Raw genomic sequence first — 72089 nt, forward strand, 5'->3', positions numbered from 1 at the left:
ATTCTAATCTTAAATATTTAATCTTAAACTCTTTGAAACTTTCATTGGGATGTATTCTGTCATAAAAAAAGATAAACAAGCAAACCTGCAAATTGAGCAAATAAAACAATAATTGGATAAATTATTTACATGCAAAGACTGTTTGATTAAAGACAGTGAAACAAAGATTTTTACATCATAAACACTTGACAATAAATACAGTCTGAATAATTATGATTTTGGTTGATTTAATAGCTTCTTAATGTTCGTTTATAGGAGAAATTACACATAAAAAAGAAATCCAGAAACAAAAGTTTAGCTCGGTTTATTTTTGTGAACTTTTGTAACGCGCAGAGTGAACAAAGGGAGCAGATTAGCTCGTGCGCAAAATTCATGTAGAGAGCGGGAAATATACGGGATTAAAACACGCGCAGATTAAACTCGCAGTCAGATTAAAGCTGTGGTTTGAACACGAAGCGGTAACCGCGCGTGGAAGTGTCACCGACTCTCAGATCCACTCGCGCGTAACTGGAAGATGAAACTGAGATAATAGACCTGCGCACTGTTGCTCGCGCGCAATAACAGAAGACAACCGCAAAAGAGCTGCAGGTGTCACACGTTGAGGGGTAGGGGGGTGGGGGGGATGGGGCACATTTATGGTCACTTTAAATGAAAAAACATCAAATTCAGTTCCAATAAAGAGCGATCCGAAGGAAAGCCGCTGTGAGAACTCGGACAAGTGGCCGCTCTTTTTCTTCTTCTCTTCCGGGTAAATATGTGCCGTGGTAAATCAGGTGATGATTTTGATGTTTGGAGGAATTTGGGCTTTGACTCTGTCCAGCCTGGGAAACAGAATCCGCAGCAGCAGCAGGTCTGAACCATTTTCTCTGCTTACCTCTAATGTCAATTACCATTGTTGGCTGCTGTGTCCGCGTCGCTCCGCCCCTCCATGTGGGTCCAGCGGGATAAGGGCAACTGGTCTCCTCCTGCTGCCGATCAGCTGGACTTTTTCCCAGCGACACAGAGGAAGCAAGAAGCCGGTGGGAGGGAGGGGGACGCAGGCAGAGAGCCGCCAGAGAGAACCGAGCACATCCAGCCGCACGCAGCAGGAGGGCACGGGGTGGCCGCACCATGTCCTTGAGCCCAAAGCACTCAACTCCCTTCTCAGTCACAGACATCTTGAGCCCGATGGAGGACAGCTACCGCAGGTTCGGAGTGATGGACCCCGCAGCGGGGAGCCTCGGATCCCCGCTGGGAGCCTACCGGCAGCCGCAGGTCTCGCAGCCCGGTATGCAGCATCAGCAGCAGGCGCACCATCAGCAGCAGCCGCCTCACCTCCACCACCATCACCATCATCACCACCACCACCACCTGTCCTCGTCCTCTTCTTCATCCTCCTCCTCCTCTTCATCAGGCTCGGCCAGCGCAGCAGCAGCAGCCGCTCTGGCTCCCGGCGGGCCCTACCACATGCCCCACGGGGTACCGCAGTTCTCCGGAGCCGTCGGAGGGTTCTGCAACGGCGGCATCGGGAACGTCGGAGACCTGCCGTCCTACCAGGAGACGGTGAGAGGCGGAGGGGCGGCAGCGGCGGCGTGGTACAGCAACCCGGAGCCCCGATACCCGACAAGTAAGAGCGTCCCCGGCCCGGAGAGGCGAGCCTGAGTTAGACTGAAGCGATTGTTAGAGTTAAGTCACTTTATTATTATTAGACATGTAAAAATAATCCGGCTTCCTCTTCCAAACGATATGAAGGATTTAAAAAGATTTATGTTTTATTAAACGTTTGTTTGTTGCTCCTAAACAAATTGAATCCGGATTAACTGCATTTTAATGCCTTTAAATTAACGTCAACATGTTTGATCTTTTAAAGTAAACTCACTGATTTATCCCATTAGACTCTCGCACCTGTCGGTCTGGTTTAAAAGATTAAAATCTTACAATATGATTCATTATTGAAGAAGAAGAACAACAACAAACTTTTCCTATTTTTACAGAAGACTTTGGGGTAATTTAACATTTTAAATTTTTTTTCTACCGTTTTCACTTTTCCTCTCTAAACGAGTTTAGTTAATTATTATTATTCTTTCTTTTTAAAGCCAAACTCTGATTGTGATTTCTCAAAGTTTCCAGATTCATGGGCCCCTCCGCGGGGATGAACATGCCCGGGATGGTGGGCAGTATGGCCGGGATGGACTCCACCGCCAAGTCTATGGTGACGCTGCACGCGGCACCGCGCAGGAAGCGACGCGTGCTCTTCTCGCAGGCGCAGGTGTACGAGCTGGAGCGGCGCTTTAAGCAGCAGAAGTACCTGTCCGCCCCGGAGAGAGAGCATCTGGCCGGACTCATCCACCTCACCCCGAACCAGGTGAAGATCTGGTTCCAGAACCACCGCTATAAGCTGAAGCGGCAGGCCAAGGACAAGGCCGCGCAACAGCTCCAGCAGGAAGGCGGCGGAGGAGGCGGCGGCGGCGGCTTGTGCGGAGCAACACGCAGGGCTTCGTCTGTGTCCCCGGTCCTCTCCAAGAACTCTAAGGGCTGCCGGACCGACTCGAGTGGGTCGAACCACAGCGGGAACAGGCAGAGCAGCGTGGGGGATGCCATGGCGGAGAGCGCGCAGCAGCCGCAGGTGAACCAGCTGTCCTCCACCGAGGAGCTGGAGGATTTGTCCCCCAGCCCGCCGCTGGGACTGCACGGGCAGATCAACATGACGCAGACGGACGCGGCGCTTATTGAGTACACCAACAGCATGATCGGCTCCAACTTACTGTACGGCAGAACTTGGTAGTGATGCCGAGAGGAGGGCATCATTCCGAGTGGAGTTTTCTGCAGGCACGCGCCAATCTTTTTGTTTTCCTTCCGTGCGTAAAGGTTCGGCTCCTTCTGCACACGCAGTGACTCAAAGGCTGCTTTGAGCAATAAAAAGTGCACAACTCAAACTGTAAATTCGAGCCTCGGGCTCGCGCTGACTCTTGATGATGGCGCGTTTTCTTCTCCCGTTTCTAAACGAAACATTTAAGTCTTTTCTCTCTCTTTTTTGTATTTGCCAGACGTGACTGAGACTGAACGCAGAGAAACTTTAATTTAAGGAGCTTCAGGATGAGGCACAGCTTCCGGCGCCTCTCACATGTTTTTTTTTTTTCATTTCCAGAACAAATTAAATTATTGCAGGTTCAACAAAGTGGAGCAATAGAAGCAGCTCATAAAGACAAATACCGAACTGAGGCACGTCATCAGAGATCCTTTGTTAAAGCTGATTTTCGTTTGTTTACAGTATTGAATAAATCATATTTTCATTTTGGACCTTTTTATTTTTCTAACGCATTTCCATCAATACAGCTATAATTACCAACAGGACAGCATTTACTTGGACATGGAGCGGATTTCTATCAAATGTCCACCTTTAAATATCCCAAAATATTCACCAAAAAATCTAGGACAGTTATGTTTTTTTAAACAACTGACTTTACCTTCAATATTTAAACTAAATTTAAATGGGTTTATTTATTATTTTTAACTCGTGAAAAAAGGGATTTCTGCTCAGACAAATATACCAACATCACTGAGAAGAATTTATTTTCATTTTTGAAATACATGAGCCAAGTTGGAGAGGTTCCTCTCAAAAATAATCACAGCGGGACACTTTGTCCTTCACTCACTTGTATTTTACAAGTTTAAGAGGCTTCATCATAAAAATCAGAGATTACATAACACACTTTTTCCCCCCCCAAAGTAGTACAATAAAGGAAAAAAAATCCTTGTACAAGACAATAATATGAAATGTGGACAAAAAAAAAAAAAAAGCTAGATGTTGACATTGTTCCCCTAAAAACAGTTCCCCATTCCATAAAATCCCAACATCATTAAGAGTTTAGTTCCAGTTGTATCTTCTGGATGGAGGAGGGAGAGGGTAACCTCTGCCGGAGCTGTAGCCCTGAAATAGAGACAGAGGTTTAAAGTAAGATTACAGCTTTACAACAATAAATATGGATCAGGTCAAAGGAATAACTTTAACTTTAACAAGCACAACACTATTAAAACAGTATTAAAAGATTTAAGTAAGTAAAATGTATTCACAGAACACGTTTCACTGGTAAATATCCCAAAGTGCTTCACAATAAAAATATAGCATATAATAGAACAACATAAAAACTGGTTAATACAAAGATTTTCTCTGTAAAAACTTAATTGTTTTTTGTTTGTATTAAAACAGTCTACATGCTGGATGGTCAGATTTTTTTTAAGTTATTGATATAAAGACAAGATGACACTGAGGGTTTTATTCTAAATTAGTCCACCCATTTAGCACGAGCAGTGCAAGTCTTGGCCACAAGCTTAAGAATTTAAACATCTGTCACATTTTTTCTTGTTTTACTAAACGCTAAAATCAAATGAAATGAAATCTCACAGAAATAATTTTTAACTGAGGAAATAATTTAGATTAACACGGACTTTTAAAATAAAGTCTTCCTGTTTAAAAAATAACAAAAATAAATCCAAAACTTTCAATAAGTAAACTAAGCACACTTGTTGGAATGTGTGTGATCTGATATTTTAACACATCAGACCCACAGATAAACTGAGCAAAAAAAATTTCTTTACTTTTCCAAATTTTACACACTGAACTTTCTCTGGCTCTAGTTTTAAAAGAACGCCAGAAAACCCGGCAGTCTCCTCCTTTCAGAATAAAAGCGTGCTGACATGAATAAAACTATTATACTGTAAAACAACTCTTTACTGAAACTATTTAAAGTTTCCGGTTAGAATTTCTATCAAACTCTGTTGGCCAATCAGAGGAGAGTTGCTTAAGTGTTCACTTAAAATGCTACAGAAAGAAACTTTTATTGTCTGATAAGAAGTTAAGAAGATAAGAAGTTATCAAAACAGAAATTTTGAAATTTCTGATTTGGTTAAATTCTGATCAGTTAATCCGAATGATTAATATTTCTAGAAAAAAAATAATTTCACTCTATAAAATTAAGCATTTTGATAATTTCTTAATTCTTTAAGTTTCAGCTTCTCATAAATTCATATTGAGTTTTTATGTTTTGTCTGTTGATATTTGAGTGTTTCTGGGTTTTACAGTTCACACAGTACTTTCTTTCAAAACACTGAATCAGGCACCAAAACACCTCCAACAGTAATTTGAAGTATTTCAAAATTCAAAAATCTATAATTAAAATTAAAATACTTAAAAATGTTATAAAAATTATAATTAAATATTTTACAAAAAACCTTAAAAAACAAAACAAAAAACAGACCCCAAAAAGCAAAAAGATTCCTGATTTCAATCTGAAGCAACTGAGCAACAACCAATCAGACTCTTTCTTCTGCATCTGCTTCACAGATTTGCCCAGAAACAGTTTAAGCCTCACTTTAACTTTACAAAATAAAAACAAGCCAAAATAAAGTGAAGATGGACGTTTTAGCCCTGCTCTCCACTTGTCATAAACAAATTTGTGTGCGTGAAAACGTCACATTTACCTGATGGTGCTGCCCCCGGTTGTCTCTGCGATCGTGCCAGTCGTCTCTACGGCGATCGTAGTGCTGCTGCTGCTGCTGCTGCTGCTGCTGCTGCTGCTGCTGCTGCTGGTAGGCGCCCGGGCCCGAGCCTCCGCCACGGTTCCAGTTTTGCTGATATGCCGACTGCTGCGTCTGCATGGCCCGATCCCAGCCATGACCCCCGCCCCTGTACTGCTGCTGCTGCCTGGAGACACGTCAAATCTGCACGTCAAACTTTTAAAGCTCCAACACAATGAGTAAGAGACACCTGAGGTTAAAAATACTTTCCCACAGGTAACAATAAGGACTCCTTTAAAAACACAGATGCACCGATAAACCAAATATCTGCCTCTAGCCAGTGTTGGAGGGCAGAAATATTCACCTGACGGTTTAATTACATTCGTTTAAAAAGTTTAAAAATGACGTGAAAGAGATGGAAAACTTTCAAGTGTTCAGTTTTTTTGTTATAATGAAGAGTAATTTATTTTACTGACACTGTAAAAAAAATACAATTACACAAGAACTAAAACAGAATGTTTGGCATGAGAAGATGACATTTAATCACAATTTAAAAATCACCAATATCATGATCAGTGCATCCCTATTAACACATTTTATATCATTTTTGTTTAATAAGACATAATAGTTTTTTTTCCTAATTTGGACAAAAAGGAAAGAATATAATAATAATAACAATAATAACAAGAATTACAATAATAACAACAATAACAATAATAAGTTTTTCTTAAAACTTTAAAATTTTGACTACAGTGAACAAACACTCCACTTCCTTATTTGTAAGATCTTCATTAATCAAGTTTCATAGCAGAAATTGTTCTTTTTCGGCACCTTCAGCAGAACATTTGTAACATTTCCCTGTATATTAAATACCCCAAACTTCAATATTATAGTAACGTCACACAAAAGAATTTGAACTCATTAACTAGACAAGAATAAGCAATCATAACCAATTAAACAGACTCATTTTCATTTTTTCTTTCCTTTCTTGGGGCTTTTAAACACATTATGTTTTTTGTTTTTACATAACAAAAAAAGCAGTAAACGTAATATTTAAATACCCTTTAATACCACATTAAATTAAATTTACGACCAAAGTTGTGTGATTGACATAAACGAAAATATACTATTTTATTATAGTATTTACACTCAAGATGTGCTGTGTTTAAAGTACTTTTAAGAATTATTATTAATTTTTTTACATGAGCTTCAACCACTGGGTTTTATATCATATTAACAAAACAGCCTAAAATCACGAGTTAAATTAAAAAAGAATCCACAGAATTATTACGACTTATTTTCAGGTGTTCGGCTGATAGCCGTCCACTTACGCTCACTAATTACAGCAGTCTAAAATCAGTCACCGCTGTATGTGCACTGGGTTAACACAGACTCTAATTTCCTGCTGGTTTGGCCTCCTGAATCAGAGCGCCGAGCCGTCCTGTTCCATAAATAGCTGAATGATGCAGTGGCTTTACAATTTACAAAAGTGTGGAGGGAGTAAAAGCAGCATCGCTGTGGGCTTCAAATTCTGAAAAAACCTTCTGAACAGTTTAAAACCTTTTATTAGTAAACGTGTATTTGTGTGAACCTGCAGACAAAAAGACGAGAAGCAGGACATTTTAGTCCATTTTTCACTTACTGATCGAGAACCTGTTTTATCTGCACATTGTTTGATTAAAGCAATAAATGAAAACCACAAAAGGACAACCTGTGTATTCTTTGCAGCAGTCTGAATCTTTTATTCATTAAAATGAGGAGAAAAAAATAATTTGGCTTTGACCAACTTCATAAACTTAAGAAGTTAAGATTAATTCATGTTTGGAGAATTTCCACCCGACTGATCCAAAAAGTCAGTTTCCAATTCTGCTTTGAAGTGGCCTCCTTAAAATCCCCATCGACTCGAGTTTACCGAGGGATCGAGCTGTCAAAGAGTCAAAACGGCCTCTCCTCAGAGACGACTTAGCATCGATGCACATGAAATGAAATGAACCATATTCCCATATGGCCCGAGTCGCCCTCACTCCGGAATTGAGGCGGCCGCGCTGCGTCTGTGGGACCGAGTGCAGAGCCAGTACGCTGCGGCCCTCCAAACGGCCACCGGACAATGTGCCGATCCAGCGGCGATATTAAAGTCTCTTCTGAGGAACAATGAAGAGAGCAGAAACAGAGCGGCAGCCCCATCCCTCATTACTGAACCATGTCACACTCTGGCCAGCGGCGGACTTAACCGAGCGCTGGAATCCATAATCCCCTCTCTCCAAGTTCCTCCTGCATTTCATTTGGTCCTGTCCTGAGTAGTTAAAGAAACTGTTTTCAGTCGCCGCTAATAACTACTGACCTGAGGTGACACGGAGCCACAATAGGCCTGAAAAGTTGAACGAGAGAACCTGATTAGGACTTTGGAGAGGTCTGGAGCCAGAATCAATAGCCAGTCTGTGCGGGCCAGGCCGAGGTGCAGGGAAACGCCGCGGTCGCCAACAGCATTAGTGATGCCTCATTAAGTTGCACAAACCTCCTCGAGAGAAATTTGTTTTAGAGCGACAAGAAAAAATCTTAATTCGGACAGAGCCCCCCAACGGAGGGAAGGCAGAGCGGAAAGGCTGGAAATGTGGAGACCACACAGGCCTGGGCATGTTTAATTCACACATGACTCACACCAATAAAACACACAAATCTGAGGAACATTAGAGACGAGTGGAGGACAAAGTCCAGGACAAACCACCACAAAAAGCTGCTCGTATCCATCGACACAGGTGAAGTTAGCATGTTAAGTGCGAACTTTACTTCCCACGAAAACCAGTTAATGCAGGTTCACAAAGAGCACACTCACCTTGGAAACTGGGGCTGGTGGAAGGAGGGAGGTGCTCCCATCAGACTGTTCTGCCTGGAATCTGCAGGGAACAAAAGACATGCTTGTGAGTGGTTCTGCTCAAATCTTTTTAAGAAGCACGGAGCTTCAGTGAGCTGCATCTGAAGGCCTTTAACTCAACGTACAACTAAGCAGCGAGGAGGTGGTGTTTGGTGTGCTTTTGTGATTCAGTTTAAATGATAAAATGTGTCAGATTCACATCAACGGGCGACTTTCACTGAGTTGAACTGTTATAAAACCTGAGAGAATCCTTCAGTTTGACTGTGTAAAAGCCAAACGCAGAAGGCTTTGACATTAAATGTGGATACTAATTAACCCGCCCTATGCCTGCTTAATCCCCAGAGATTAAAAAACAAAATAAAGAAACAGAATTTAACCAAAAAAAGAAAAAGAAAAAAAAACACCAACTCCTTCATTTCTGTTCTGCACACAGAACGAATCAGTTGCCATGATAAAATTAGGATTTTACAAACGTCGAATCACACTGGGCTCTGGAAGAGTGGAGAGGGGAGACACATGCGAGGAGGGAGCGGGAGCACCACATTTGCATTTTTTGTTCAGAAAATGAAATAAGCATTCAGCCGGCAGCATTGTCGACGCCTCAAGTACCCTGGTTCCATCGCTGCAAGCCCTTCACAAAGACACACTTTAAAAAAAAATTAAAAAAAAAAAAAAAAAAAAAGGGGGGGGAACGGCTTCTTCCAGATTCACTGTTGCCAAGGCGATGGCCAGCTGCGAGCCGTGGGGCTGTTTGTTTATAGGGGCAGGCCTGCTGAGTGGCTCAGCCCCGGGGTGGGTGAAGGGTGCTGTGAAAAAGGACCCAGAGGCTCACGTTTACAAACCTGGAAGCTTTAAAGTCGGAGTAAAGAAAAAATTATGGACTTGGATGAATTCGCAGGAGTGTCTGGGAGTGTGGGTATTAGATGAGAGTGGGGGCATTAATATTTGTTCATAAACAGGCTCAGTGATGTGACCGAACACCTGAATTAATAATTTGACATGCTCAGTCTGCATTGTAAAGACGGCGAACCTGTGTTAACCTTGTTTGAAAGAAGCTTTCCTGTTTTTCTCAGCATGCAATCAGCACAAAATACCGACTGCATTTGAATAAATGATGCTAAAACTTAAAAACGTATGGGTTTGATACAACGTTGCTGAAATGAATTTGGCTAAAACCTCATTGCTGGGTGACAAAAACCTAAGCTACTGTTAATACTTCACACATCCAGGAGCAAAGTGAGGATCTGTTGGAGGAGGATGTTGGTGGACCCTGACATTTTTTGTTCATGTTTTCTCTGTAGAACCCCTGAAACACTCTGAACTATGAAAGTGATGCAGTTTATCCCCTAACAACTGTACATTTCATTTTTGGGCTTTATTGAGGCTAATTTAAAAGGAAATAAAATGTGTGATGGCAACTATGTCCTAAACTGTTTTCCTTTAGTCCTCTTTACACTTCTTGGTACAAGTTACATATAACAAACTAGACAGTAATAGGTTTCTCTGGTTTACGACATAACAGTAATAACAATAGCAATAATAACATTCATAACAACAACTTGTAAGACACTTTTGAAAACACATTTACAAAGGGCTTCAAAGTTAGATTCAAACCACACATTAAGTAGACATGTTCCAGCATACAGACGCAGAGTCACACCATCCAACATACACACTTTTATACACATTTCAGATGTAAACAAAGACAAAGACAACCGAGAAAGACAAAGAAAAAGTGAACCTATTAAAATTAGTTTTCAGCAATAAAAACCACATGACGAGTTGACCTCAATTTCCAGATGACCTGAAACACCAAGTCCAGTCATAAGGTCTCATAAGCAGAAGGCATTCTCTCCAATATCTTCTATAAGTTTAGTTTTAATGCTAATTAGCCAATGTCAGCATTCAATAGCGCCGTCACTGTGACCCCACTAACATGCTGACATCAGCATGTAGTTTAAAACACCGCCGAGTCAATCACAGTGTGATGGAGAGATTAACTTAAAATCTTACATGGACATTAGCATCAGTTTCTGTAGCTCTTTGGCTAAACAGAGTGAGGAATTATGGGAATAAGGCCAATGGAGAGGCTTCAAAAAGCCAAGAGAATGTAGCCTCAAGGTATTGACACGGTCATTGGTTCAATGGTTGGCTTGAAAAATACAGGAGAAGTGAATCAGCGGAGATAAAGACAAAGAGGAAAACACTCAAAAAAATCAAACATTGCAAAAAAGATTATGACACTGCACTGGGGCAAAGCTACATAAGCAACAACTACACTAACAGGCATGCGAGTAGCTGGCGTTACCATCTTCTGCACATATTTTTCCAACATATAGATGTGGGTCTGCAAAGCTCTGAGCAGCACCAAACCAGACTCTTTTTGCTAGTTTTAATCATTGTGTTTAAATTTTAACTTCAAAGCGCCTCAAATATTTAAAATGACACTAATTTGTAAACTCTAAACTCCAGACATGTTAGTACCCACTTTAGGATCACAACAGGACAATAATCTGCCACTGAAAACGTCCTGTTGGATTAGTAGAATAAATAAAATCTGCCTGACAATACTGGGGGATGTCTGGCAATCAGATAGAAATCCTGAGTTTGGGATGCTGATAAGATCTCCAGCCAACTGATGCAGATAAAAACAAACAAACAAACAAACAAATTAATCAGAATCACCTGATCAACTAAAGGCAAGTGGGAAATCCTGCAGCCGTTCTCTGCTGACCACAGCAAAAAGCAGTAAAACACACAATTAGCAGCAAGCAGGCAGACTGCTGCTGACACATTCTTATTTTGTTTTTGTCATTCAGTTTTCATGTTTGATTATCTCCTCCACCAACAAACTTTAAGTGGACCACCCAGTTGGGCTCCAATTATAACTCCACAACCCTCTGGCCTCCCCCCCATCACCAGCGATGATTCAAAAGAGAGAATTACAAGTGGACACCTGTCAATCTCCTTAATTAACAATGATCTGAAAGTGTATAGACTTCCAGTCTGCGCCGGACAAAAGCCAACAAAGGATTACGCTTTAAATCCTTAAAACGCGCTGCATCCACTGTATTAATGCAGGGATTACAAGCGCGCTAAACAACTAAACGTCTCTCTCCACATCGCTTCAATTAGTTCAGCGACTAGTTCACTCAGATCCCAGAAGGAGGACAGTAACTTTTCTATTAGTTGGACAAAACTTTAGCGACCTGCTCCTGCTGCTGCTCCACAAACCGAGAGGTAATTTCAGAAGAAAGAAAAAAAAGACAAATGACTGCGACATGGCTGGAATCAGAATAAGAGCATTTTACTGGGACAGACATACATGCAGAATCACGAGGACCTGGTAATTTATACATTCACCAATACGTCAAGGAAAGATGCCACAAAATGTTATATTTAAATATGTAAATCATACATTAGCCACCAAAATCTGCACTAATTTGTCAAGCCCAAAATAACTGGTAGAAAAATTAGAGTAAAACTTGTTATTGACAGTTTCAAGCAGATTTGTGACGCTCTGGTTAAAATCCAGCCAGAACTGCAATCATACCATTAGCTTACTACTACATGAGTAGATGAATTTCAAATGAGCTGTATTTTATTTTGTCTGTTTAGGATACGTGATTTTCACTAGTTTGTTTTAAGTCCTTTTTGTTTCACGATTATACCACCGGTTGCTCTGGCTATGTCACACGGCCTCTGCAACCTCAGTGGGTTCTTTTTTATTATAGTTCGTGCTTACAAGGAATAACTTACTCAATAAGGAGTAAATGTATTTTTGAGAAAAACAGCCGTTTCCATCACGGGGGGCAGGTTCTGACTGTGGACGGCTGAGCAGTCATTCTTGTTATATGTCTTTAAAGTCCGCTTGAAGTCAGAAGCCTGGGAGCTTCATGTGGTCACAAAAAACAGGCAAGAACATGGACGTCATGATGAACTCTCATGCTAACCACCAGATGGCAAATTAGATCACTGGGACCCAAGCAGACCATAGTGGATTTGCAGACATCAAAGGTGTAATGGTGATTTTAAAAAGCCTGGGGCTATTTTCCCAATAGACTACCATGAGTCTTTTCCCAGCCACAGGAGTCGCCCCAGCTGGCCATTAGAAACAATGCAAGTTCAGAGAGTTCTTCATTACCATCAGGTCTTAAACCATCAGTGTGAAGTTGCCATCTATCACATGTACCACAGAATTCACCTGACAATAACCTTAATGACAATTTAGCATCTGGGCCAACGTGCACCATCTCCCGGATGACTACTAAAGTTCATATCTGGAGTGCATGTGTGAAAATGCAAACAGGTTTTTACACCTACATTTCTGAGGTTACAGAGTTTACGTTAAAGTGGACATAAAGCTAATCTTCATTAATAATAACAATAATAATAATAATAATAATAATAATAATAATAATAATTTTGTTTACATAAAAATGTTCTCCACCACAACTCGAAAACCTTTAGAGAAACATAAAGAACAAAAATACTCGAGGCCACATAAAATCCAATGACTGTCGATCCACCAGCCTGTGTGAGCAGCCATTATGTGTAGCTGCTACTCTGAAGTGGACTTTGGGAGGCTTATCGGCCACTGTGGCTGCTGGATCAAACAGTTACTTTGCTGCTCTGGTTAAAATTTGGTGTCACTGCATGTCAAGACAATAATGGCCACCAGCAGAGACTCCCCTGGCTGGTTATTAAACACCAGCTGGTTTGGCTGTGGCACACAAAGCCCAGCAGCATGTTTCAGAGGCTGCGTGTTGACACATCACCGCAGGAGGTAGCCACGTCGTCAAAGGGGCAAGTTAACTTTGGTTTCAACCCTCTTCAGAGCACATCACACACCCAATGGCACTGGAGCCTCCCGGATGCTTTTATCAGAGGGGGCCAGTGTCCAGCGGAGCCACTCGACAGTCTCATTATCGGCCCCCGGTCTCCCACAACACTAATCAGCAACCAAGCAAAGCCACCACACAAAAGCCCAGCAAAGCCTGCAGTGATTACTGGGCGAGCAGAGGATTGGCCCTGAGAAAGTGTTACCAGGACAAAAGCAAGCCTCTGGCCTCCTGCTGCAGAATAAGGCCTACTTGTGTGGATAATCACATTCCAGGAGTCGCTGATATTAGAACTGGACCATGTTCAGTTTTTACCATAAAAGTTAAAAAGAATCAGAAGAGATGAACAAATAATTTAATCACCTCTTATGAAAGAAAAAAATCCACACTTTATATACAAATCTTATTTTGCTCCACACGGATGAAACTCAGAGCACATTTTATGCTGGAATCACTTCAGGTGCTCAATAAACTTTGCAGGTCTAGATATAAGCAAGCCAGTCAACACAGAATAGCACAAAAGGTGAGCTAACACTGAAGGCAGCCAATTTCACCTGAGGCAAGGGACTGAAAACATCTAAATGGAACATAACCAGAAGATCGTCCATCCACTCACAGTCAGTCAACCTCTGTTTTCAAAGAATATCAGCTACACACTGGCACACATATGAAATCGTGTCGAAGTCCTTCAAGAATTAACTCTGGCAATTCGGCAATCATGTTGCAACTAAGATCTCTGCGGTCAGGGACGGGGTCAATCTGACGCATTATCACAGATATCAAAACGTCTGCAGACAGTGTGGCATTTGTGACATGTGCTCTAGGCGCCATCGGTGGATCTGCCTGTTCTGGTGTTCTTGAGCAAATGCCAATTGAGCTCCACGGTGCTGGGCTCCGAGTGTCGGTCCCACTAAAGGATGTGAGGCCCTGGTGCCTCACTCAAGGAGTCTGACTCTGACAGTTTTGTCAGAAACATGCTGGAAGTCATTTTGTAGAGCTCTGACAGTGTTCCTCTGCTCCTCCTTCCACAAAGGAGCAGATATTCGTCCTCCTGCTGGGTTGATGCTCTCCTACAGCCCTGTCCAGCTCTCATCATGTAACGCCCACTTTCCTAGTATCTCCTCACATTCTTGAGGCTGTGCTGACAGACACAGCAAACCTTCGCAAATAGCATTTAAGGATGCACCCCCATCCTGGAGGAGCTGGAGTCCCTGTGCAACCTGCATGGGCTGCAGATACCGTGTCACACCACCAGCAGTGAGCAGGACACAGAATTTCACTGCAAGGGAGCCAAAGGTGGTGAAATAAATTCACAATGGTTTGTGTTTCATAACGTGACATATCGATACCCCCCTGAAGTTTAGCTGACTCTGTGTGATACCATGATCGAGTGTGCCATTAACTTTTTTTTTTTTTTTAAATGAGCAGTACATTTGCAGATTGGTCTTTAGTGAAACTGAGATTAACACACCCGCATTAATTCAAAACTGAGCACAGAAAAGCTTTAAAACTTCAGGAGGAAAAAGAAAATGTAAAAATCGAATAAAATATAAACGCTACCTTTGTCAATGACATATTTCTATTTCAGGTACTTCAAGCTGATACAATAAAAATCATCCTGTGTCACCAGAACCGGACGAGCAGGATTTAAAATGATTCCCTTTATTGAAATAATCTCTCCGTGAATGATAGGACAAATATAGAGCTGGGGGTGGTGAACATCCCGGGCTGCTAATTGGCAAGTTTAACACTAAGAACGAGCAGCAGAGGCCAAGGGAGGTGCTGCCGCAATCCGGAGGAGCCAAAAGCCCCCCATTTGCATCAAGTGCCACCAGAATAGCCGAGACTCCCCCGCACGCCATCAGTGGGCAGATGAGATTATTCATCTACTTGCAAATTGGCACATCAAAGTCAAACTGGAGGAGAGCTGGCAGAGGACCGCGGGGCCAGGGCCGAGGCCGAGCACAGACCGTGATTAGGAACTGGGAGACGGATTCTGCCTCCATATGTGACGAGCTGTTCAACTGCATGTGATGAACATAATCATATAACACAATTATTTGTGTCTCCGTTTGGCAGCTGCAGCGCCCAATTTCCTCAGAGTGAAATGGCAACGGTGTCCGTTCCAGATGTGACCTGATTAGTCAGTAACTACATCAGTCCATCGGTGGAAAATTAAGACGTCATTTTTAAGATCAATTACTTTTTTTATTCACAGCTGATTCGCTCAAAAACAACCTAGAAAAGATGCATCTTCCTCCTTTTTGTGCCATGTGGTACAAATAACCAATAAATTGCTTAAATCATCGTGACATGAATGGTTCACTGCAGCAGTCGCCGCCTTCTTCTGCCAGTTGAAAAAAGAAATTCAAAATGGCTTCATACACACATTTAATCCACTTTGAGGGACAACTATTTATAATGATGGCGTCCCTACCCTCACCTATGGCCACGAGCTGTGGGTAGTGACCGAAAGGACGAGATCGCGGATACAAGCGGCGGAAATGAGCTTCCTCCGAAGGGTGGCTGGCATCTCCCTTAGAGATAGGGTGAGAAGTTCGGCCATCCGGGAGGGGCTCAGAGTAGAGCCGCTGCTGCTCCACATCGAAAGGAGCCAGCTGAGGTGGTTTGGGCATCTGGTAAGGATGCCCCCTGGGCGCCTCCTGGGTGAGGTGTTCCAGGCATGTCCCACCGGGAGGAGGCCCCGGGGCAGACCCAGGACACGCTACAGAGATTATATCTCTCGGCTGGCCTGGGAACGCCTTGGTGTTCCCCCGGATGAGCTGGAGGAGGTGGCTGGGGAGAGGGAGGTCTGGGCCTCTTTGCTTAGGCTGCTGCCCCCGCGACCCGGCCCCGGATAAAGCGGATGAAGATGGATGGATGGATGGATGGATGGCGATGTATAGTCAGAGACGTTACTTGAAGAAGAAAAAGTCACTTAAAGAAGGCTCAAAACCAAAGAAAGAACCAACCACCAGCTGACCTAGAAAATATCAGAGCCAATCTTGCCTAGCATAAAATGGATAATAATGGGAAAAAGAAAGTACAACTTCTACATACTACAAAACGAATTCCACCCCATGATTAAGCAGCTTGTAGAAACACCTCGTGCACCACCTAGTTCTGACCAAGCTTCAGCTGTCAGGCAGATGGCCTCACATTTGACTCTAAAATACTTTGGTATACAGAGAAGTTCAAAGTCGCCTCAATGACTGCAAGGTGCCCGGATCAACACCTCTGTGCTGACAGCTGGTGTGAGGTATTTGCAGGCCAAAGGACATCAGACCACAAGTCTTGTTTTTTGTTCAGATCACTCTGCTAAGATTCAAACACACTGCTTCTGGTGTGATCTGTCGTGTGCTGTTGTTCATCTAAGGTCTACAGATGAGACGTATGATATATTTAACAGACTGGATATGTAAAATTTACAACTTAAAGAGGTCACACTTCCTTTTTAACATGACTACAGTTCTTTGAAATCCACCTGAAGAGGCATTTTACCTTTTGCTGAACATTTTAGCTTTTCTTCGTCTCTGCTAAAGGGATAAAAATATTTAGAATAACACGTGAATGTCAAAGCCTCGTGATGAAAGCTTTACGCTCTGTCATGAAAAGCAAGGCCGTCGGAATGTGCAAAGAAAAAGAGAGCATTCCAGAGAGGAACGCCAAAAGAAAGTTTTTACTGAATTTAATGGAGCAGGTACTGTTGGTGGGGGTGCATTAAAGCAAAACATCAATTGATTTTTTGAGCTCAAGGTTACAGCAGCAAACTCAACAATTCACCCAATTTCAAACGCTCATCAGTGACCTTACAGCAGCAGTTTGATGAGGTCCACTTACTTTTGACCAAACTTTGATCTGCGTGTGTTGTCAGATTTACTCTCAGTGTGGTAAACTCAGATGTAAATACTTTTAATTTTTAGATTAGAAAATTGTTGTTTATTTGTGTAGAGAAGGGATAAAGAAACGTTTTAAAAAACTACACTTGAAAAATATTTGCACTTTCTTAATTAGAATGAATCCAAAATTAATCTAAAAAATGAAAATAAAGACTGAAAATATTAAAATGCTCCAAGATCACTTTTAAATTACTAAAATCACTTTATTCCTTTGGTAAAGTCACATTTGACCAAACTTTCCAGGATGCTTTGGATTTGTTGAGAATTTTAATAAAGAAAAAAAAGAGCCATGAAGATTTTTGTCTTTATTTCTAAGTCTAAAATATTGTAATTATTATTTTTTAAGAAGATCAAATTATTGGTAACAGGATAGGACAGGGCGAAGCAGGAGTGCTGGACTATGAAACAGCATGTCCCCAATCCATGAACACGTTAGAGTCTTGAGTGTAATGCATCTCACACTGTGTTTTACTTAAAAGAGGACTTACTGCAGGACTGGCTCTTTCGTCGGCCTACACAGTTGCTTTTTTGAGGCCTTGGATTGTTAAATTGTAAAATGAGTCTTTCTGGCTCTCCGGTATGGAATAAATTTTAAATAAACACTCATCTACAATTTTATTTGCTTTTATATTGATGCAAACAGCCTTAAATACATCTTTCTGAATCACACTGAATTTTGTGAACTATTTATGAACCAGAAATGTTCCATCTTCATATTGAGGACATTTTTTTAAGATAGTGGCCAATCGAGGGGGCTTTAAAGATGATTCAGGGGGCTTAAGGTTAGGGCTGCGGTTTTCAAACTTGTGAGGCTTTGACAAAAACTGTGAGACAAAGTTAAATGGATGTTTGCTGGTGGGGTTGCTAATGCTAATGCACTAACCCTTGTTTCTGTAAAATTCATTGTGGATCCTTTTTTTATTGTTAAAGACCATTAAAAATATCTTTACTGGTTTCTGAACAAAGAAAAATGTTCGGTTAAACACTGAGTAGGGCAAAAATAAGGCCTTGCATTACATCAGTGTGTGTTTGTGTGTGTGTCTTACGTTGAAAAGACTGATGGCCACCGCTGTGTGAAGGTCGGTAGCCTCCTTGGTTGTAGCTGCTTGGCGGTGGAGTGCTGCTGTATTGTCCTCCACCTTGTTGGCTTCTGTTCAGATTGTGGCTGAAGAGAGAAGAAGAAGCTATGATGTTAAAAAACTAATTTAAAAATAAAGAAAGTTCCATTGTAACCTTTACACACACCCGGTATTAACCTTAATGTCTGGGCAGTGTCTGGAGACTGAAGTGGGTAAAAATGGTCTGAATATGCTGAATATAAAACAAAGGAAGAAGATTGCTGCTTTCAGCTTTTTAGTCTTAGCATTACTCATCAATTATGTTTGATAACACTGTTTTTTTATTTAAATGCAGGATAGAAGATAGAAGAGAAGAGCAAATGCCAGAGTAACACTGAATTACTTTTAAAACTTTCCACCATACACTCACTGGCCACCCTACCTCGGCACACTTTTCATAGTACCAGGTTGGATCCCCTTTTGCTGTCAGAACCATCTTAGTTCTTTGTGGCACAGATTCAACAAGGTGCCGAAAACGTTGCTCAGAGGTTTTGGTCCATATTAAAATGACAGCATTGAACAGTTACTGAACAAGTCCGGCTTTGCTGTACCAATAAATTCCTCACACCATTACTCCCGCAGCAGTCTGACCTGTTGATACCAGGAAGGATGGACCCATGCTTTCATGCTGTTTATGCCAAATTCTGATGTCACTATCTGAATGTGGCAGGAGAAATCGAGACTCATCAGACCAGGCAACTTTTTTTCCCCCCCAAGTTTTCTGTTGTCCAGTTTTGATGAGTCAGTGTGACAGTTGTGGCATTTGGTGAGGTTGTTGTTGTATTTTGCAAACAAACCAAACCAAAGCACTTAACACATAAGGGTTAAATGATTCAGTGAGCTGTTCTGCCCGGCCTTTTTCCACACAAGAGCCTGTGTCCTACCAGAAATGTCATATGACCTCTGGCCTCTTCCTAAACTGAACACACACACCCATAACTGCACAATTTAAAAATCAAAGCAATAAAAAAATTCATTTCCTTCAGGTTTTCCTGCTCGCACCTGCCCGTGTGGTCCCATCAAGGCACATAACGGCCTGAATCACTGAATTAACGACTTACTTTAGCGGGGGGGGGGGGGGGGGGGGGGGGGGGGGGGGGGGGGGGGGGGGGGAAGAGAGGAATACATTATGTTTCTTCAAATCTGTGCATAATTAATTCCCACAGTTGGGCCGTGCCAGATGTTCAATTATTCACATTTCCTTAATGATAATATCAATGTGTGGACAAGAGAGCCTAGATCATAATCAAGGATGGCTTGTTAATGGGGGCCACTGTGGGGGGGAGGCAGTAAACATTTAAATACATCTTTGTTTTTAAAAATACTTAAAACTACTGTACTGAGTCACGGCAGGCACACTTGGATGCTTTAAAATAATCTCATCACACAGAGCGAGGAGCTTCAGAGACAGGTGTATTTACCGAAGTTGATCAAACCACCGATGAACCATGAAAAAAGTTTCAGGATGCAAAGTTATATTAAAAAGGCATCACTGTTTGCTGTTCAAAATAAAAGCATGGAAAATACTCTGAAACAAAGATATGGTTATGCACTGCTTGTAAAAAACAAACAAACAAAAAAACCCTTTCATCACAGTATAATACAAAACCTGTATAACTCCAGGTAAACCATTGCTCTCTCCTTATCCCTCCTGACCCATTTTTCTCCAATTTGCTTTTTGCTAATGTCCTCATCAGTGCTGGGAGAATTCAGGCTCATTCAGGTCGCACAGACAGTCCAGCTCCAGGTTTGCTGTGTCTCTCAGCACAGTCTCAAAAGTGGAAAGGAAATATCAGGAGAGCGGGACTGTATCTTGCTCGTCTCTGTACAGAGGAACAGGAAGAGCCCTGCAACATGACGGCCAGGAACAGACTCCCTGAGGGTGGCATAACTGATAGGTCCACCACTACTGCCCCATTGTGCAAGTTCACAATGAACACACGTAACACACGTGAAAAAGCTGGGAGATGCCATTGTGAACATTATACCAGCCGCAATATCCCCCAGCATGACCAGTTTGGCAGTGGGTCTGTGGTCTGGGGAGATGCATCCCTGGAGTGTAGAGGGCCTCCATTATCCTGACTGAGATTCTCATCATATATGAATAAGGAATACAGCACTGTACAACTGTTCTCCTCGCACCTACCGATTTCTGGACTAACCGGGGCCTGATTTGCCTGACTGAGGTGAATGTGAGAATGGAAAAAGTCTGAACCATTTTCACTCGAAATTCATGGTTTTAACATTGGTTATATTAAAAATGTAAATATAAACATACCCCAGAGCCCTGAAGCCAGACTGGTCCAGGTGAGCTTGCTGCCTGTTTGGGTTGAAACCCAGCTGAGGCCTCCAAGATTGCCCGTTCCCTCTCACCCAGTCCTCGGGTTTCAGAACCTTACTGGGAATCCTGAAAGACAGCATTATTATGTTTCCTTTTATTGACATATATGAGAGAGGGAAGGGTGCCATCGTGTTTACCTGAAACCCTCAAATCTATCAGTGACGCCTTTGTAGAAAAAAAAAAAAATCCAGGTCTTAACACCACTGAAATGCTGCCAGTGAATTGTAGGAGGACTCATATTTGATGAAGGACTCATATTTTTACCTACAAACTGTAGGATTGTGATTGTGATCTTAGTGCAGTTCTGTATTTTTCAGAAACAAAAAAAACCTTTTTTTTTCTCCTTTTCTCCACCTGAGTTTACCGCCTCTGTCACAGCTGAAAATACACTTTTTTACCGCTCTTGTTGATGAAAGTGGATGAATCTGTGTCTGTGACACAGTGTTGCTCTCTCATTTTCGCAGTTTCAAGTCATGCTGGAGAACTTCAGAAGTGGAGGATTTAGTCGGCAAAGGTTTTTTTTTTTTTTTTTTTTTTAACTTTTTAGAACAGCCCCTGTGTTCTTCCTGGCTCTGACTTCCTGCATCACTCTGGGCACTGGAGCTGATCTTGCTCAATCAGCATATACCAGTGTCAAAGGTCTCAAAGCACTTGCACAGTCGAGTCCTGCAACATCCTTGTGTCTTTTCTCCATCGTTTTCTGCAGTGTTAACATCTACCTGCTTTCTTCCAGGAGCTTCCTTTAATATGAAGACACTGACTAGGCCAATTCTGTACTGAATAAGCCTTGAAACTGGGGATTCACATCATAAACCAAATTTGGAAGGTTTTTTTAAGGTTATATATTAACGGTGCTCTGAAATCCTTTTTCCATAGACTTCAATAGAACTAACTACCTTTCTGCAAACAGAGCCACCACATGTTGTAACGATTTATATAATTTCTAGGAACAAACGGACCTAAAGGATGCTGAGAGCCTGAGACAAATCAGACATTCACAACCTATTGAGAAATGAATCAACGCGTACTTGGTCTTGGTCTTTTCATGGAATTGTTACAATAAGAAAAATACATGAATGTAACTGCTGTATTCTTTAGGGATTACAAGGGCAAACGAAAAAACTATTTCTGCACCTGAAATGAATAAAGCCTTTAATGTTCAACCAGGAATTCATGAGATAAATGCAAAAAGGAAGAAAAATCCTCACTTTGCTCCAGGCAGGAGGACCGCCTTGAACACAAAGCCATCTGGATACTGGGGATCCTTGAACTTCACTCTGAAAAGAAAATGAAAATCATTTGCAACTGACCACAACAAGAGTTCCATTAGCTCATAGTTTTTTAAAGCAAGAATTTCAGAGAAGCAAAATAAATCTCCGCCTCAACAGAGATCCTGAGACCATGATGGTTCAAATGTTGTCATTTTCTTCTTAACCTCCCTCACCTACTTCGCTCAGTCATTTTCAACACGTGCCCAAATGTCTTTTCATCCTTGAAGAATGGCTCATATTACAGTAATGAAAGGGGGGATGGTGCGCACACAGCTCAAAACTATGAGGCGATAATAATGTGCTGTCAAACAGCTTTGAGCACCAATGGAAACATGACGACATCAGTGAAGCTTGTAATAAAAACGATAAGAAAAAAAAAAGACTAATCTGGGATGGTCTGTCATAACGTCCATCAGAATCAGATTTTTTAGCTTAATTTTGGAAGTGGATGCAACAGTTTGTCATGTTTTTTTGCGCGACATCTGTGTTAAAGTTGGGATTCAACTCAAAACTGAGATTTTTAAAAATAAAATATTTTCTCATCTAAATTTTTCAGGTCATCCAATTTGGGCTACTTGTAGACAACAGATTTCACCACTGCTGATGAGAATCTGGCCTCCAACTTTGACTCCAAATGGCAGTTTTCAGTGGACGAGTCAGTGGTGTTGAAGCCCAAAGGAAATGCATATGGTCAGAAGGTCAGCAGTGAGACCAGGACCTTACTTTTTACATATCAGATTATCAGGGATGCCCAATTCCAATGCATTGTAATAGAGAAATATTTGCTCTATTTTGGTGCCTTCCATGCTGCACATGTTTACTCCATTTGTCTCAATATGACTTCCCTTTTTACTGTAAAACTTTATTAAAGGGTTGTGGCTTTGATACCATGAAGATCAGCATGCACTGCAGATGCAGAATTGGACTTTCAGAGAGGGAAGTGGAGAAAAGAAAGAAAGAAAAATAAAAACAGCAGGAATGTTTGATACAGTCCAGAAGGGCACAAGCAGGCAAACCTGAAGCGGACATTAGCCAAATTCAAATCAGGGAAGGTTTTTGCTTTTTATAAGAATAGTTGTGGAATTTTTATACAAAGGGATTAAACAGGAAAAAACACGACATGACCATGAATAATTAAAGACACCTCATGTGTGAACTATCACCAAGAAATATGTAAAAAAAATTACACAAATCTGAACATTTTACTTGGTGCCAAAAATATTTAATCTGACCATTTAACTGCAATTGTAAAGGCGTTTCCCGTTCTTTGTTCACCTCCAGCCATACTTGACATCATCGTCATTGTTGGTGGAATTTTAAGTTAAATCCAATGAGTCTTCCCGACATGTACAGTAAATATCAATGCTACAAAAGACGTTTGTGTTGACTTACCCGATTGCAGTGTTCTGTGAAATATCTCGCAGCATTGGAACAGGCGACCTCACCGTACTGCAGGATAACCAAAAACAAATACATGAGGCAGATGTCACATTTACCCAGCTCGTCTTCCATTGGCTTAGAGCGGTGGCAACATGGCACAAGAGGCAGAGAAATGAGAATAAAGTCGGTGTTCCTTACTTATCTGGTAGAATAGGGTTGTCATCGAGATTTAGTCTACCTTGGATTCCATGGCACAGCTCTGCAGGGATCTCAGTGTCCTGATGGAGACAAAGCTGCAGTTTGTATCCACAAATAAATGATAGTTTAATGCAGCAACACTCATACCATACACAAATACCATCATCTAGAAAATATTTGAGCTCCAAATAAATTCTTGAGGGTAAATATCTGTTACTATGACTCTGTGAATACATTACACATATTCTAAACTAGTGTTACATGCCTTGTATATGAGCAGCAGCAAATAAAACGTCAGTCCTCTACCTGAAAAGCTGCTTTCTACGGGTCTGCCGTTAGAGATCACACATCCAAATATTTCAGGGACTTCAAGCATCCACATTCTATGTTGACTTGAGTCCACACTCAAAGCCATAGAACCAGAAATTTACCCTAAAAATGTGAAGGACCTACTTCAAGTAGTTTTACAGATAATGGAATTTTAAAATGGACCCTCAAAAAAAAAAAAGGAAAGAAAAAAAAAGGAATTTTTGTGGCCAAAACTGTGATGGTCAGGTGGGAAGATTTTTCATTTTAAACTGCATGTCTGCACAGGAGGTTTTTGTCAAATGTTTTTCAGTAGTTCATCTCATCCTCACCTGACAGTTTTATTTATTTATCAAATCTGTACCTGTCGTCTAGACGGGCTACGTAAAAGTTCAAGTTCATGTAACTGCAGGAGAAGAGGGTCCTCTGAGATGAAGGCTTTTCTCTCGTGGAACGCAGCGATAAATAAAACCTGCATTATTCTTTCAGTCTGACTGCGAGGCCTCTGAAACTCTGAATCCTCTAGATGAACTAATTTTCCTTCGCATCAAATTCATTTCATCGCTGAAAGCAAAGCACACAGAAGCTTGCTTGACTGTTCAGATGCACTCATTAAGAAGTATTTACCCAGCAAGTCTACGCATCGATTGCTTCGGTTTGCAAATGCATAATCAGTGAGACTAAACTCAAAGCGGGCGACACCTGCACAGCTTCAGTGCACATCTGCAGCACAGTGACGCAGCAGCATATCAAAGTTTGAGCCGCAGAAGAAGACTGTTATTACAGACACAAAACAGCTGGCTCTGTGTGTGTTCCTGTCTAGCTATCTTTGTGAGGACCGAAATCTGCAAAAAAAAGTTTCATTTAGTTAACTTTCATAGAAGTTTTTATTGCACAGTCCTAGGGGCCGCTGGATCATCCAGATTTTTCCTTTGAAATTGCTGTTGAACTTATCTGCTCCTCTTCTCCTTTTCCTCGATGGTCCTCTTCGCATATACTGTATCCAATCCCTGTGACTGACACACTCACCCGTCCTCTCAAGTTTAAAGGCCTTTTTGAGGCTCAAAATGTGGTTTTAGTGTCAGAGTTACAATTGGGTTATGGTTAGGTTTAGGGTTAGGCATTCATTTTCATTCTTAATGGTTAGGGTAAGGGGCTAGGGAAACCATTGTGTCAATGAAGGTCCTCACTAGGATAGCTGAACAGGGTTGTGTGTGTGTGTGTGTGTGTGTGTGTGTGTGTGAGCTAAAAAGAGTTTCCTTTGAATTGAAGTTAAAGTTGAGGTTTTTTATTAATTTATTTTATTTAACTTTTCATTTATTTACTGACACATTTTCACTGCATTATTTGTTCACATTTTCCTCTTTTATTATAATTATGTCACATTGCCTGCCTTTATGTTTAGCTTTCATTTATTTATTTATTTTTATCTCCAATGTTTCTGTATGATGGCTGGGTGTCTATATCTATGTATAGGTCATGGTGCAGGGATGATGAGAGGGTGTTGTCAAGGAGATGCATGTGTGTATTTTTGTATATTTTCTGTTTTTAATGTGTACAGCACTTTGAGTTGAATCTTTATTGTATGAAAAAAGGTAAATAAAAAACGTTTTGATTGATTGATTTGACTGAAGTGAATGCTTACTGACGGCGTCGGGTTTCTTACCTCGTTAGATTCTGTGCGATACAGTTCATGGATGAAGTCAAAGAGTGGGTGAGACTTCCCCAGAAACAACACGTCACTTCCCAGGCTGTTTCTCCTCTCTGAAAAAAGAGGACAGAAAGCGGGTGTGGTCAGAAAGGAGAGAAAAAACAAGTGTTCACAAACTGCTAACCTGCTCACACAGGTCTGAGTGTAAACGGGAGAGAAGCCCATGATTAGAAAACAGAAAAATAAAAAGATAAATGACCACATTTATGTCAGAACAATGAAAAGAAGGGTAAATATGGGTTCTACTGCAAACTGTACGTTGTGGGGATGATGACTGGAAAAAAGAATATCTGCATATATATGCAAATACATAAAAAGCACCTGTCTGACTATAACACAGTTATTTAGACCATTTAACCCTTTATCCAAACATGGAGAGGAGCAGAGATGGCAGCACTGCAACCCTTTAACATTTTGACACTACAGCCAACTCCAGCTATTGGAGTGGTTTGTTACTGCATTATGGTGATAATGTCAGAATTACAAACATAAAGTGAGTTTTACATCAAAGACCTTTATCACAGAAGGTAAAGTTCACCGAAAGAGAAATCCAGATGTTACATTTGATACGACGAGCTTTTACTCACTTTCCTCAGGAGTGAGGTCAGGGTAAACATCAGCCAAAGCCGCCCTCAGCCGACGTTCATCCACAAAAGGCAACAAGGCAACACCTATGAAAGTAGCACCATGATATAAAACAAGTGCACTTACAGTAATAAATAGTGTAATCATGTAATAGTACAGTATTACATTCTCTAAATCTATTTTTAATGTGTACTCAAGTTATATCTTCTCCTTTTTAAAACTTTTATTTTGAAGTCACAGCCTTTATATTCCCGCACTGAAACATTTTTTAAGTTTCTGCTGTTTGCACAGGGAATTTGAGCCCTTCATACCAAAATGAGCCGCATAGTTAATATCAAATAAAAAAGTGGGTCGAATGAAACGTTGGCTTAAAAATATATTTCCATTTATTAACAATAAAGATTAAACAAAAACAGCTGTAATAAATCTCTCTGTCCAGATTATTTAAATGTCACAGACTCACCCTGCCAGGCGTATTTCTTGCCGTTTAGATCAATGGCAAAGTCATCGGGGTAAAAGTCGATGATCGAGGAATCCTGCATCAAAGGAAGTGATTTCATTAATTATTTTTTTATTTTTCAAGTAAAACTCAAAAAGACACTGGTACAACTACCACAACTAAAAAGATCAGAGAGCAGCAATACTGCTGAGCTGTTTCATGCCTGAAACTTACCGGACTGCTCATGAGGTTCCTCCATGTTGGTGGCAGGAAGTTACCGCTGGCGGCAGGAAACACTCCCATCAGCTGCTCCAGTGGCTTGAACTGCACGAAACACCCAACAAACAGTCATGTCTGTTGATTAAACCCTGTAGAGTGGACGCTGTAGTGTGCGATGTTGCTGTATGATTCACATTTGTGCACTGGTGTGTCTTGCATTGCTTTGACATGATCAGTTGATCATGTTGGATTTAAGATTTTTTATTTTTTTTTGCCTTGTCTGTTCCACACAAAGTTCCCGCCAGAGTGAACGTTATATTACATACAGCAGATGATGAGATAATTTAATTATTCCAGCACTTTCTTAATACGACTTCCTATTTTTCTACCCTTTTGTTACATCTCCCAACTTTAAGACATATCAAATTCAAAAGGAACTGGTATTGGTTGTATAATTATAGATTTTCTCAGTTTAAACCTTTGATGTGTTTTCCTTGTTGTACTGTTAATAAAATATGGATTTGCAAATCATTGCGTTATGTTTTAATTTTCATTTCATAACGCCAGCTTAATACTTAGAGAAGACAAACAAGTCAACTGAGGTGAACTTTTACGGTGTTTTAGTGAATTTCTTTAATAACTTGAGCTGCTATCAGTGGCTTTACAAGCAACAAGCTATAGCAGCATTTAGTTTAAAGGAACATGACTGATTCCACACACTTTCAGATTTCACTGCAGGAAAAACAACATTTCTCACTGAAAAGTCACAGAGAGAAAGATTGAGAATGAGGAGGAGAGAAATAAATCGATTCTTACGGGTTTGGTGTTCTTCTCAAAGTCTGAGAACATGTCTTTGATGTCTTTGAAGTCAGAGGCGAACGGTGCGTAGTGGAACGGGAAGTACCACTTCCAAGAAGCACAGCCCTGCAAATCAACAAGCAAACAATTCAAATCAACAACTTAGCTCTGAGCTTAAGATCAGTTAATGGGGCCAATGTTTGACTGAAAAAAGAAGCTTGTTGCATATAAAGTAATTAAAGCTTTTTTTGTGGATCAGTAAAATATACAAGGGGACAGTTAACCTCTGTTCTACAGATCAGGGAAAAAACTATACACAGCTTAGTACTGAAGCAGTTTTAAACTTACATTTCACATGTTTGTGAACACAGCAGATCATTTCTGGTAATGCCTGAGATCATAAACTGCTTTTAGTGTGATGATGGTGCACACATGGAAGTTATTCACAAATATGAAGAAGGATCCACATCTCACCAGTGGAGTTCTTAGTGGCTTTATCCCTTACCTGGATAATAAATTCGCTTTATGTTCACTTTACAATAATAAAAATACAGGAAAAATCCAAAAATCAACACATTTCAGTCACTCACATCAGGCATAACTCTCATAAAATCTGGTGATTTTCTGCTCAGTTTAATCGTTGGTGTTAGTTTATTGTTGTTCCCTTCATTCAGCGTTAGCTCATTTGGCACGATATCAACTCAAGCACCCAGATGAGGGGGGGAAAAAATTAAAGCAGAAAGCTTTTCTCTGCCCTTTTTCTTTAGCGGCACTAAGCTTAAAATCCAATCTGACCAGTCTAAGGTGGCAGTGCTGACATTTTAAACCTTTCACTGAATCCTCAGGCAGCTTTTGCTTTTTATTCAAACTTTCTACACTTTCAGACATGCCAGATTTTTTTTTTAGTTTGTTTTTTTGGCTTGATGGTTAAACAACCAGAATGAGGAAAAAAAACAAACTAGACTGTAGTTCAAACCACGATGCCTCTGAGGAAAAGAAAATAAATAAATCTCTCCCACACCTGCTGAGAGGCTCTTGCATCTAAAATGTAATCACCTTCCTCTGTTCTGTGTTTCAGAGATGTTTGCTGACAAAGAAGGAAAAAGCTCTGGGGAAAGGAAAAAAAAAAAAAGTCGTCACCATGCAGTTGGACCACTTATCCTTCCTGAGCAAACATGCCTCGCACCAAAGAACAACCTTCACTTCCCACAATCCACCTTTGAGAAAACGAGGTCCTCCGATAAATCCACCAATCCTCGCATCTCAGCCAATCTCAGCTTTAAAGCCCAGCACTCTATTATTAAAGGTGGTCATTCAAATGATAATACGGTCCTTTTACCATGATAAAAGGCAGAGGAGGCTCTGATCGCCACATTCGGACGATCGCACAGATCATTTATGGTAATATGACAAAATGTTTTGTCTCAAGGACTCGGTTCATTTGTGGCGGAGGCTGGCAGGGTCAAAGATCACGAACCGCAGCAACAAGGGGGGGAAAAAAAAAATATATACATATACATTTACTGTCCTGATTCAGAGCAGCTGACAACAGGAAGTGAAAGTTGTTACCTCAATATGTTATTAAATACATGAAGGATCCACAGATTCAACATACACAGACCTTTCAGTTTAAATATATAAATGGGTGATTTATTCACACTGTGTTCACATTAGTGAGTCAAATAATCAAAAATTCATTAACAGATCATTTTTTTAAATAAACTGAATTTACTGATTTAAAATCCACATGTTGAAAAGAAAACTATTTTATGACATTTCACTTAAATATATTATGGAGGCACTGAAATATCCACAGAATATTTGTTCACTGGTTATTAACATCGACATTGAGTGATCGATGTATGATTTGTTTCTGAAACTGGAAAGCAGACATCTATAAAAATGTGGGACATTTATTCATGTAACCATTTTAAAATTTGATATTTCATTGGTTCATAATCTGTGCATGTTTAACGACTGCAAGTATGAAAGTACGTCTGAATTGGTTGACTTAGGATCCAGTTACTATGCAGCTGCTCAAGTTTTTTTGTTATGTCTTAAACAAAAACCAATAAAAATACTGAAGAAAAATGACAGATGACTCAAGAAAGATTACAGTAATATTACACCAGTGATTACCAAAGTTTTTAAACAAACATTTTAAACTGATCATCTCCATTTTAAGTTATAAGAACAACAAAACTTGCCCTGTATAATTATCACCACTGATGAGCAACATCAAATCCTTAAGGAGATTTGAAACGTGTCAGGGCTCACCACAAACATTCTGCTTATATTTATTTTTCAATATGCGCTCATTAGATAACTTTCATATGGTTTGTTTTTTGTACAGCTCAACTAAATCAGAAAAGGTCACAATGCTGGGAACACTCGGGTCCATCAGCCATGAAATCAGGAAACAGCTCAACCTTCTTTAAAGTGAAAAAATAAAGCTCAGTTTTCATTCAGCCTGAAATAAAATAACATTTTTGGACACAGGTTTCTCCCTTTGTTGACTTTTACCCCGACAACTTTGCCCTTCAAAATTGCCTGTCAGTCCTGTAATGATAACATCTGCATGCACCGCCGCAAATTACAATAAAAATACTAAAAAGGTAAATCACCAGTGTCAGCAAAGCATGAACGATCAAACTGCCATTAGAGAACAGCCTGCTAGTTGGAAAACTGTCATATGTGGCCATTCGGTTGTAAAGAAATGAATTATTGGCAGAGGAGACCTTTTCTGTACATCCAACAGATTACTGGAGGAAAAAAAAAATCGGTTTTTCGCCTTTGTGATGAAAAGCAGAGACAGAACGGGGATAAACTGAGCTCTGTCTTCCCCGATCACTCGGTGAGGTGTGCGTGATCTTAACTCCGTCAGTGGCGAGGAGAAGCGTGAATGTGTGGCAGCGAAGAGCAGACACGTCTCCGTCCGTCGAGGGCCCGCTAATGAATTCACTCAGAGCGGCCCCCTGAGACGGGCTTTGGATTGGCGAGCGTGTGGAGTCGACAGAGTGTGCATACGAGGGGAGCACAATCAGCCAGGACAAATCCCCCCCGGCTCAGCCTGAGGCGCCCTGGCTCTCCTGGAGAGGGACCCCAGCTGATTATTTCATTTCAACATAAAGATCAATATTTTACAACACTACAATGATTTGTGTATAATCACACTGCAAACAACAGCAGCAGATCTCAGTGTGAGATGAGCACGAGTTTATTTCGTGTAAATAAGTAAAACTAAAATAAAAACATAGTAAATAATAATAAAAGTGAGAGTCATTCATGTGGGAAGGCTTCATCTAAATGCAACGAAACACATATCAGTCCCTGGGTTAACTTCACTTGTGAGGAGGATTTATCAGAGGACCTTGTTACCTCAGAGGTGAGTTGTGGGAAGTGAAGGTCGCATTTCTGTGTCGGACATGTTTGCTCAGCAACAATAAGTGTACCGACTCCTCATTAAGGTTTTGGTTTACTTCCTATCAGGTGTGTGGACAGGCAGGATTAAAGATTTAGCTGTAGCGATCTTTTATTTTCATGTTTTCATTCATCACACAACATTTTTCCTCCGAGTCCTATTCAAATGCAAATCATCTTCAAAAACAACAAGCAAGTGGTTCTGATCTGATTCTGCTCATTTCCATATTTTGATTCTTGGACTACTAGAGTAGCTTTGCATAATTCACAGTTCAGAATAGTCCTTATTCTTATCGTTCCAATCAGTTTAGCCTCTGACGTTTTAGCTCCTCTCCCTTAAACTAACTTCTTCTCACTGGCTGCTCTGTATAAACAAAAGGTTTGAACCACATTAAGGATATCCTCTCTCTGACTTCACACAAGACCACAAGTAGTAAAAGAAATGAAACTGAGCAGTCCGACCAGTCTAATGACTGCGCTTTAGGCTCTCCAACACACTATTAAAACTTTGGAAGGACAAATGCTCTTCCTTGAGGAAGAAACATGGTTAGAAAAAAAATTGTTATCAGAGATCACTTAACAGTTTGGTGAAATGAAATCGACTAAAAATAAATCAGAAGCACTCACGGCTGTATTACTAAAAGTAAGAGCATTTCCACATATAGAATATGAATAGGCCTCACGGTGTTGCGACTAAACACGTGTACCCTTAAGAAAGCTATCAGTGAAGCTAATTGTTAAACAGGCTCGAATCTTTTAGGAAGCATAAAGACTGAACCCAGGTCATGTGGTCTAATAAGCCCAGATATACCCTGATTTAGAGTGACAGGAACATCACAGTGAGAAGAACATAAAATTAAGTTAAGCACATGCCTAGCAGCAACAATATAAGCAAGTGAAGGCAGTTTTATGAGTTGCTCACATCAAGGCTCAGCAATGTTAGTTTCCTAAATAATTATGTCAGGTGAACACCTGAATATACAGAACAACCAGGTTTTACCATCAATGGACGTTTCACAGAGCATGAAGCTCGTTTCCACATAGAGCTCGTTTCCTAGTTGCATGAAGTCTTCCTGGAGAAGACTTCATGCAACTAGGCTGCCTCTCCCACTATCTCTACAAGCTTGTGGTGAAAAATGAAAGCAACTTATCTTTAATGTCCAGCAGGGGGCAACTCTTTTCACTGCATGAACAACTCCTGTTGTATCCAGATCTACAGGAAAGTGTCCCTTCTTCACACTTTGTTTATGACCTCAGCAAAGTCCCTTCTGGTTAGCTGATGCTCTCAGCTGCTAGTTTATAGTATACGTGAATACAACATGACGTTCATTTTGTGTATTTAAAGTAAAATCGAGGATACAGCAGAGGAAAAGCAAGTATCAACATGTAGTGCTCTTCTCAGTCAGATCCACCCATTTCCTCTAACTCAGGTTTCAGCAAACAGCAACAAAATCCAGAACGATCAAATGCTTCAGAAACTAATGAGTGATACTTAGCCCTGATGCATCGAGCAGGACAGAGACTCTCACTGTATGCTGAACACAATCACAAAGCTTTATATTCTATTCTATTCTATAAATGGCTTTATCCATGTTACTCAGTCGATGTGCCTTACAGGATCACCTTTACAGAGAATGTGAGGTTTCTGTGTCACGAAATGACAAGAAAAAGAAAAAAGCATCCTTATCCTTTAGCTTCCCCTCCAAAACTTTAGTGATTTTCTCAGTCTTTGTTAGCACTGTTAGCACAAAGTTCTGCTCTGTGCATCATTCACCTTAAATTTTTCCCCTCAGTGTCTACATGAAAGCTAAAATATCCAAAAGTTAGAATTCACCTTGTGGCAGCCACACTCTTGATTTAATGTTACGAAAGCTATCGTTAACTTTTGTTAGCAAGAACTTAATGTGATTAATCTTTTCACACATGTATAAATAAAGACCTTAACTAAAAAAAAATGTTACAAAAAAAGAGAAAAAGAACCGCTGAAAGACGAGTATGTGGAAGTTCAAGGAGAGAAGCACTGCTCTGAAAAATAAACTCTTAACCTTACCAGCAATATTTGGGAACTTAACATAATTTGATTCTGTAACTCAGAAACAGGATCAAAAAGGTTGATGTTGTGCATAAATTCATCAAAAAAGGACTAAATACACCTGCCTCTCCATTTGTAAAGGTGGAAATTTAGCTTGGATCGTGGTATGTAATGAAAGCTCGGGGTTCAAAGTTCAAAGAAAACTATTAAACGGTTTCTAAAGCTAGCATCTGGGTGAAGTAAAGGCTTTATAAACCAGTGAGAATATGTTTCTCAGCAGGAAAAGAAAAAAACGAAAAAAAAAAAAAGAACACATCGCTGCTGAAGACATGCTCGTTTGCACACAGTATTGAACCCACCATGTGACTTCAGTTACCTGGTAATAGTAGCGCAGTACCCAGCAGAGACCCTCCACGTACGACTGGACCACCTTCCGCCTGAAATCCTCATCTGACGCGTCCACGTCAAACTTGTTCTTGTAGTACCTCTGCTTCCAGCCTTCCTCCCACAACCTGCAGGACACAAACGGTGGTCACACTCACTCAGAAGATTGAACTAACTTCTTCACCAACAGCACTAACCAAGAAAGACATTACACACAGCCCCAAACACTCTGAGATTTAAGTCATCTTATTGGAAACCACACTGTGGGGCTATTATTAAGTAATTTAGTCATCAGTCTCCTTAAGAATTCAAATGAATAATAATTAACAAGTATCTCTGTCAGCGTGCGTGCACAAATTAGTCTTAGCTAGTAGTAGTACAGCCAGAAAATGTGGCACTGGGAAGTTGATGGTAAGTGCTCTGCATTTTGTTTTGCATGTTTTTCTTCCATCTTGCTCCTTAGACCTGAATAATAGAAAGAGTAATTTAGAAATATTTCCCGGTTGCACATGTTTTTTATCTGGAATGTGCCATTCCACATATTTATATGTGCTTGGGGTAGTAATGACAAAGGACCGGTAGGTCTTTAGGTGTTAGGTGAGAGAAGTTATTGTGAGGATAACCTCAGTGACCTGAAGGCCAAAATGGAATTAAAAGATCCACATATATTGTGGAGCCGATCCATAAAACCAAGTGGAAGTTTAACAGACAGCCAGTGGCACTGAGCCCAGTGGTGGATGACTGTTCAGTCCTTTAGAGACAAATAGAAAACAGAAGAGGACCTATAATGGATCCTTTTGTCTAAGCTGGGGATATTTGAACAGTTTCAGATACGTGGTAAAAAAGTAGGTCTCGACATCACACCGACATCACACCATGAGGTAGTCCCCTTAAATTTATGTCACAAACCGCACAGCTCTGAAGTTCTTTCACAATGAAACATAAGACAACTGATTTTGCATCATGAACAAAGATCTCACGGAGCTACCGCGAGAAGTCACACAGTGGACTCTGCTAAGCTTAAAGCAGATTGTGACTGGAGATCAAACAGAACAGTGTCAACTACCACAGCCAATCAAATTTCATATTTACCAGTGGACTGTCCAAAAGGCCAGGAGATGACCTTTGGAGTAGTTAATTAGGCATCAACACCCACCTTCCCCATACTGACCTTTAAATTAAATCTCATTTGAGGGAATTCTGCCCAATGCAACATTTTGGGGGTTAAAATGTGGATTAATTTGCGCACAGCTCCAGACTTCCACTAATATGCTTTCATTCAACATCAGTAACATCTGTCTGAACCCCACCGCCTCCAACAACTTCACAATGTCTAATTTTTTTTAGACTGCTCCCACCCGTACTGAAGACCAGACAAAAGACTTGATATCTCAGTTAGTAATAAAGATGGGAATATGGGAAATCAACTCCATTGGTACAAATACTGCCAATGGCCAAGAATTGCAAATCCATTGTTGATTATTGGCTGACATGACCAAATCTTTACAGTTTAGGTAAATCTGAACAACATATTCAAATAAATGGCTCATCTATAGGCTGAAAAACCAGCTGGAACAGTTCAACGGCTATGACTTCGCGGTAGATTTGGGGCGGCGATGCCGTTCTGCACACATAATCAGGGTCGTCCGGCATCTGCGCGGCGGCTCCTCGGAGCGGCCCGCGGGAAGCTGCCGACTCCTGAGAGAAAAGCCTCCATGAATACCAATTTAGCCCGATGGATTTAGCAGCTCTGACGAGTGCGTCACAGAGGAATTTACTCGAACGCTCCTGCTTTCCATATTAATCACGTGCAGAGGGGAAGTGGGAGCTGTTCACCAGAGCAGGGAGTGTGTGTACAAACGTGCGTACTAATATGTGTGTGTGTGTGCGCGCAGCGGAGATGGCAGAGAGTTAAAGAGCTTGTGGTGCAGCTCGGTGGCATTAATGAGCACGTCTCTCCTCTTCTGTTTGTTAAAGCGACCTTTGCTGACTGAAGTTCATCTGCACACATTTATTTTTAAGGCATTTTATTAACTGCACGCACACGGTTCCCTGAGCATTCAAATTACAGGTTATTTGTGGTTATGAAGGTGCTTCCAGTTATAAACAGCTTCAAGAAAACTCGACAGACAGCAGCCGATTTACAATAATGACGAAATAAATGACTGACCTCATAAACAAATAGTTTTGTTTTGCCTGTTTTCTGGTCACCGTGTGAGCCCAGCAGAGACGCTAAATGTGCTGAGAAAGGAGCCAATGAGCAGCTTGTCTGACACGCCAGCTTTGTTACTAGCAGAGTATTATTCGGGTCGTGGTGGTTTGTAAAAGCAGGTTTAATTCAAGCACAGCTCTTTGGTGTGGGCACTTTCAGAGTTTGTACCTGAGAAGTCAGTGAAAGTTGTGTCATGGAACCTTGTTTTCACACCATAATTTATTGTGATTAACTTTACTTATAATTAACTTAAACTAAAAAATGTCTTGCTCACAAAGTTGTATGAGTTATTAAAAAGATTAAAATTACATTTCTATGTGCTGTTGGGTTTCTTTAATCATAAAAAAAAGAATAAACCCAGTAAGACAGGGAGTCTTGACAGGCCTACAGCTGAAGTTTAAGTTATGCCAAGCTTTAAATAAATATCTTTATTAATTCCACTGATAACCACTTTGGCTTCGACGCCAAACATTCACTGACCTGTGTGCACATTCCTAATTGTAAATAAATACAGGGGGAAAAAGTGTGTTGAGTCAAAAGAGGGGTGCCCAAATACACCATAAGTGTTCATCACGAGTGTTCAGGCTTACTGGAGCTGTATCCTCGGTTCTTTTTAATCTATATGTTGATGACTTATCAAAGAAGCTGAAAGTGGGTGGATGAATAGCAGCTTTCTAGTGAACCACATTATATATGCAGATGATTTTGTGGTCTTTAGTCCTCTTTGCAGTGGTCTCCAGCAGCTCCTTCATATATGCTTTGCTTATGATGTGGAAAATGAGCAGAGCATAAGAGCACTGTCATGATTAATAGAGCCAAAGAGGAGAAACGGGGGAAAAGATATCCTGAAATTAAACCGTCAGTCTGGAATCTAACTGTCTGCACTAAGATTTAAGATTAAATAAGACTTTGGATCAAATGATGGATGACGAAGATATTTATAGGAAGATAATGTATGCACAAGCTAACATCCTGCTGTAAATGTTTATTGCATATACAGGTAGGATGAAGAAGTCTATCTAGAAGATAGTGTACACCTCTGCATGTTGCATACCTGTGATAAACAAACTACAGGAACATGAGTTTATGGATATAATGAAAACATGAAGTAGTTACAGAAGAGAACAAGATGATATGGTGCACGTGAGAAGTTTGTTTGCTTGAATCGTTTAAAGGGGAACAATTTATTTGTAGGCTTATTAATTCTAAAAATGAAATTAATGTGGGTTAGCAAATATAAGAAATTGGGGGGAGATTCTGTATTCACTTTAGATTAAAACACAGTAATCCCACCCTTGGCTGTGAGCCCGCCCACCTAGATTGTAAGGATTTACCTGACGTTGTCTTCAGGCTCCGGCTCGCTATCGCTGTCATCAGCTTTCCTCTTCACTCCCCTGCTGTCTGCACTGTCACTGGGACCTGCAGACGACTATCGAGGGTGATTAAACCCCAACACACACACGCGCGCACACACACACACACACACACACACACACACAAAACAGAAGAAAATGTACAGATGAGATCGAGACCATGGCAGAAAATAATCAGGAACTTAAATTGCACTTCTCTACATTAAAACCCTGACTGGACTACTTGAGCATGAGCAGAAGCACTTTCAAACACAACAGGTTAGCGGTCTTTCCTTTCACACAGCAGCAGTGTTGTAGTGTTTGCATTGAGCTTTAACAGCTCTGCCTGTGCAGACGGAAATCTTCAAATTCTCCCCAAAGAAACAGTTTCATCAAACTGGTGTGTCGCTGGAAATAGCAGAATATTTAAAAATTTCCTGAACAAGCTTTATGGTCACTGAGCTGTGCTCCACCACAGTCGGCGTTCGTTCTCGTTATCTGATACAATCTAAAGCGATTGCTTTGCATTTTAATATAACTCAAAAGAATAATAATTCCTGGACAATGTCCGTTTTAGTTCAAGCTGGTAATATCATTGTTTCATTTGAAGAGAACAGATTCTCAGGTCACTAATGTAATACTTTCAAAAATCTCTTATCCAAGTACTAGTTTAATAATAAATTTGCATCAGTTTTAAAATTCGACCAAGAGAAGCAACAAAATCTTTAAAAAGAAAAAAAAGGAGAAGATTGAACTGATCAATATTTCCTATATATATAGTAAATTCTGAGCATTATAAGACCTTTCTGCTGACAATAAGTCGACTATATGCATTCACGTCAGGTAAAGCTGCCCCTGCATATACGTGTGTATTGTCTGTGTTTGAAGGACACTGAATCCGCTGCCTTAGCTACAAGCTTTCCTTTTTTTTGCCCCCCTGAAGCTTTTGTACTCTTTTCATTCATGTGCTAATGTATGGTCGCCTATTGACAGCCGATAAAATTTAACGCGGCACGACGGCAAGAAATTTACCAACTTGGGAGACACTTTAGAATACAGACGCTGGCGTTTTGTTCAGTTCAGGGCCGTGCGTCTGTTTTTTGTTTTTTTGTTTTTTTTTTAAACAGGCTGCCATTTTCTCCAAATATAAATGACGGCAGAGAGGAAATGCATAAACTGACTGATAGAGCAGCATTTAAATCAAATTAACTTTTATATTTTGCTGATAGAAGAAATACAGGGAAAAAAAGGCCTTTTTCCCAATAACCTAAACAGCAGAATTAAACCCCCCCCGAGTCCTTAAGTAGGTGTTTTCCAGCCCCCGCAGGTATAAACAGACACACACTTGATAAGAAGAGGAAGAGAGAAGATTGTGAAGAGACCATGAGATTATTCAGGGGATCGAAATGGTGAAGACACAACCTCTCTCGCGTGTCAGTGGTTTGGTTTTCTGTTGGTTATTTATGACTCGACACACTTTAAAACGATGCTGAACACATAAAAACCAGCACCATAGATAAAAAATTCACAACTCATATTGTGGTCAACTTAGGCACACAACTCTCAGTGTGACCTCCCACTTATATTCCACTTAAGAGGGGCAACCAATCAGAAGAAAGTTGGGTGCGGAGAAGAGCAAAGACGCTTTTTTCAAAAGAGGATGAACAGAGGGGGCTCCACTGAGGCTCAGTATAAAGGAAATAATGATTATTTGGAAGCATAAATCCTGCACAGCTCGAGTCTAAAAACAAAAAACATGGTGCTGGAAACTAACGCAGCGAGTCAATGTTAACACAGTGATATACATCTGCCAACTTACATTGCCTCCATTCTTCATCATGGCCTTCAAGGATTGAGCGGCATTCTGAGGGGAGAAAAGAAAAGGACTCCATGGCTCATTGCAATAAAATGTCAGGTTTCAAACAAAACAGTACAGGATACAATAATCACATGACTTATGGGTCCGTTATTCCTGCAATTCTCGCCCTCGCAAATGGTGCCACACAGCAGGAGTGACGTCATATTTACTGGCTGCAGTTTTGGTGTTATTTTGGTCTATTGTGCGCCTCTCACTCGTTGTAACCTTGCACGGGTTGAAGAAACTTCCGTCTTGACTTTTTCTCCTGCTACACGAGAACATGTGGTGGTTTGGTCTGAGTGGCGACACCCATCACTCAGAGTAATGCAAAGAGTACTCGCGCCCTCAGTGTTGGTATAAATGGCACAGACCCGAGGTCTGATTGTGCCCAACAAAACCAATACTGAGTGTAACGGCCCTCTATGAAAAACACAATGCTGTATATGACCACACCAAGAATAGATTGCTGGTCCAGCTCAGTGGTAACTCATATTTCTGAGAAAAATCTCAGAATGACAGATCACGACAACATTACGCAAGAATCAGTAAGAGTTTTGCCAAACTGTGACCATCAGTGCTTAAAGATTTTACACAAAACAAAACCAATCTGATAGAAACAGCCAGTTTTACCATGTTTGACTGCATCCTCATGTCGCAGGCCTGGTGCCGAGCATTCTGGACAGCCTCGGGTCGGTCTCTTCTCCCCAGGGCATGAGGGGCAAACTGACCCGTGGTCAGGTAGGCCGGGCCCTGCTGCTCCGCCTGCAGAAACATGGACAGAATATCTCAACTCCAGCCCATAACTGTAAGAATGCAACTATGACAACTCAAAAATAAAATAGCACGTGTAGTTTCAAATACTTTTAGGGAACATCAGGATGAGTGGAAATGCTAAGAGCAGCAGGCTCTCGATGACTGATCAGGAACGTGGCATGCCATAAGTAAAATAGAAACACTGACACACTTTGACTTCTACTCTAGGCTTTGTTTTTGGGTGAAGTCGAATCACACTGATTTAATCAGCTTCATTTTAACTGCATGCTGTGTTTATAGCTTTATAGTGTCTTTAGTTACCATGAAAATGAGACTGATATAAACTTCTCCATCTGAGTTTAACTCGAACTAGAAAAGTATTTTTAAGTGAAATCTGCTGATTAGGCAGAAAATGACACATTAGGTTTTCTGCACCTTCAGGGGTGACCCTGCATTGAAAATAAAGGCTAAACATTAGCAGCAGAAACACCTGAAAAGTTTACTTGATGGCACAACAAAGATCCTATATAGTAAATTTAAACTATAAAGCCTAAATATCAGCATCATTTTCATCATACTCACTTTCATTCTTTTTCTTTTCTCTTTGTTTCTTCTCTTAAAGTTTTCCTAAAGAAAGAAGATGACATCATGAACGATAAAATAGATTCATGAAGAGCAGAAATACGCAAACATTTCCTCGTCTTCATCTCAGGTCTAAAAGACTAAATCTGAGGAGAGAAAGTTGTGAAAATCACCTCATCCTCTTTGCGTTTCTTGAAGATGTTGTCCTCAGCAACGCCCACAGCCTGCATGATCATCTCAACTCGCTCCAGGTTGACGTATCCGTTCTGTGTCAGATAGCCCTGCAGAAGCACGTATGCACAGGGTGACTCTACACATTAAGTGCAATTGTTCAAAAACAATGATACCTATATCTATATATAACAATGATATCATTTTTCTTCCAGCGTTGGTTAAAACATTTGAAAACAAACAAACAGAAAAACCCTTGACACTGCTGCCTGCAGAGCTCAGATAAATGATGACACTCACTCCAGTTTTGTGAACAACATCTTTGTAGATCCTGACCAGTCGATCTATCGCTCCCTCTCTGGGGGAAACAAACAAAACCATGAGCCACAGATGCAAACATAAGCTCCTCAACTTTTATTTCATTAATAGGGATGAAAGACTGAACATACAAACCTCAAATCTTTTTTTATACAACAGAAAAAAAAACACCTTCTGTATATTGCACAAACAAATAACAGCATAAAAAGCTTGAAAACTATATGAGTATGAAAAACACGATAAAGTAAATAATAATAGAGTTACAGTGGATACAGCACTTAATATAACATTTCTGACAGTTGATTAGCTATGAGATGAACTTGTGGCTTTGTGATTAGAGCCAATAATAAATAAAGACAAATACTCTCTCCAGGACATTTGTTAATTTTAATTATATTCATTTTAATTGTTTACATTTATTTAAATGTATTAAATAATAATTATTAAATGTAATTATTATTACATTTTTATTTATTTTACCAAATCTATTATTTAAATCACTTGATTTTTTTTATATTTATTTGAAATGTATTATTTATTTATTAATTTATTAAGTGAAAAAACATGGATGGATTCTAATAAGCTAAGGAATAAATACATAAAAAAATCTATTCACCCGAGTAAAGTCTGGGAGGAGACAGAAATGCCTTTTTGGGGTCGAGTCAGAAAGGACAGATTTAAAAAATAAATGAATAAATAAAAAAAAGCTACCTGCTGTGGCCTTGTCCCATGAATAACAAACGAAAAGTAGTTTTACTCCTCAATCATGTGCATTTTACTTTTTGTGCTTTTTGTTTTCTTTCATTTGGTTTCATTTTGGGGTCTTTTTATATTTATATTATGTGTTTTGTTTCATTTGAGATTCGTTCATTATGTTTCTTTTTTGGACATTTTTTTAAAAGTTGTTGGTGTTTTTTCCCCTATTTTTCTGTGAATTTGTGGCTTATTTGTAACCCAATCATTAAATAAGTCACCCTACTGTTTTCTCTGATTCCCCTTTTACATCATGGTGAGTAACTGTATGTACATTCTGGGTATTATAAAAGTAAACTTATGACAGCGCTTCGTAATGAGTTCTTGAATAACCTTTCACTGCAGACACACTGTTACCACTTCCTGAATTGACACCACATTTAAACAGCGTGTTTCAGATTGATAGTCCCTGATGAAAGAACTGTATAAAGCAGTTTTGGGATGATGAATTGATGCTCACCTGATTTCTAAGGACGGAAGATGTGGCAGGAAGTCATTTCCAACAAAGAAACACATAAAGACCCAGTCATCTACACTCCTCTCAAAGTCGAAAGGAAAAGGCAGGCTGGCCATGGTCAGCTCTCTAGCCAGGTACTAAAGAAAACATGAGAATTAATAGAGTTGATTGAGAAGGTCATTTTATCAATGAAGCAACACTTTAGCTCCTGCTTTCATGTTCAAATGCTGTCCATAACAGATAGAGGCAGAACATTCCTCTGCAGTCTGTCTTTGATAACTTCTGAGAGCTGATAATTCAAAGGAAATGTTCAAGGTAAGGCTGAAATCTTACAGCAAAGCTGACCTGTAAATCACTGAACAGAATATATTAAACACATGTAATGAATTCTCAAAACATTATTTTATATTCTTACTCTTCCTCAAAGTAGTTTCAGAGGTGCCCGAGGTTAGGAACCATCATTTTAAGCACCACAAAGGCAACACACTGTGTTTTGTTTCTGTAAAACTCATTGAACCCTTCTAGTTGGATTGCACAAATTTGATCGTTCTAGATCGATTTCATGTTTGTGAACAAAAGGTGAGATTTTGACCCTAAAATAAACAACTAAAAAGAAAGAAAGCTGATCGAAGTGATTGACTGACCTCCCGCAGAACACACAGTCTGATGAATATGAACTCCTGCTCAGCCGTCGGCATCGTGTTTGCAAACTCATCATGCTGTAAAATAGACATAGGTTCAGTCCGCTGACAGAGTTTATACTGCGCACTTTAAATGGCAAATGTCAGCAACGGGACATCAAACATCAATTATTTTTCAGCAGTATTTTTTGAGCCAGAATTGACCTTATTTAGACAAGAGGTGGAGTCCTAAGTTATTATGTAACACTAGCTGGCTTGGTTAGAAAGCTCCACCCGTAAACTGTGCAGGCGTAACAAAGATACAGAAACATGCTAATTGCATAATAACAGATTGATAAAATGTTAAAACTTCATTCAGCAAAACCAAACCACAAACTTCTAGGTCAGCACGATGGTACAACTATCAGGTAATTTTACTAAAATGCTCCAAAAAGCACCACAAACATGGTCGAGAGGTGGTTCCAGTTAAAATTCCTGTAGGACAACAAACATGGCCCATTTAAACAGCTCCTACACCGAAACCATTCACAGCTCATTTTGCAATGTGCACAAACAAATGTTCCAGTCAAAGACTTTCACTCAAATCGTGGCTCTTCAAACTACGCTTGAAAGCTTTTTTTTTTTCGGACAGCAGTGCTAACGGGGCCGTAAACTTCAGAGTCGTGTTCCTCACCTGCCCCTGCTTCTCTCTGGGCATCCCCTGACAGTCCTTGATCTCGTGGCCAGTCTGTCCGCAGAGACCGCAAGGTCGCGGTTTGTTGGGTTTAAACTCCTCTCTGATGATCGTGAAGTTTGGCTCGTGAGTGGCCAGGCCCAGCATGATCAGGTCAGCTGACATGCAACGAAAACACATGGTCAAACCACTTGGTTAAAATATAAATTAGTCATTCAGACAGCAACACAAGATCTCTTGAATATGCTGGGTCAGAGGAGGTAAATGGCTTCTATTAAGAGCACTTATCCTGACTTTAAGAGGGCGGATCTGAAGGCTTACCGTCAGCTCCACACAGGCAGTGATGTGTGTTGGGGTCATGGTTGGGCTGAGCTGCAAGAGTCGACCATAAACATCGAGTCAACAGAAGATCAGACAGAGTGTGTGTGTGTGTGTGTTTGTGTGGTGAAGGCTCGCACTTGATGTTTGATCATCAAAGGTCACCTATCAAATTTGACTTCAAGATAAAAGAGTGAACCTGATAATCAACAGCACTTTAACTTTGAACTGTGAATCTGTCACTACAGTTCAGAGTACTTCACATCAGAAGCATCCCATATTTTCAGTTTTTCCATTTATCATTCTGCAGTGCAGCTGCATTCAAGGGGGATTACTGTGCTTTTTTTCATTTCTTCTATCACAAACACGGTCTTACATAAAAAATGGCTTCAAGAATTCAAACAATGAGGTCAACATATGTCAAGGCTCAGCTTCAGACTGCTCCAATCTATCCTGCTGCTGATGAGATGAGACATCCCTAATATGGTCATCTCAGACACAAACCTTCAGTTTGGGAGCGACAGCCAATCAGAACAAAGTTGGCTTAAAGAGAGAGGACCTAAAACACTGAGGCACTACACCAAGACCCAGTGAAAGACGAAGATTATTTTGAACATTAAGTATTGCAAAGCTTCTTCATTAAAGCCAACCATAAAAATATGGAGGTGAAATAATCATAAAAGATCCCCTTAATTAAATCATTGGAATTGCTCTGAGTGTTAATGCATGTACCTCTCTGTCTCCTGATGAAGTCCATAATCTTGTGTTCACCTTCACCTGGGACGCTGGCATCAGACAGGAAGACCTGGATAACAGAGAAACTGAAGATTAGTGCCTGAAAATGCAAAATACCAAGAGCTGAAAACGACAAAAAAGAGGAACGTAAGGATGATTAAACTGAGTCATTTTATTTTATAAAAGAAATAGTTGTGGGCAGGTAACATCTGGCCATAAATTAGACTCACAACAATATTCTTCCATCCTGGATCGTTGGTGAGTCTTTCGGCCACATAATATCGCAGACATTGTGCCAGGTTGTCCATGAACTCTGTTCCCTGCAGAGAAAAGTCACTGAATCATCCATTCAAGTACAAATCCTGTAACTACGTTGCTACAAGTAAATAAAAGTTAGGCAAGATTTCACTGGATGGAGTAAACTTACTGGGGTGATACAGTTGCTGTCAAATCTTTCTTTAATCTCCTCCGGAGGAAGGTAACCTCCTGTAGACGGAAAAAAAAAAAATCTCAATATTATACTGAGAAGAAACTAGAGGGCGGAGTTACCCCCATGTGGCTGTATTCCCTATCCAAGCTGGACAGAGAGAGAAACAGAGGGAGGAAAAAAAAAAAATCAGCAGACTTTTACACTGAGCTGAAATTGATCCAATCGGGTTTAAAAACAAACAAAAAAACAGGATTTTTTTTTCCCCAGATGTAATGCTTTAAACTCTTTTTGAGAGTTTCAATCTTCCTCCAAGAGAAAATCACCAGGAATGTATTAAATACACATTTGTTTTATAAATGTCCAAAAATATTTTTCAACTGGAGTGTTTAATAAATCTTTTCATACTTAAAAAAAAGCAATCACTTTGCATATGCAAGTTTAATTGTTATCACATATTTTCAGTCCAGCAGTCAAAGAGGCAAATAAAACACCTTTCTGGAGGACCTCCTCTCTCACGCGACTCTTCTCCTCCACCAACTCGACCCCTTCTTTGGAGGCACGAAACCGCCGAGAGCGCTGCTGGTTCATTTTGGCACGTGGAGCCTGGGCAGAGTTAACTTTAGTTTACATCAAAGCTACTGTCAGATCGGCGTAACACTGAAAACAAGTTTACTTCACACACAGTAAAACTTGTGAATGCTCATCAGTGAAAAAAACTGCACATTTCTGCTAACGGCAGCAGCTTACCACTCCATCAATGGCCATGTAGAGAACTCTCCTCGGCCGCACGATATTAAACAGGCGGTCAATGTACTCGAAGATGGCGACCATCATTTCATCCTCGTTTTTGGGAGCCGGTCTGTGGAGGAAGAGACAAAGTGAAGACTTGGTAATGCTTCATTTATGAACTTTTATATATGTATAAATTTGCATAAATATTTCAAATTTAGAAAAAGACTGTTTCAATGAAATTATTGACTTCCAAATAAATTACACTGGAAACAAAAACCTCACAGGGAGTATGTTTCTGTTATATCAGAAATGAACTGAGCTGTAAACACAGAAGATCGGTCTTTTATGTCCAGATTAAACTGAGAACGGTTCCTACTTGTCTTCTGGATGCGTGCAGGGGTGAATGATCCCATTCATGTCCAAGTACAAATTGTCAAATTCCACCTCATTGGGATTTGGCTTCGTTGTATCAACAGGAATACGAACTCCATTACACTCCTTCCCCTGTTAACATGAAAGGAAACAAAAAAAATAACCTTTTTTGCATCAGAGCTGATACTCTGGACAAAAATACATCTTCAGCTGTTGTGAACTGCACTCACACAGAACCTAGTGACATTTCTACAGACATGTACGTCAGGTTACAGCACAGATTTCAGAAAGCTTTGTGATTACGTAGGATATGTATGCTGTAGACAGTTTTTTTACTTTTGTATGCAATGTTTATGGCAAATAGCTCTTTGTGAATCAGCTTCTTAGTGCAAAAAATGCCTAGGATATATAACATTTATTTGCAGATTCAGCTAAAGTCGTGGGAACAAATGATCTGTTTTTGTAACAGGCTGCAGTAACAAACAGCATACAGATACAATTCAAAATTGGATCTATGCTTAATTGTCCATTATGTGTAGAAAACACTGGTCCATCCCTCGACTTAGGTTCCTTCTATGCTCGACTGCTTCATAGTCTTAACAAAGAAAAAATGAAAATGTTTAGGTACAAGGACTGAATTGAAAACAAAGTGCAAAAGCAGCCAATGTCCAAAGATAAACCTTGAAAGACCTTCAAAAAACCTAGAGAACAGCTGCTCAAGAGCACTTTTAAAGAAACTCTGGCTTCCTGGCAACAAAACATAAAGAAACGAGGAGTGGCTCAACACATTTGGACAGTACTGTTTAACAGCAGACCAGTAAAATAATTATAGGTATTGTTAATTTTAACAATACAAAAACAACGAATCTGTGTTTGCTGTCACAGGTTAAAGTTCCGCGTGCGTTTCAAACATTCACACAGCAGCAGTGTTGTTTACAGTGTCACGTGTAAGTAAACACAGACTGCACAGCTTTGATTTATCGTCCCCACTCTCGTCAAAACATTTCACATTGCCGTAGTAACTTCACCCGCTGTGTGCAGCGATTAAAACGCAGTCAAATGCGCGAGAAGAGTGTTAAAAAGCTTCCCGATAATGTTCCCCGGACAGGCTACTAGCTTTCAAAGCTAACCACTCACCTTTTCCTCCACACAGTGCACAATAATTGATGGATATTTTCGGCTGAGCCAACGGAAAAACGCCGGAACTCCCATCTCCGGTAAACAGTCGTTTCTATTTCAACGGTTAAAATACGAACAAGTAGGCAATGATTAAAACAGCTTAATTAAAACAAGATCTTAACTGTCGATGCGTTGGCTACATGCTGCTGGCCGTAGCCATTGTGTACCTTTTCCGGTTTATGTCGAATATTTCCGGAGCATTCTGAAGTGTATCGCAACTCCACAGCGACCCCATAGGTCGGAGACGGTACTGTAGGCGTCCAACGGTCCTGATAATGGAAACAACTGATCCACCAGGATTGTAAATTAATGAATTAATAAAATAAATATTTATTTCTATATTATTCACCACTTATGTAAGCGGAATATAATGTTGAAAACTGGGATCTATATTTCCTCCTTAATACTTTATTTTTGTTATTAGGGATATTAATATGCAGATATTGTTAAATTAACATGAGTATAAACCAACTGCTGAACGATCTTTGCTTCCTGAGAAAGTCTCTGAAGCTTGTCAGCGTTCATATTTTCTAAAGTTGTCTAATGCAGTCAATGAATTAATAATTTACTTTAAAACTTTTTTAGCACACAGAAAATGACAAATAAACAACTTTAAGAAACACATTTAATAATCTCTAATATTTCAGAATAAAATATTTAGTTTTGTTCAGTTATCTGTTTTATCTGTTAAATGTGTTTATTGTGTATATTTCACAGCACAAATACATCATCAGATGTGCAATGTAAAATGTTATTTGTTGTGCATTTGTATTAATGGTTGTGTTTATTTATGATTTGGAGATTAAATAAAATAAGACATGCTTAAATTGATCATGCTGAAAATCTAACATTTTGTACAACAAATTTTAATAATGACATCCTATGTTTTTATTGATACCTTACAAGACACTGATAAACTCTTACGACGGAGTTTAAGGATGGTTTAAGGATATCAATAAAAGCTTTTTAAATTTATATTTAAACATTCACTATAAATTTAAACATGTGTACCAACATAAAAATGAAGGAAAACCACAGCCACAAAATACATTACAAATATGACTCATATTTAATTTCTAATGTAAAGTTTAAGACACCGAGCAAGGTATTTGTGACTTATATGTAAATTTATGCATTTTGATACTGCAAATACTACTCTATTATTATTGTCACATATTATGAATTTTAATTTTAATATTGTTATAAACATGTACTACAGGGGTATGTGCTCTTTCACTCAGTGTTTTTGTTTAAATAAAATATTACATAATAATAATAATAATAATAATAATAATAATAATAATAATAATCACTTCTATAGTTGAGTTTTCATGTTAAAAGTGGGGACTGAAATGAAAACAGTGCTTTGAAGAAACCACCAAAAGCCAACAGGTGTGTGAGAGGTGTGATCCTCGCAGACTCTCACTCGTGTCCATATTCCCTATAATTGCGTTGTGGTTGATCTTACATGATGTTCCTTTAATGGGGACTCTCTGAACAGATGCCCTCTCGCTTCCCAGCCCTGCAGCAGCACATTTAAGGTGAATTAGATATTTTTTTCCCTCCCTCCTCTCTTCACTGGTTCATGCAGCGGGGGAAAGGGGCCATTAGCCTCCCCTCTTCAGGCAAGGCGGGTCTGACATCAACACTGCAGTATTATTACTGCAAAGAGCCGCTGATGGAAAACACTTGGCCTGTTCCGACGAGCCATTTCCATAAACATTTACGCTGGAGCTGCAGGTAATAGGACGGAGGCGTCGTTTTAGTGTTTGTGGAGAGAAATGGAGAAGATAAAGTGAAATCTGATGCAAATGGCAGATGTGAAAGCGCACGGAGGTGCAGCTCGGGAGTATGACACAAGAATACATTCCGGCACCTGCACACGATGAGTTGCTGAATTCATGGGAAAATGGTCGCTCATTCTGGGCTTTGACTGATTTCCATAAAGTTTTTCTGTTGAGATAAAGTGGGAATTTTGGTTTATCAAAACAATCTCACAGCAGAAGTTTTAGTTTAAGCATTTCAGAAGTTAAAAAACATGTTTCATTCGAAGAGCTGGAAAAACTGGAAACGTGAAGGTTCAGTCTTTATCTCATCTCTCTGTGAGCTGATTGTTCAGGGGATTCTCTGGATTGGTATTCCACACGCATGCAGGCGACTGAAAGAGGGAGAGCGCCCTCACCTGGTGGATCATCACCATCATCACCAGCCTGGGTTATCTGGATATCACATCTAGATGAAATTCGACTTGATTTAAAAACCTGTATGTGTCCATGGACAGTAAATTTAATCAAGCTGTTTATACTACAGGTTAAACATTACAGATTCTATATCCCAATGCATGTTAAAAAAAAAAAAGGGGCATATATAATTATTTTTTCCAGTCTTTTCTTTTGGAGCTTCACAGTAGGGTTCAGCTTTACTTTGTCTTATTCCAGCTGTTCTAGAGGAACAACTGCTGCTAAATCTCAGAGAGTCTGACAGAGGAGGTCTGGGACATGAAAACGTCTGATCCAATCTGGGCTAAATTAAACTTTTGAGACATTTTGGGACGATCAGGCTGAAGAGATCACATGTTAGGTAAAAAGGTAAAGTCCACATATAATTATTTACCTTTGTTCAACATCTTTTTTTTTTCTTTTCTACATCATATTAAAATTGGAAATTCTACTGTATAACTTATTCTACATCTCCAAATGTAGTCATTAAGAGCTATAAAACTGTACAGTCAAAAGTTTTATGGATGCCAGTGAATGAAATTAGCTTATTATAAGCCAAGAGTGCAGTTGGAAAAACTCCACTGAATATTCACAACTGTACTTCCACCTAATCAAAATGGTAAATAAGAGAGTAAACAACAAGGCAGTGGGAAATTATGTTATGAACCACTTCTAAAAATCTCAGCTGCAACTCATTTAAGCAACAGAAACGAAGCAAAAACAATCCTGCATCCGTTTTAGTTGTAGCTGTAAATAGCAGGTGTGTTCTGTAACCTGAGGCCAGATGGGTTTTTATGCATTGCTGTCACAGGAAGAGTGTAAGCTAGATTGCAGATGTCCCCTAAAAGCGTTACATGAAGGCACTCATCAAGATACTGTTTTAAAGAGAAGGCAGCTATAAGTATCACTCTGTTTTAATATTCTCCATTCCTGACTGCTTTGGAAATGTTTGAACCGAGGACAGGATAAACTCGCAAAGCAAAGCCCCACAGATCTCACTATCTGCTGTTTATGAGCAGGAGGAGATGCAAAAGACAGGCGCTGATGTGATGAACCAGACTGAACCCCTGCACAGAGAATTTGAACTGTTTGCTTCAGGCTGCAGATACTGAACAGGAAGAGTAAAATGTGGCAGGACAAAAAACTCCTTTATTTTCTATGCAATAGTGTTTTGTTTTGTTTGTTTTTTTAATCAATTTGTGATAGCTGTACCTTTTTTTAAAATTATACTGAGGATTATATCTTATGAGTTTTTTGGATGTGGATTTAATTTTCTGTATTTGTTATGTAGTGTTTTTCTTCTTTTTATATTGTTGATGGATTTCATGAGAGCATATCTGCAAACCAAATTTCCCAGTGCAGCTATTAAACTGACTGAACTGAACTGAGTGAAGTTCATCAGTGGGAACAGAAAATGTGTGAAATTAAATAAAACTTTGTGAGAACAAGTTTATGGCAGATTAATGAAAGTTGGAAAAATACCTGTTTGGCAGTCCTCATCTGAGACAGTTTGAGCCTCATTCAGACAATTGTGTTTCTATTTAATTCAATTTTATTTTATTTGTATAGCACCAAATCACAACAACAGTGAACAAGTTATTGTTATTTGGTGCAGATTATTGTAAGGTGAACATCATACAGTAATGCAAACAGTTGATCCCCTATGAGTAAGCACTTGGTGACAGTGAGAAGGAAAAACTCCCTTTTAACAGGAAGAAATCCCCAGGAGAACCAGGCTCAGCGAGGGACCACGACTGGCTGGGGGTGAGGGGAGAAAGTCAGGTCAAGAGACGCACTTTAACATTTGCAAGGAACGCGAGTACAAATGAAAGAGATGTTAGTGACAGAGAAACAAACTTTTAACAACAAATATGAGAGAAAATCACAGTTGTCGGTTAATTTTGCACAAAAACAGCTGATTAAAAGTAAGATGTCCTTCAAAGAGCTACGTCTTACTTCTATAAGCTGAATACATTTCAGAGCCTGTACTTTTGTTTTATTTAGGTAAAGGAGTTGGAACAGTACTTCAGTGCTTCAGAGCTTTTCTAACACAAGTATCTGCAGCTGCACTCGAGTGAAGAATGTGTGTCCTTTTGCCAAACAAACGCGTGTTTGTATATGTGAATTTCACTTTCATTCTTTAACTTTTGATTATGACATTACATTATTATATTATAATGCTACATGGTACATGTATAAACTGGGCTAGAGGCAGCTAACACGAAAAACTTGAAGTAAATGGCCTGCATTTATATAGCGCCTTACTAGTCCCTAAGGACCCCAAAGCGCTTTACATATCCAGTCATCCACCCATTCACACACTGGTGATGGCAAGCTACATTGTAGCCAAAGCCGCCCTGGGGCGCACTGACAGAGGCGAGGCTGCCGGACACTGGCGCCACCGGGCCCTCAGACCACCACCAGTAGGCAACGGGTGAAGTGTCTTGCCTAAGGACACAACGACCGAGACTGTCCAAGCCGGGGCTCGAACCGGCAACCTTCCGATTACAAGGCGAACTCCCAACTCTTCAGCCACGATCGCCCCAAGGATGAATTCAAACCAACTCCGAGACTAATTTCATTCATATGTTTAGACAAGCCCTATTGATGTATTTGGTGTAAAATACTGTTCTCACCAGAGCTCCCCAGGTCCAGAGCTTCTGTCTGATGTGGTGGTTTCAATTTTTTTGCTAAAAAATGAAGTAAATTATCAAAAAGATGAAAGATAAACTACTGAAATATACCACAAACAACTGCAAAGAGACACACAAAGAAAACACAGGAAGCAAAGAGATGAAATAGAGGAATAAAGATGTAAAATCACTGCAAACAGAGGCAATAAAAGGATGTCTACTTACAAAATTACCACAAACACAAGAGACTTTAAAGAGACCATGAGCTACACAAGACTTCAGAGAGATGCAAAGTAACTAAAAAGAGACATAAAAGGAGCAAAGAGATGCAAACAGATCACAAAATCATTTCCACACCAGCACTGGAGTTGTGGACTTCTGATGGAGGTGTACATATGAATCCAAATATCCAATAGTTCATGTTTAAAAATAGACAAATATAAAGAAATCACCAATAAAGGCAAAAAATATCACTCAAGGAGATGGAGAATGAAAGGAAAAGGCAAAATGATGAAAATAAAATAGAAGAAAACAGAGATTGGAACACCAAAGGACTATTACAAGATCTCAAAAAGACACAAGGAGGTTAAAAAGAGGTATAAAAGTAATTTTTAAGACAAAATAATTACAGAATCACAGAAGAACCACTTTTAGGTTGAAAATGGATAAAGAAGATTCAGAAAACCAGGCGAACACACAAAAACAAAGACACTAAAAACTGTTCACAGTAGTTTGTGTGGTTTTCAGACCAGGTGTCGGTGTTTTTTCCACAATTCCCTGCTGGCACCTCGGTTCATTACCAAAGCCTAAAATGATTTCTGAAGCTGTGTTAACACCTTAAGCACAGACTTTATTTTAGAATAATCACTTCAAAGACAAAATACAAGCAGCTAAAGTGATCACACCACACAAGACCTCTGCTCATTTAGACTGGAACTATTCACACTCAGAGTCTGAGGCACACGTCACAATCAGCAGTGTCTGATCATGAACTTCACACCAGGTCGCTGTAGGTCCTACTTACTATTCAAATGTCATTTTATCTCCTTCAGCCTCTGCTTTCAGAGTCTGATCCAGAAGCTGATTTGTGTTTTCATGTGTTAAATTCACACTTTCACACTCAAGCACAGGGAGCACTGCACACATGAGATATGATCTGATAAAAAGAAGCTTAATAAAGGCACAATTAAAAAAAAGAAGGTATATTTGTACTGTAGCTTTGTTCTAACAAAGACACTGGCTAAACATGTTAGTGTGCCTTTGATTAGCTGATCCTTTAGCCTACTCATGAAAAGCTCAGCAGGAATTCACATCGTACAACGGAGCAATTTGTGTCTCCAAGGTTGTGATGTGTCCTCCGTGGCTCGCACACTTCTTCATATCTGAGCCTCTTTGAGTCTGTTTCTGCCCATTGTGCTGCAGGAATAAAGACCTGCCGGGTTTCCGTTTTTCCTCTCCCCTGAAGCACTCACAGGCAGCTTTCTGCATCTTATTTCCTCCTCTTTTAGTGGAATTTTTACTTATTTGTTTGCCTGTTACGCTCATCGGTGGGAAGAACGTTTGAGTTCTTGTACCGCATGGAAATGTTTCATTATTTTTATAGTGAAGATTGTCATAAACAGCCAAAAGTCCGTCTCCAGTTATTTAAAAATACAGCCACCAGAATTTTAAAGGAATCAAAGAGGCTAGACTACATCATTCCCATCCCTGCTCCCTTTGAGATATACAAATCTGAACTTCTGTTAAAGCCTGCTTCCTCTTGGCTCCGCCCCACACATAGATTTAGAACTCACAACACATCAACAAAGGCACAGCCTGCTTTCCTCAGGTTAGACCCTGCTCGTAACGGTTCCATTAGGGGCCATTGTACACTGTAAAACAAACAACACAAATGAAGTTGACATGAAGCGATGACGAGCTGGTCCTGATGTTTCTGAACAGGAAAAGGAAGAAACTGGATTTCAGATTTAGAGGTTAGTATTTACTTTAAAAAACGAAGAAGGGAGGGCCGGAAAAATGAACATAACAAGCTGGACATGTAAGATGGATGTCGAGTCCGTAGCTTAACAGTGAATGGCCAGCAGGGGGCGACTCCTCTGGTAGCAGAAACATTTGATTGTAAAGAAGTCTATGGGAAAACTATGGAAGCCCGTTCCCCCCCCCCCCCCCCCCCCCCAAAAAAAACCAACAACAACAAAAAAAACAACAAAAAAAACCAAGTATCCATAACTTGAAATTTCTAAAAACAAAACACGAAATTTTGAGAAAAGTAACTCGAAATTTCGAGTTACTTTTCTCAAAATTTTGAGTTAATAAATCGAAATTTCAAGTTAGCGCTGCCAATCAGTAATCTACGTGAATGAAGTCACTTTCTTGTTACCCGGAAGCATATGGCGCACTCAAAACCGGATCGCAACAAATTGGCGCTTTCGCGAGTACGTTTGCTGATAGTAACGCCATTTGATTTAGCTAATAACACAAGGATTTCATCATTTTTGAAGCCACGCTGAAAGTACTCAGCAATCCTTGCATTCATGACTGGCTGTAATACCGGTAGCTTAGCTGTAGCATTTGTACCTGAGGGCTTCAGCTTCCGGGAAACAAGGAAATGACGTCATTCACGTAGATTACTGATTGGCAGCACTAACTCGAAATTTCGATTTATTAACTCAAAATTTTGAGAAAATTACTTTTCTCAAAATTTTGAGTTAATAAGTCGAAATTTTGAGAAAATAACTCGAAATTTCGAGTTATGGATCCTTTTTCTTTTTTCTAAGTGGCGGAAACAGGCTTCCATAGAAAACAGTCTTCTATGACCTTGGTAAACATTTCCTGATGAGTTTATGGGTCAAATGACAAGTTTCAGATCACAGTGAGTAAAACATGATGCTCATTGGACTCAGAGAGGAGGATAATTACTGTGTGTTAATTGGCTACCAACCCGTGATTGGTGTGCGTGGCATCCCTCGGTTTGCCAGTCAGATTCACCCCACACTCGTGACTTTAGATTTTAGAAAGGTAAGAACTTCATCTTCACAGCAGGACTTCACAAACCAATCGGTGACCCTCCAGCGTCGTGAATGTTGACATCTTTGGTGTCTATCTCCTTCTGTTGCCAGCTTATTATCCCATCTATGGGTGGACTGGATCTCACGCCTACCATTGAGCTGATTTCTCAGCACCTATCTTATCCTCTGGAGGCATTTGGCTGTGACTGACTTTCCCTGGCCTGTGGGATACCCAGCTGTGTGTATCCCCTGTAATCCCTTTCTCTGTCACAGTTTGGTCACACTTGTCCACGTCATAAAACGCCCTGATGTCCTTACCGTAAGAAAGACAAAACAAGGTCACAGGGAAAGATCAAGAGTCAGTCGTGTGACACTTGCTGCGGAAAGTTTCTTACATCATCCTGATTTTGACTGTGGGTGCAGTTGGTCTGCGTGGTTTAACGGTTTGCCCCATAATCTTTCCACTGAGTGTCTGATTATACCACTTAATACACTGATAAGTGTTTATTATAAAGGAATATGTGAGTGCATTTCATCCTTTGGGAACCATTAATGTCTGTTAAGAAATTAATGCCAGTCGAGATGTTTCAGTCAGCAGAGCAGCAGTGCCGCGTGAGCGCCAGCCCACTAACATGGTTTAAAACTCACATGTTAATGAGGGGTTCCAAATGCCTGCCAGCACAACCCCACTCTGAAAATTTTGGGTCATTTATCTGCTAATGTATTTGTTTATTTATTCCTTTGTATATCTGTTTGTTTACTAGTGTTATTAAATGAGTTAAAATGTCCTTGAGCTCCATTATGGCCATCCCAGGTCGTGCTGATGGAGCAGCAGCAGCAGCAGCAGCGGGTCTGTGACTCTGGCGGGCTCCAGCGCTCTCACAGTCCGCACACCCAAACAGTCACAGGATCAGTGGTGAATCTACTCACGGCAGCTAATTGAAAAGGCCGCTCCGCCACTCTGAAATGCTCTTGGCAGAGGTAAAGCGGTTTAATTGAGCTAAATTTGTCTCAATTAAGGCGCTCACTTAAAAGCAAGAGACGGCCCTGGCAGCAAGCCTGGTGAGATGCAACGGTGAGGGGTCCTTACCTGCACATTAGAGAGGTAGGCATTTTAATAACAACACACACACACACGCGCGCACTCTCCCTCCTCCTCCCCCTCCTCCCTCTGTTAGTGACTCAGTGGAGTGGGACTCAATTATTGTTAATGGAAGTTCACTGCACATTTTCAAAAGGGAACCCTTGTCTGCTGCAGATGGGCTGATCTGTTCACTGAGTTTCAGTTACACAAACAAGTTCAACTTCAGCTGGAGGATCCAAACAAAAAGGCTCTGATGTTGCCTTCAGGGCTCATTTTCTTGTTGTCTTTTCACCTGAGGTGGAAGGAATGTTCACACTTTTTATTTTTCACGGCAGATCTCAGAACTTAATTTTATTACTTTTATTTTGGGAGAGTGACAACAAAGGAATTCTATTATTTTTTAGTTTCACCAGTTTTTAAAGAACAAATGCATCCACAGCAAATGACATGAAGTCCAGAAATAAATTCAGTTATTTGTGAATCTCCCATGTCTTTTAGAGGCCCAAATCCTAATCTGATAACGTGGGAAACATGTAAAATATGGTCCGCAGAAGACCAGATAAAGGCTGTGTTGGTACCAGGATTAACCTCTTGGATGTGTCCACGTGATACCTATACAAACACACGTGGGATTTATTAATGCAGCACTCTGTTTTTGTAGTTTGGGAAGAGCTGTCCTCTGTTTTGAAAACTAGTTGCAAATGCATGAAGGGTTGGCTTTATGATCATTCCCAACATGTATGATTTGTTCACACCTGACTGATTGTTGTCTTAAAGCATGGTGGAAGAATACACAATGCCTTTATCCACCTAACCCTAAATGACTCTTCCTGAGGAACTAGCCCCCAGTTTGGATACTTTTAAGATTAAGCTACAAACATCCCTTTTTAGCAAAGTTTATCATTAATGTTGGATCAAGTGACCCTGATCTGAACACAGCAAGCCATGCTGCCATGCTCTTTATAGAAAGAAGAAGCTTTCTCCTGACACACCACACTAGGTCAGTCTTTTTCTAGCTGTGCTGTCATGAGCATTAACGTTTCAGCCTACAGTGTCTGAGACGGGGCTCACCTGGTTTGTGCAATTGCATGGGAATTAACCCTTTTGAGTGGGACCCTATGTTTGGGGCTGCTCACAGGATCTAAAACAGCTGACAGTTTTCATATTTCAGGCCACACTGGGATTTTTTTTCCTAGCATTGTAAAATCAAATTTATTTCAGGGACATTTAAACTTTCACCACATTGTCCTTGAAAACAGCACAGTCAGCCACTATAGATGTCCTTTTCTCCTCTTTATCTGTTAGTATTGTTAGAAATAACAGACATAAAATGACGATTTTGAGCTAGCAGCAATTCAACCAACATCCCATTAGACAGAGCTACACAGGTCTGAGGAAGGGCACTTGAGCTGCAGTGCTCCCATAAACTGCATCAAATGATTTGATTATTTGTTTATACCAGCGTTTGGCCCCATTCTGCTCAGGTGGATTGTGCCCGTTTATCTTATTAAAGCTGTGGAAGAGCCCATGTTTCCTGAAAAGGACAAAGAACCGACCTTTATTTTTTAGTTTGATTTGTAATAAACGAATGATTTTCTTTCTTTTTTTTGTAAAGAAAAAATTACCAGTAGTACGTTGTAAAGGCTCTGGTTGTTTTGTTTGCCTGGTGAGCTGTGGAAAAACCTTCATACATGCTCACAGATGGATAGTATTTGATAAAACAGCATTTAACGCAACACTGAGTAAAGTATCACAAAAACGATAAAGGACACTTAGGCTAAAATGTCATTTACCTAATTTACTTTTCTAATTATTCTAAATATTCTTAACTATTAAAACATTTTTCAGTATCCTGCTCTGTTTGCACACTACAACCTGGGTTTGCCACTTATCTGTACTTCAGTTTTAATAACTGTACAGTACTGTTTTGGTAACTATTGTCCATGATGTAAATATGTAAAAAGTTTGTGTGTTTCTGTTCTATGTCCTGTGTTCTGTTCTGTTTGTATTTGTGTGTTTTTTTTTTTTTTGCTGCTGTTACAACCACATTTCCCAGTTGGACAATTAAAGGATTATTCTATTCTATTCTATTCTATTTTTCCTGCATTGTGGATCAGTTTGTTGAGCCTGTTGGCCTCTCTGGCACTGATGCTGCCCACCACCCAGCGGACAACAGCAAAGCAAATGGCACAAATAGAAGATCTCCACACACTGAAGGATCTGAGCTTTACGTTCTGCCCTAATAAATGTCTTGTCATGTCTTCCAACCTTTAAGCAGGCGATTTGTGTCATTTGATTTGTTTCATACCAAATAGGTTGGTAGGATTTAGCCCTAAAGCCGTATATCTGGAGAGCAGGCTAGACTGCAGTTCCTCTAATGGAAACATTAAATGTGTTTAAATATCACCGAACTGGACTTTTCAGTTGTGTTTGTGCTGTTGGAGCCTTTCGGAGTATTTTAAAGGAGTGTTCTGTGTGGTTATTCTGGGCTCTAAAAAACAAACAACAAACAACAACAATTAAAAAAAGCTGGGACCAAAATGCTAACAATGACACCAACAATATCAGTGGGTGACATCACAGGGGGTACAGACATTTTTTATATTGTTTTTTTCAACCGTCTGGTTTTCCACAAGAATGCCACCAAGTAAATATGTATATATATATATATATACATCCCTATATATATATATATATATATATATATATATATATATATATATACAGTGTTGGGAAGGTTACTTTTAAAATGTATTCCATTACAGAATACAGAATACATGCCCCAAAATGTATTCTGTAACGTATTCCGTTACGTTACTCAATGAGAGTAACGTATTCTGAATACTTTGGATTACTTAATATATTATCATGCTGTTTACAACTACATGAATGTACTATTGCTGTGATTTATTACTGTTACTGAAGGTCCGCGGCTCCGAACCGTAGTAAAGGGACCTCTGGCTAATATGGTGGGTTCTGTGTCGGGCTCGTAGCCGAAAACTAGCTTTACTTGTCTGGGTCAACTTTGCTAGCGAGAGACAGAGAGAGGCGCTGAAAAGCTGCTCCAACAGAACTTATTGTTTTTGGAGGAAAACACGAACACGGTGTACAGTCGAGTCTTAATACAACTGGGCTCGTCAGGCACTCTTCTTGGCTGCAGTGGTTATTATTATATTTACATGCTTCCAGCTCTCGTTTTTGTTCGATGACAACTCTTACTTTTCCTTTTTCTCCCTCCCTCGCTCACAGACACATAACGTGTATGGCAGTCCATTCTCCCTGCAGCACGGACTACGCTGCCTATGATGCTACATTCTTTAGAGCTATACCTGTAGCATTCTGCCTATTAGCTTAGCACAACAACAACAAAAGGCGCTCTCTCACCCAGGAAACACGCAGAGAGAGAGAGAGAGAGAGAGTGTCACCCTGTAACCATGGCAACCGTAACGCTGCCACCTGGAACAACAGAACGTAGCTGTCAAACAAAACCCAAACAGTCCTGACCCGCCACAATATGAAACAGGGAAGTACCGCCGTGTAATCCATTTATTTCAACAAAGTAACTGTATTCTAAATACCACCTTTTTAAACGGTAACTGTAACGGAATACAGTTACTCATATTTTGTATTTTAAATACGTAACGGCGGTACATGTATTCCGTTACCCCCCAACACTGTATATATATATATATATATATATGTGTGTGTGTGTGTGTGTGTGTGTGTGTGTCAGTGATGAGCTTGTTTCTTCACCAGCTAAGAGCCAGCTAAAAGCCATAGAAAGTGGGTCCTGTTACATACATGCCATCCATGAATTATGTACATACTGTGCTTCAATTTAACCAAAGAGCAGGTAAAAAAAACACTCAAACTGAAAGAATGCGATAAAATAATCGCTCCTGACTTGAGATGATCACTCTCAAGGGTCAAAGCCTTGCGGACTCTGGCTCCATAACTGCATCTGCTCAGCTTTGTGGACTTCTCAGTGTTTTGTTGAAAAGCAGAATTTATAACAGTGAAGCTGGAAAACTGAAGCCACTTCCCAGAGTGAGGCGTCTGACAGTCTTACTTGGTTCATGCTGTAAATGGTTCTGACTGAAGATTCTCTTAAAGAGCGCACCTACTGCAACCTGCGTCTCATCTTGACTCGTACTGCCTCCTGGTGGTGAAAGTCTGCAACAGCACCGTTTTATGCCCCAAAACTCAGAGCTCTCATGTTCAAATCCTGAAGAGGATTTGGCGTTATTGATTTGGTTTTTCATTAATAAGCTGCATGGATGTGACTGAAGCCTGTTTGATCAAGTTTAAAGACAGCAGAGAGAAAAGGGCATGAACTGCAGTTATCATCATCAAAAAGTCCTCAGAGCCTACCACTCACTCACATGGGCTTATTTTGCTGTGTGAACAGTTTTAGTGTCAGGATGGGGAATTGAACAGTGAACTTTTAAGTGAATTTCCAAATAATGAACAGCTTCAGCCTCTGCCATAACACTCAGTTCAATATTTCTGTTCCAAAAGGTTATTACAGTTAACTAAAAATAACAAACTGAGCTGAAACAAAAACAGACTAGGACTAACTGCCCCCTCAGATAATAATAGTAAAAAAGAAACATACACTGAAATGAATGAAAACTCAAGTAAAATTTAATATTTTAAAACAGGAAAAACTCAACTGAAATGAAAACACAAATGATTCAAGGAGTTTGTTGCATGTTTAATAATGTCCAAGTACATCCATCCAAAGTCATCCTGTGAGCTTTGATCAGGCTGAACAGCGTCCAGGTTGAAAACAACAGCTATGTCTGTACTTTAGCATCGGAAGAGCTAAACACTCAGATATTAGATACAAATTCTTTTAATATTTTCTAAAAAATGTATCAGTCTGAACTAGTCCTCCGTCCATGCTTTTTTCTTCTTTCCATTTTTATTTCTGTTTTGCTTTTATCAGACTTCATCCAGCAAAAGGTGTGAACTGCATCTCTCCATCTCGAGAACACTTCAGTACTAATTGTATTGTTACCTGCAGGACTTGTAATTGAGTTTTCCTTGCACTGTTTTCTTGACACTTTTAGTTTTGTGCTCTTCTTTTACCTCTTCAGAAAACCTTTCTCGTTTGGATACACTGTTTTAGACTTTCTGAGCCACAAAAATATGAAAAACAGCAAAACATTTGTACATTAGAAACACACTAGCAACTTGTGTCAGCTTCCCTCAGCGGTGACAGCAGCAGCTCGGATGTTTTGATCTGTGTGTGGGATTTGTCCAGCCCTCCGCCTCATGCTGTGACATTCAAACAGAGCTTCGTGTCATTAGCCTGGAAGATCTTTGACTGCCACATAAAAGCCGAAAGCCGGCTGATCAGCACCAGCTTCCCGGGGAGGGGGATGTCTGCTTGTGCCATAGGCCTGCGACCGCCACCACGGCTTCTCTTGTTTCCCCAAACAGGAGTCTGTTTTGCAGCCGACTTACAAATGACCAGGGTTGGTCTCGTTAGAAGTGAGGCGAAGAGGGGGCGGCTTAACAACACCAGAGTCCCCTGTTTTTATTGGGCTCATTACTGATGGATAACACAAGTAGAGGGACAAAAGGCAACAGGGAGGAGAATCCTCTAATGAGAAAAAGAGAGCAGATACTATCATCTGCATTGCTTTTCATCTGCACAAGGAGATTCACCTGAGTAGAGCGGGGTGTGTGTGTGTGCCTAGTTACCATAGGTAGTTTTACTATCAGTCTATTCTTTCTGCCAGCTACCAAACATGTTTGCTTTTACAAAATGATTGTGAATCATGTTAAGCCAGGCGGTCTTTAAAACTGAAATTCTAAACAGCAATCATCGGAACACATTCTGTAAACTTTAGGAGAATACTGCCCCAACACAAGGTCTAAAAACAAAAGCCATCAAAAAATAAATCAGTAGTTTAAAATCTGGCAGCATTCCCTGAATTCCCTGAAAGCCTGAAGTGGGATTTATATTCCCATGCTGATGTCAATTTCTGTATCAAAAAGAGAGATTTGTGTGGGAATTCTGCCAATGCAGACACTATAGAAACAAACTGCAAACTGCATGTTGACAGTGATGCAACAGTTTACCACAGAGTTCAGGAAGCACAGACAGAGGCCACAGTGGACAGTTTGGATTGTGTTTCATACTTGACTTCACTTCAGTTGATGAACTTCTTCCAATAATCGGACGTGTGTCTTCTCCACAGCTGGAGCTCAGATAAGGAACCAACCACAGTTCAAACAGAGTAGCCCATCCTGCTGGCTGTTCCATGCATCTTCAACACCCCCTCCTAGTGAATAGTTATATATGTATAGGGATTGTTGCACCTTTATCTTTTACATTGACTTCACTCAAGCTCTACAGGTGCAACCCATTCAATATTATGAATTCATAAAATAACAGTGTTGAAATGCTCGTGTTTGTGTGTTTTTAAAAGGTCAGCATGGGGACACATCGAGCCGCAGTGTGGGCACAAACACAGAAACCTGAACTCTGAAGCTGAGCACAGATTAAAGCCATCTCTCGGTCAAGCAAGAGACTCACAGTAGAAAGTAATTGGTGCCTCACAGCAGGATGCCAGACACAAACATTAATAAACAACAACTCTTACTTCTAAACTTGTTAGTCGGCGACATTTTAAAGAAGAACGGCAACATATCTGTGTGTGGACGCACAGCGAGGGTACGTGAGAGCGAATAAAACAACGCTGGTGATGTTTAATCACCTCTGCCACATTAAGATGTGATTTCAAGCAACGAAAGGACGGATGGAGATCAAAAAGTGATATTTTAAATCCAGAACATCTGCTTTGCACGCCTGCATCGCCTTCTCATTTGTCATGAAGGAAAACGAAGCTGCTTTAGTTGGATGTGTTAAACGGCCCCCTGCCCCCCTTGGGGGCGGGGGCACAGGGACAGACCACCAACGCTTTTTTGGCCACCATGCTGCGTTGACGCGGACAAACAAAAGCACAAAGCTGCAGCGGGGACCCTTTGTAGCTCGACTTTAATGTGCCCCGCCTCTTTCTCCTGGAAGCGGAGCAGCTACTGTAAAGACTGCAGAGCACAAGCGTGCAGGAGAAATGATCGCTCCTCTGTCCCGACGCTAACCAAACTGCTAGGGTTTGCATTTCTTTTTAAAATTTGAGCACAATAACAAACAATTTTGAAATGCCTGCTGAGTATTTTACAAATGATCCCTTCAGTCATCTCTGTGCAAAAACAACTTTAAACTCGTCTAACTTACATCAACTTTTAACCTTGTTTTTATTTGCACCATCAACTCCAGTAAACTGAGATGAAAACCTGCAAAAATACCTTAAATGATATATACAATGCAAAAATTCCTTTCAAGCATTCTTCAGGATTTAAGCCTTTAATGGTGCTCTTTCAACAAAGTCATCTCATTGCATCTTTGCAGTAATTTAACAGTCAGTATTTATTGAGACTATTTCTGCTAGATTTGGAAGAAAGTTTAGTTAATGTCACATTCTTCTAGTTCAACATGAAGCATTGACTGAGTTTCTCAGCAGTTAGCTTCAAGGATAGCTCATGATGAAGCTTCACCAGTCCCACAGTTTTGCTTTGTGGACAATAAAAAGCCTACGTAAGACCTGCCTTGATGTATGCTCAATCATCCAGGTAAGTAAATTTAAAAAAAAATCTATTCATCTGGACATCCAGATGAATAGAATCAACTTTTGGGATTTACATAAAAGCACATGATATAAGTCTGATGTGTTGGGTACAGACAGATTCTTGAGGGACGATTGTTGTGTGGAGCTGATCGATGTTCTGTTAGCTGCCCTGCAGGTGTAAATGCTGCTGCTCAAATATTGCTGATAAGTTTTAAATTAATCTCTCAGATTCACAGACTTGATATTAAATGTAAAGATGAACGATTCCTGTACTTTTCATTCAGGCTGACTGGTTGGTCTGTGGTCGTGGTTGAACCACGAGCTCGGGGAAACCCGTTTGCTCATCCATCTCTCTGGTGAACTCCAGGTCTACCGCTTCACCAATGACCACTTCAGCTGTGGTGAACACCTCCAGATCTCCCAGCACGTGACCTCCCACTGTCTTGCCCTCAAAGTCTGAGAGGCTGATGTGGATGTGGGCGTCTGGGTTGAGAGTGCCCACCAGGGAAACGATTTCAAAGGGCCCACTGAGGTGCACCACCTGAAGGAAAAGTTTAAAAGTTGACATCATGACGAGCCCACGTGTCTCAGAGCTCTATAAATACAACCCAACACGCTGGCTCGACTACCTCGTTTGTTTTTGTTGCCGTGGCATTCGCCAGCCGCAGCGTCGCCTTGGTGAGGCTGCCGACACACGTGACTATGAACGGCGCTCGGAGACGCTTCTCCTCCACGAAAGCCTGCAGAGTTCCCAGCAGCTCCTGACCCGGGCGGACCCTGATCGCATGGACCTGGAGGGCCGATCCTGCTCCTGCTGAACTCTGGGAGATAAAGACAGAATTATTCCTGTGGTTTTCGTCTTCCTTCATTTGAAAAAAGGAGAATTAATTTATTAGGTCTTTTCTCATGTCCTGTTTTATTTATGTTCTACAACTCAAACTCAGACTTTAAATAAATGAATAAGAAATTGATTTTTTCTTAAAAACAACAGAAATGTGCGTTATTCTAGAGCGGACAAAAATATCTCTTTTTTGGTCTGTGTGTGTGTGTGTGTTTGAGAGTGTGTGTGTGTGGTCCATTCAGATCTTTAACTGGATCAGTGTGCTTATCCAAACACCAGGCTGACCTCTGACCTCTGTGGGGGTGAAAGAGGGCGTCACGTGCAGCCAACATTAATGGAGCAGCTTTACAAAGAGCCTTTTTTAAGAAAACAGCCAGAGGAGGTGGAGTACACATCACATTACTTTACGTTTATTTACCCGACAAGTTGACGAGCCAGACAGCGAACAAGCAGCCGTCTCGAGCTTTAACGGAAGGTCGGATTTGATTTTGTTTTAAGAGCAGGAGAAACTCCAGTTTGAGGACAAGCTGCTGTAAAATGTTGAAGCCACTCAGTCAACTGAAATGTCAGTATTTAGGTGTGGAGTGACAGCAGCTTTACATTTTAGCTTTATAGTATTTACTTTTAGCCTTTTCAACATTTATCATGCTACTCTTATTAGCAGACTACAAAACTGGGTCGGCATCACTGGCACTGCTCTCAAACGGTTTTCTTCTTGATACAAAGAGATATTTCAGAATTCATATTAATCGATGTATATCGTCATCTGCACTTCTCGTATGTGGAGTGCCCCAGGACTCAATCCATCCACAAGTTCTGTTTCTTTATATATGTATATATATGTTATATATATAGGCTTAAAGTTCACCTATCTCACTAATCGTATCACTGAACTGGACTTTTCCAACATGTTTGTGGTTTTTGTGCCTTTTTAAAACAAATTTAATGAAACTGTCTGAAATTGTAGTTTTTATTACTCAGAACCTATGAACATGTGTTGCACAAACACAGCTGATAACTTACCAAATGGTAAATTAGCTAGGGTGTAGCTGATAATTTAACACTCAACCATCTCACATTACTTCAGTCACCTCTGGCTCACAAACGACTGTGTGTGACTGACGTCACGGTGGCTTCTTCCATTTTGATGTAAAGTCTGTAGCTTTGGCATCACTTTATATGTGGTTTTGCAGCAGAGATCAATGACAGGATCTTTACATGTGGTAAACCGTTAAAAAAACAAAACAAAAAAAACAGACCCTGTACAAGATAGTATCGCAGACTTAACATTTAATGGTTTCAAGTTGCCGGTCCTAAATTTGGAATCACAAATATCAGCGGTGTGACATCTATGAAAGGGGTAAGAAACATACCAGTGATTCACAGGTTGTGATTTTCCTCTCACATACATTACTCTAACTTCTGGGTAACATTTGTTTTTAACACTTTAGTTCTCAGAAGGCTACAAAGCAGAACTGGCCTCAGCAGCGTGCTGATAAACTGATTCTGGCACAGGAGAGGAAAACCTCACAGAAACGAGGAAACTTCTTCCATTCACAGAAACAAAAGCAAAAAGCTAATTCTACCCTTAGTCAAATTTAGAGCTGAACAGCTGTCTCTTTTAGAACAATTTAAAACAATTTTTTTTATGAATGTTATAAAATTATTAAAATAACAATCACAATAAAAACAAATGAAATGACTATTATAATAATGTACTACTACTTACTTAAATTGTATTTATATAGCACCAAATCAAAAGAATAATTGCCTCAAGGCGATTTATAGTGAGTTTCCTTTATATACATTAATTTTACATTTGTTTGATGAAATGGTGACAATGTTGAGCGACGCACTCACATTTGCTGCCAATTTTGCAAGCCGCTTTGCAACACACCGCCATCCCAGCATCTCCATTCGTGCAGGTAGACAGAAATATATTTTGACTACAGTAGTCTTAACTGAACTCATATTTTTTCTAGGAGTACCAAACAGCCATAGGAGAGTCAGCAGTCATAAAGCCAGGTTATAAATATCATCAAATACCTTGATAATAGTGAGGCAGAGTATGTTCTGATAAAGTTTCACTTGGTTGTTCACAAAACAAACAAACAAAAAAAGACCAACAGGGTCTGGTTTTTATACCTTAGGACGATGACTGTGGCTGGCAGAGCTCATCAGACGGTCATGAGAAGTTTTTAGGCTGAGCTGAGTGTCTGCAGCTGCTGTGTGAGCCACAAAATAACTTAGACAAGTATCTTTTCTTTTACAAAATAAGGAGCTGGTGTAATCTTATGTTTTTAACTTTATATTTTTGGAGGAAGACAGAAACAAACCTGTCGGGGACATTTAAAGAAATTCACATGTATCTGCAGCTTTAAAAGGAACAGAAGGTGATGAAGTAGAAGAAACTTACCATTCTGCACTGCGCCGAGGATCCTGAGGGACTAAAGTTCAGGTAAACATTTAAAGCCACACACACGCAGGGCCATTACGCTGTGGACTGAACTGAGCATGCTCAGCAGCCAGAGAAACCTTCCAAACGTCTCACTTCCTGCTGAGTGTGGAGTTAGGGTTTTATTTTTCTTGTCTTTGACCGCCACCTGCTGGAGAATATGAAGCTCTGCATGGTGATGATGATGACGGTGATGCAAATGAAATGAGAGAAGCTAAAAGAACAAAAATAAACAGATAAATAAATGCACACAATAAAAGAAAAACCCCAATTCTGAACTCAAAATATAAGATATAAGCTATACAATGCTTAACGAATTTATTACGAGGTCTATGCCAAAACTTTCCTAAGTTGTATTTAAATTGTAAAAAGTATTGGTAAGTACCAAAAAAGATTTTATATTTCTCTAATGGTTAATTCACCAGTATGCAAAAGCTCTGCAATCGAAATTGCATTTTTAATATTCAAATATAATCATCTTCGTTATCTATGGATTTTCAAATTTACTGTTTAACAAAAAGGCAGAAAAAAATAAAACACATTATTATTTATTTCATTAAGATGCCAGATTACATTTAATTACTTGAATTCCTCGTGAGAAAATCAGTTTTAGTGATTGGATGTTAGGTTTCTGAGACTGCTCCAGTGTGGTGGCTCAAATATGGGTATAAAAACATGATTTCAATTTTTCATTTACCTAATAAATGATACATGGTTTGTTTTGGGGGAGTGCTTGTTTTAAAAATGTTTTTGACAGATCTGTAAAATATTTGTATAGCTGTCTTTTAATGACAGGTGGTCTAATAAATGTGTTTTGCACTGAATTAAAAAATCCCAGCACTAATAGTGTCATTTTCTTGATGGAGAAACAAAATCCAGCGTTTGCCATCCTGATAAACATGCATATGCAGAATAACTTTAATAATTAAAATGCAGACCAGAAAAACATCATCATCTCTGTGTGATTGTAACTAAAAAAACCCCATCAGGTTTTTAAAAAAAAAGATTAAAAAAATAAAATAAAATCCACATATTCATATTTCTGTAATGACTCTGACTCTATTCTTATTTTTTCACTGTCTCATTATCAGCCTGTCCACATTAATACACCTGAATCAGAGTCATGGCTATTTATACATCTTGAGTGGACCAAAATAAAAATAAATTAAAAAATAAAACAGGAATATTGTACAAGTCATGTGTCAGTATATATATTTTTATCTTCATGCTGTGTGATCTGCTTTAAGCATGTTTTTTTAATCCTTTATTTACTTTATTATCTTTCCATTCATATACAGTTCTGTTCTCTTGTAATTGCCCCGAACTCTCTCTGTTTAGAAATCCACTGAAAATGTGGAACTTTCTTGTCTGTACCTCTAGATGGCGCTGGAGTTTGTGAAATGACTCCACAGAGACTCCCACATAGCTGCACACACAGAATAATCTGAATACCTTTAACACTTTGCACTGAAAAGACACACATAAATATTGTTTTTCTTTATAAAAGCTGCATGTGTGGAGATGCTCAGGGCAATACTCAGTGTAGGTGTAACTACAGCTGCTAGCTGAGCTTTCTTCTACAACAGACTGGATGCAGGATGCTGCTGGGGAATTTAAACTGTACACCAGTGTGTGACTGTGTGTGTGAATGGGTGGATGACTGGATATGTAAAGCGCTTTGGGGTCCTTAGGGACTAGTAAAAGCGCTATATAAATACAGGCCATTTACCATATGTACTTTGTTTAGCACACAGCACACTTTCTGAGTTATAAAGCTTTTTGCTAGTTTTCTACCAATAAATCAAAGTCAAAGTTCACCTTGAAGATGGTGAATGTAAGGCAAATTTTGATGGACTGTTACTGTGACCTTGCTCTTCACCCCATTTATTCAGAACACTTCTATCATGTTTACAGACAGAGCAACACGCAAGCAACACTACAAAAAACACAACCTCATGGCGGAAGTAACAAGAAAACAGAAACACAAAGACGTTCACAGAAAACCTCCGAGGCCATGACACCAGGATCTGCTTTATTCACAAGCTGTCAGTAAAAGCCAGACTTTAGGAGCTGAAGTGTTGCCTTTCAAAAATTACACCCAGACAAAACGGGGCACATTGTGCGAGAGACGAGGGGCAAACAAAGAGTGACCCCAAAAAAGGATATGAACTAGAACTGAAAAAAGATCTTTAAGACTCAGCTGAATGTGTTATGGATCTGATTTAATGTGTCAAAAAGAGCAATCTGGGGCAAAAAAAAAAGCTCAGATTCTGTTTATCTTTATTAAAAAGCCACAAAGGGAGCAAAAGAGCAACAGAAGACAAGTGAAAAACACTTTTATTAATATTTGAGCAGGGATGACCAGAGCTGATCAAACTATAACAACTGAAATACCTCCACAATGATTTTCTAGCTCTCAAACTGCACACAGTGATTACGAGATTACAAACACACGAACTGTGTATTTTTCAAAAAAAAGGGGGGAGAATGCAAATCACAGGGATAAATCCATGGATGTGTTTTGTCTGAATTTTCCGTGTAATAATGAGCAGATTAAATCAGGGCTGTGTCGGGACCCCTGGGAGCCAATGAGGCCACGCTCGGGCGATTATTTCAAGTAGAGGTGCTCACATGTAAATTCCCCCTGCGAGGGCGTGATTACTATCAGGTTACAGCGTCCATGGCAACAACCTGCAGCATACAGAGCAACATAATGAGTATGAGGTCAGAGCAGGACAATCTGTGGAGTCATTTCTCCCCTTTACTTTATTCACTTGTTCAGCATATGATGCAAAATCAGTCAAAAGTAGCTTGATAGATAGATAGATAGATAGATAGATAGATAGATAGATAGATAGATATCAAACCTGCACTTCCTATTTTGCAGATTTTATAATATAAACTGACAAATGCAGGATGTTGTGGTATTATAGCTGAAGCTACCCAGCAGTATATGAGTAGCTAAACCCATCAGGCCTTTTTATCAGCTTTGATAATAAAGTTTTAAACTGCACTAGTGAACCAAACTGCAAACATCTTTACAGACTGGGTTTTATCGTTAAAACAAAGAACAGTGTTGGTATTTCTTCAGAAAAGATCAGCACAAATTCCTTCAAACTGCTGCTTTGTTTATTTGAATCATGCACTGGCCTCTTTAGAGCAAAACTCTGCACAGCTGCCGGTTCGGTGGCTGTTTGTGCAGAATTAAGAGATAAACCTTCTCTTTAGAGAGCAACAATGGAGCTTCACAAAACTCAACTTTTCATTGTTTTGCCGAAGCTTCCCTTTAATAGGATTTGGGCATTAAATCAGTATTTTTGGCAAATATGTGTGTGTTTACAGGAGTGTGTGTGTGTGTCCGTGTGTGTGAACTAATTAGGACCAGCAATTACCCCAAACTGTGGCTGCGTCTCCTGCTGAAGGAGGGGGTGAATGGAGGAGGTTTAGGGCAACAATGGCAGACTGTCACTGACAACGCTGCCATGCATGACAGATGCATGTGGACACGGCAGACAAAGGCACGGCTGGCCTGGCCTGTGTATGTATGTAGAGGGTGTGTGTGTAACGAGGGTGTGTGTTGGGGGGTGGGGGTCAGCTTGTGTCCGATGCAGAAGAAGTGGAGGAGCGCTACTGACGGCTCAGGCATCGTTCCACAGCACCAGCAGCTCCCAGCAGCCCCTGCTGCCTCAGCCTTAACCACCTTGCCCACCACACACACAAACACACACACACCACAGAGCTGTCAAACTCCCAGCAGCCCATGCTCCAGCTCAGCCTACTAATGAAGGTACAACTCTGTGTTCATCATAATATCATAAACATGTTCTGTGCAGTGCTTCAGTCCAGATACCATCATACTGTCATTCCATCGACTGTAAACCTGATTCAGTTCAATAAAAATGATTTTACATTCAGCAACCGTTCAAAAAAAGCATCATCTCAAGACACTCTCTATTATTATCTCACTATTATTATATATAAGAGAGAGAATATCAAAAATGAGATGGTCCCCTATGAGGATCACTTGGAGACAGTGGGAATAAAAAACTCCCTTTTAACAGGAAGTTGTCTCCAACAGAACCAGGCTCAAGGATGTGCAGTCATTTGCTGTCACCATTGGAAGTATACAAGTTGAACATAATTCTGAATCAGGAAAAATGAAGCCAATGCAAAAGTGCCTTAACTTCCTAGGACCTGGAGTCCACATATGTGGACATCACATTTTGGGTTATTTAGACCAAAATACTCAATTTTGCTCTACAAGGGCCTGATATTCACTTACGAGGACATTAGACTGCTACTGTTCTATCAAAATTGTAAACAAATATCCTCATATGTGGCTCTCATTTTTCATAAAAACAAAAATAAGGTAAAAAAAAATCTGGTAATTCTTTGTTTTTACATTCATCGGGCCCCAATATGCCCAAATATCAAAGAGAAATTAAAAATGCATGCCGTGGAAGAGTTCGGGTCTTAGGAGGTTAAAGCTTCATTCTGTCTAATGACCAGCAGGGGGATATAACTGTGCCTGCAAACATTTTCCCTCTGTAACGACCTCAGTCAACCCTTTTCTGACAATGTTATGAGTTCAGTCCCTAAGGTTAGGTCTTATTGGGAAAAAACCATGTTTATTTGAAAATTATGATCAATCTAAAGTTTAATTTGGACTTCTGGGTTTATGCAGAGCCTGCAACGCAGTCTACACATCTCTAACTTAATTTTGATCCATTCTGTGTCAGACAAAGGAACTAATCAGGCCCGTCACTGTCATCAATCAAGAACACCGTAGCGTTTCAGAACAGTTTGTAGTTATGACATATCAACAGTGTCGATTTAATGGAGTTAAAGCATGAAGCCCACTTCTGGCTGGTGGTGGCACACCACAGGTGATCAGCACAGGAACCAAGACAGGAAGTAAAAGTCACCACAGTGTAAAGAGACCATAGATTACAAAATAAATCAACAGAAACACAACATCATGGTAAAGACCATCAGGTTAAAATTCAGCTGCTGTCACATTTTCAGAACTCTTTGAAGAGTCTCAACAACATACAAGCCGCTGACAGTCATGAGAAAACAGGACAGTTTCTTTCTGTGATCACACAAAAATAAAGTTCATTTCTTTCTTATACTATTTCACATTTTGCCATCATACCAAGCCAGAACATGTGTGAAGCTCCAAAGGTCAGAGAAACATATTTCCCCTCCAAACACACACACACACAGACGCACACACACACACACACACAGACGCAGACGCCCTTAATGATGTTGGAGTTTATTCAACGAGCTCATTAGAGCTTTTGGCCACACTTGGTCCCCCCTGCTGCTTCTTGTTAATTCAGCTCATACTGGCACAGTTC

General features: G+C 40.1%; 3 protein-coding genes across 6 annotated transcripts; 1 reads left to right on the plus strand and 2 right to left on the minus strand.

Annotated features, from left to right (window-relative positions):
• The first annotated feature begins 922 nt into the window (after positions 1–922).
• On the plus strand, positions 923–3212 carry nkx2.4b (NK2 homeobox 4b). Of its 2 annotated transcripts, XM_006793493.2 has the most exons (3): positions 923–1267; positions 1394–1606; positions 2103–3212. In XM_006793493.2, the coding sequence occupies exons 1-3, from the start codon at positions 1111–1113 to the stop codon at positions 2762–2764; spliced, it is 1032 nt and encodes a 343-aa protein (XP_006793556.1). In that variant the 5' UTR covers positions 923–1110; the 3' UTR covers positions 2765–3212. The 2 variants fall into 2 exon arrangements, with proteins under 2 accessions (XP_006793556.1, XP_006793555.1); XM_006793492.2 differs by having other exon boundaries at positions 923–1606.
• Positions 3213–3431: 219 nt separating this feature from the next.
• Positions 3432–47117, minus strand: xrn2 (5'-3' exoribonuclease 2). Its single transcript, XM_035908940.2, has 32 exons — positions 47014–47117; positions 46805–46898; positions 45672–45799; positions 45311–45422; positions 45055–45166; positions 44561–44619; positions 44364–44453; positions 44131–44203; positions 43402–43452; positions 43081–43238; positions 42411–42485; positions 41770–41903; positions 40539–40596; positions 40241–40348; positions 40068–40112; positions 39363–39494; positions 38694–38738; positions 36857–36951; positions 33303–33438; positions 27493–27600; positions 26692–26781; positions 26482–26554; positions 26021–26104; positions 25389–25486; positions 23417–23496; positions 23231–23287; positions 21776–21844; positions 20505–20633; positions 18155–18273; positions 8330–8390; positions 5461–5683; positions 3432–3910 (listed from the first exon to the last, which is right to left on the minus strand). The coding sequence occupies exons 1-32, from the start codon at positions 47079–47081 to the stop codon at positions 3848–3850; spliced, it is 3027 nt and encodes a 1008-aa protein (XP_035764833.2). The 5' UTR covers positions 47082–47117; the 3' UTR covers positions 3432–3847.
• A 16032-nt stretch (positions 47118–63149) lies between these two features.
• LOC118454395 (uncharacterized) lies at positions 63150–66774 on the minus strand. 3 transcript variants are annotated; one of them, XM_035908945.2, is made up of 4 exons: positions 66688–66774; positions 66417–66493; positions 64060–64251; positions 63150–63971 (listed from the first exon to the last, which is right to left on the minus strand). In XM_035908945.2, the coding sequence occupies exons 2-4, from the start codon at positions 66447–66449 to the stop codon at positions 63711–63713; spliced, it is 486 nt and encodes a 161-aa protein (XP_035764838.1). In that variant the 5' UTR covers positions 66450–66493; positions 66688–66774; the 3' UTR covers positions 63150–63710. The 3 variants fall into 3 exon arrangements, with proteins under 3 accessions (XP_035764838.1, XP_035764837.1, XP_035764839.1); XM_035908944.2 differs by having other exon boundaries at positions 66417–66496; XM_035908946.2 differs by lacking the exon at positions 66417–66493.
• Between the last annotated feature and the right edge of the window lie 5315 nt (positions 66775–72089).

The sequence above is a fragment of the Neolamprologus brichardi genome, chromosome 15 (assembly GCF_056152115.1).
Source record: "Neolamprologus brichardi isolate AB-2024 chromosome 15, ASM5615211v1, whole genome shotgun sequence".
Lineage (NCBI taxonomy): Eukaryota > Metazoa > Chordata > Actinopteri > Cichliformes > Cichlidae > Neolamprologus > Neolamprologus brichardi.

Excerpts from the sequence above, each read along its gene's own strand:
- LOC118454395 (XM_035908945.2), bottom strand. The coding sequence starts at position 66,449 with ATGAGCTCTGCCAGCCACAGTCATCGTCCTAAG. Across the intron at positions 64,252-66,416 it reads GCCACAGTCATCGTCCTAAG|AGTTCAGCAGGAGCAGGATC; the intron begins GTATAAAAACCA and ends TTTATCTCCCAG. Across the intron at positions 63,972-64,059 it reads CGGCAACAAAAACAAACGAG|GTGGTGCACCTCAGTGGGCC; the intron begins GTAGTCGAGCCA and ends CTTTTCCTTCAG.
- xrn2 (XM_035908940.2), bottom strand. The coding sequence starts at position 47,081 with ATGGGGTCGCTGTGGAGTTGCGATACACTTCAGAATGCTCCGGAAATA. Across the intron at positions 43,239-43,401 it reads CTGCCTGTGTGGAGCTGACG|CTGACCTGATCATGCTGGGC; the intron begins GTAAGCCTTCAG and ends GTTGCATGTCAG. Across the intron at positions 23,288-23,416 it reads AACCCTATTCTACCAGATAA|TACGGTGAGGTCGCCTGTTC; the intron begins GTAAGGAACACC and ends GTTATCCTGCAG.
- nkx2.4b (XM_006793492.2), top strand. The coding sequence starts at position 1,111 with ATGTCCTTGAGCCCAAAGCACTCAACTCCCTTCTCAGTCACAGACATC. Across the intron at positions 1,607-2,102 it reads GGAGCCCCGATACCCGACAA|TTTCCAGATTCATGGGCCCC; the intron begins GTAAGAGCGTCC and ends GATTTCTCAAAG.